This window comes from Vigna angularis, chromosome 4 (genome assembly GCF_016808095.1).
Source record: "Vigna angularis cultivar LongXiaoDou No.4 chromosome 4, ASM1680809v1, whole genome shotgun sequence".
NCBI classification, from domain to species: domain Eukaryota; kingdom Viridiplantae; phylum Streptophyta; class Magnoliopsida; order Fabales; family Fabaceae; genus Vigna; species Vigna angularis.
The window spans coordinates 40,998,731-41,057,670 of NC_068973.1; the positions used below are offsets into that span (position 1 = coordinate 40,998,731).

Sequence of the window (58,940 nt, forward strand, 5' to 3'; positions counted from 1 at the left end):
AATTCATTTTTTAAATATTTCAAATATTAACTTTTCTCAAAATAAATAAAATAACTTATAATGAGAAATCTTTTTCTAGTCAAACGATATCAAAGTTCGTTTAATGAATAAATATTAGAAAAATATTTTCTAAAATTTTGTTAATATAGTATCTTGTTCGCTTAGTGAATAAGATCAATGAAAACAATTTTTATAAATTTGTATAGTGTATCTCATCTCGTTTAGTGAGTGATATTTTTCTAACTTTTAATTAAAACACTATAGCGAAATATTCACTCGTCTAACGAATGAAGCTTTTAACTTCGTAAGTTATGCTCTTCTTAACGAATTTTGCATAATTTAGAACTCAATATAAATATTTAAATATATTTTAATACTTGTATAAAAAAAATCAAACAAATTATATGATTCTATTTTGATTGTCCTAATAAAGATTTGTCTAGAGTTCTTAAACATTATATGCAACTACAAAAGCTACACATGCAACTAAAAAAGATAAAAGACTTTAAAAGAAACAAAATATAAACTTTATCTGACATATTAATCGAATAGAAAGATAAATTTTTGTCTTCTGAAAACCTATAATATATTAAAATCTTCAAACAAACAAGGTAAAAAATTTAAAAAGATATCAGAGAAAAAGGTTTTACTCTTAGAAAAAATAATTTTTATAAAACGAAACTCAATTTAACTTGTTTCTATTTATACTAAAAAAATTATAATAAAATAATCAAATATTTATTATAAAAATCACTTTTCTTCTATAACATTTTTTAAAATGTTACAATACATACATATATATATATATATATATATATATATATATATATATATTTAAGTAACATGATTGTGATGTCATTCCTCAACATGGACCAACTTATTGTGCTATATAATTATTTAATATTTAAAGATAAATTTCTATTAATTTCCAAGGTTATTTTTTTTATTATGAATATAAAGTATCACCGATCCTAAATTATAAGCTAATTTTTCATCATTATTGAATTAGTCTCGATTTTACTATTGTTTTTAAAAATATTAATTAAGATATTTATTTATTTTCTAAAACACAATGAGTCAACGTTCCTTTTTTTTGTATTTGGTGTTAGTTAAAATATTTTATCAGAAAAAATTAAAATTAAAATTGTTTATTCAATAAAAATAATTCAAAATTTTAAATAAGTTAAAATGAACGAAATTTAAATTCAATAATTTCTATTTCCATCCAAAAACAAGGGAAGTAAAATTTAAATAAACATTTGTTTATTTCGGCCCTTTCTATTTTTTAGTATTATGGTAAATGTTTTTAGTATGATAATTATTATAGTACCTATGTATAAAAAGTTACGATAACTACTTTTTTAACCGTTTTTAATTGTTTTTGTCTCTTATTATAGAAAATATGGAGACCATTATAAAATAAAACTGATAACATTGAGAAAAAAGACAGCATAAAAGATTTGTGTCTTGTTACTTATAGGAAAATTTGTATTTATGCATATAAAATTTAACAAAAAAATACAAATCAAATGATTAATACAAATATGTAAACGTTAATCAAAATTGTAGCAACATTGATTTAATAACAGAGACATAAATGTTTTAACTTCTGAATTTTCGCTGGCATATGACTAATGAGAATACGCAGTTGTACCATGAACTACCCAAACACTAAAAAAAAAAAAACAATTCACACGAGACAGAAGAAAAGCCCAAAGTAAAGAAATGGAACAAGGTCTGTGGTTGTTAAAGCCCAAGCAGAATACTGAGAAAGAATGAGTATTTCTATCAGGGGAGTTGCTCCCTCCACCCCCACACATCTCTTCCTCCACCTCCCCTTTACTTTTTTGCCCCTTCCTCCACCTTTCCTTTACTATTTTGCCCCTTAGTAAAATTTTATTTTTAAAGTTATTTTTTTTTAATTTTATTCATTTATAACATATTTCACTGATAACCTACGTAGTTCCTTGTATGAGTAAAATATTTTTCTGCAAAGCTTGGTGATCGTGAAAAGAATTATCAAGCAATCTTCCTCTTGTTCTCGGTGCAATACGTGGTGCAGTGCGTTTATGGTGTAGTGTCCTTGTCGTGGTTCCTCTCCAGGTACGTAGTCATAATCCTTCCTATAATTCTAAACCCTAAACCCTTCTCATACTTCCAATAATCCTTTGAATATCCAAGCCTATAATCCTTGCATGAGCCGCAAAACGTAGTAAAATAAAAATGAAACCTAAAAGGAACACTGCCTCTGGACGGATGACATCCTTCAACGGATGTCATCCGTCCAGAGGCAGTGTTCCTTTTACGTTTCGTTTTTATTTTATTTGTTTATTTTATTTACAGTAATTTATATTTAAATTTATAATTTTAAATGTTATATATGGTAAGAAGAAAGAAATGGAGAAATAGAAGTGAAAGGTTGATGAGGCTTGAAGAGAAAATGATAAACGGAAATGGAGAAATGGAGAAGAAGCTTGACGGAAGAGAGAAAGGTAAACGGAAATGGAAGAGAGGAAGAGGTGCAGAGGGAAGTAAATCAGAAGTTTTAAATAAATTAAAATATTAAAATAATAAAAATAAAAAAATTTAACTTTTGAGGATATAATTATCATTTTAGAAGGATATAATTGGCATTTTAGAAAATTGGGGAGGTGGAGGAAGAGACGTGTGGGGGTGGAGGGAGCAACTCCCTTCTGTCAGTCTTCTTTAAATATATTCAGCAATATTTTAAGTTCATTTTATGTATTATGTTCGATTCCTTTAATTCTTATTTAAGAAGTTTTCAGATGAAAAATTATATTTCTATTTTCTGCCCCATAATTTTTCGCGATTCTTCCAATTACTGTAATTTATTTACATTTTAGGGTTCTGTTACAGAAATTAATGGAAAAGTTTTTAGATGTTGAAAATGGAAAGTGCAAAGATGATGAAAGTTGCTGGGAAGATTGGTAAAAAATTTAAGCTTTGGTTTTTATTAGTTTTTTTGTTCAGTATCAAGCAAAAAGTGTTTGCTTTGTGTGTGCATAAATGGTTGTATCCATTTCAGTGATGAAAGTGAACTTGATGGGAAAGATAAGGCAAAAGGAAGGTTGAAAGTTTCTTTATTTGCAAAGCCAAACCGATAAAACAAGTTTCAATAAACTAGCATGAAAATTCTCGAGATTGATTTAAAAACCATGTAAGTGCCTCTTTAATTAGGACCAATCTAAGTTAAAATTTGTTTACGGAAAAAACAATAAAAATATGATACTTTCAATGAAAAGAATATTTGAATAATAAAATCCTAATACGACTTTCTTATAATTTCGTGTTATATATAAATAAATGATTTAGTATTTGTTTCAGATCGTGGAATCGAAAGTTATTTTTTTATATTTTATGTTATTTTATTTTGTTTTAATTGTCATTTTTCTTGTAATATTTTTTTATTTTTTATATTTTTAAAGTTCAAACCAAACGAGTACATATTAAAAAAAGATATTTTGATGTTTAAGTAAGTTAAGTCTTAAATATTCAATGTAATTATTTATCTTCTTACCTTATCTTTATATTTATAAATTTCAGAGTTTGGTTAAGATGGTCCAATTAGGACCCAATGTCCCATAAGTATGCTTTACTTTGTTAATTATGTTGAGTTTATGTTAATGACTTTAATATACAAGGTATGTTATTTTGAAGATTTTAGAATATTGTTGATGAAAATTGACCAACTTTACTTTGAAATGCATGGAATGGTCTATACGGTCTAATATTAGATGTTAATTACAAATTAAATCATTATCAAGACTCCCAAAGTAATCAATTATCCATAGTAATAGTTCTTTAAAAAAAATGACAAAACTAATTAAAAGGTTTTACAAAGTTTTGGTTAGAACATTCATAACTTAATTCCTAAAAGATTATATCGTACTAACTTTACTTTTTTCAATTTACATGTAAAAAAGTTTATCTGTTACAAATCTTATCCTTAAATTTCTTGCAAGTAAACTATACAGCTAGCAAAAGCAACCTAAACTATGTCGAGGCTAACAGTAGTTTAAAGTGAAGGGTCCCACAAATGCACGTACAGTATTTGGGCCTTTATTTAGGAGAAAGTAATTGGCCCAAAAGTTACATTATTTGAATAGGCAGAACATGACATATCATTGTCCGAAAACTTTTTACGTATAAATCGAAGAACATGATAGCATTTTATTTAGGATAACAATGTTTCTTAATCATGAAGAATAGTGGATTCCTATGCATCGAGTTCTGGAAAATTGAGTAGTTTCAAGTAGGCCTAATATTTGTTTGATGTTCAATTAGACTACTAATAAACCAAATCTGCATATTTAATAGCTCAATGAGTAGTACTTTAGAATAATTCCATTGTTAATATTTTGTGTCCCAAAAGTAAAAAATTGATGCAGCAAAAGGTAAGATAAAAGAGAAACAGCCTTTTTCTTCCTTTTGGTTTGCGCCATGGTAACTTTTATACCTGAAATTTAGTCCCCACAGTTGCACCATCTCTTAAAAATGCCTTTCAATAAACAAAAAAAGAGAAAGAAGAATAAAAGTTGACACTGAAGCAGGGAGCAAAGCGCATGTACTTTTCTGAAAGGTTAAACTCAAAGTGGACTACAAAGTTGTTTCTTCTGCATCTCATAAGTCAATTTCATCAGTGTTATTACAAAAAAATAATCATAAAAAACAAATTTTTATATCTTTTATAAAAGAAGAAAATAAATAAAAGTAATAATATAAAATGTAAAAAAATTGTGTATACCAAAATATTAATTATCTTAATCAACTTCTAAACTTTATATATCTTTTCTGTCATGTGCTCAGTGCCTTTCTTTCTTTTTCTTCTTTTCTCTCTTCCATTCATCCATTCTTAAGTTTACCTAACTAATAGTTTAAAATTGATTATTACTATAAATGTTAAAGTAAAGTTGGTCTAGCAGGTCGAAAAATCTCTAAAAATAATTACATGAAGCTAAAAAAACATTACCTATTTTGAATTGGATTACTTTTCACTTGCAATCTAAACAAGTTTAGTTGCATCGATCTATTTTATAAAATAAAAAATAAAATTAAAAAAGTAATATTATTTTTTAAAAAATGGATGTGTTTATTATAATTTTTATTTATGTACATTTTAAATTGTTATTAAAAATTTAAAATACATATTTAAGTTTTACCAAAATGATCTTTTTAACTTTTGTTTTCACCTGTACGAACGAGTCAGGTTAAAAAATAATTGTGCATTTAGAAAACGAGTTGAGATGCATTTTTTTTATGGTGAAAACTATTGTTTTGATATTAGTATAAAATAAACCATTATATCGATGGCATATTAATACTATTCTCCCATTATAATGGAATTTTATTTTAACAGTTTATATTAGTATTTATTGTCAAGTATTCTTTATTTTTACTTAAAGTTAAGATAGAATAAAACACTAAATGTAATTTTTGTAAAAAAAAAGTTAAAAATTTGGTCAGTCACATATGATCACATGTGAGAATTATCAGTATAAAAACTTTTAAATTTGATTAACTGTGAGTATGTATGAAGGCACTTTTAGTATTACTCTTTGGTTTTTGTTACAGGAAGAATCCAAACTGAAAGGAGAATCCAAAGAAAATTATTCCTAACTCATATTTTAAAAAATAATAATATTTTGACAACATTTTATAATTTATTTATATTAATATTTATAATTATTATTATTAATTATAAAATAATTTTGAATTAATCAAATGACACAAAAATAATATTAAAATATTATTAAAAAAATATCTTATTTTAATGCTTCTTTTATGGAAAACATTGACTTAGTTCAGTATCACGATGCGTATTGATCTAAATTGTCTTGATTTTTTTAGTTTTTCAAATAACTTTTCAATTTCCATGTAAATCAACCCTGACAGTTTCTTGTCCACTAAAGTGGAAAAAAAAAATAAAGTTAATTAGTTTCTCTATTAAAAATTTGATCTTATCTATCAAAATTATTTGTTTGGTCAGAAGAAGCAACGAAATAGAACAGTAGTTGAAATGAAGAAGGTAGGGGGATTTGAACAATGCAGTGAGTTGAATTTGGTTAGCAAGAAAAGAAGGAAAAATGGTGCATTGAGGTGTGATGTAATAGTAAATAGTAAGAGAAGCTGGTGTTAATAATTTTGCATTGTTCCAATGATTTAATCATAGCTGTGTCTGACAGTGATTCAGAAAGAGAGAGAAAGAGGAGAAAAAGTGATGGTCATGTCATGGTGGTGGGAAGAACGGATCCTGATATCTTCTGGGTTTCTTGTTTGAACTTCCAAAGGGTGAAAGAAGGTATTAAATTATGGTTGGAGGGTTAGATTTGAAACAATAAATAAGGGAAGTAAAATGGGTTGGTGTCATAAATGCATGCACACACACAAGTAGCATAGAAAAAGAAGAAGAAGATGGTAATGGTAATTATTTGTGTGGGAGTTTGTTGTTGTGATTCATTATATTGGGGTTTGGACGAGTGAGTTTTTCTAAGCCAAGAGCGTGGCTTTGTGGTTGTGGGCGTGATGAGTGCGACGTTTCACACGACAAAAAGGAAACATTAAATCATACTTCCTCTGCTGTGTCACTCACTATTTTTTTCAATCAACTTAACATTTTCTATCATCCTCTAATTTTCTAGGTCAAAAGTTTTTTCTTTTTTCTTTTTTACTTGATTTTTTGAAAGTCATTTGGTTGAGTTGAAGAGAAGATATGATACCTTGGATTCTTAAGTAGTGGAAGTAAGGTAGGTCCTTACTACATCAATGAAATAAAAAGATAAACTTAATTTCTATCTCTTTTTTCCCAGCAAAAACCAACTAAACTAAACCATTTTATTTACTGTAAAAAATGAGCTAATATAAATTATTCATGTTAATCTAACTGTGTCTTTTTTATAAAACCAACCCTTATACACATATGTCCTGTATTTTAGGTTTTACTATTGTAGTTTTGTTTTTTCTTTAGGAATTACAAAAAATGATAAAATCTGCATTTTTTTTGTCTATTGATTTTGACTATTGTATTAATACAGGAATATAATAAATATATTTTTCCAATCAATATCGTAATTCTGTCTTTATTCTCATCCTCTCTATACGACACGCACTTGAAAATTAAGGTAATAGTTGAGATTTTATGTAATGTGTGAAGTTAAATAACTACTGTGATAAATGAGTAGCAACCATAATACTTGGAGATATCATATAAGCCCTCTTATTATATAACCAATATTATTAGTTATATTCATGTGAAAGACAATGTAAAAGAAGAACCTTACTTTTTAAGGATTAATTTTGAATTTCATTAATTTTAGAGATTAGTTTTAAGTTTCATTGTTTTATAATCAAGTTTTATATTTCATTGTTTCCAGTATTTTGATTACTAGTTATTAATAATTGAAATGTATATAATTAATTTTTTAAAATAAAATAAAATTATTTAAAACTGATATTTAAAACTAAAGTTAAATAAATTTAATTAAAAAATATTAATAATAAATTTATATATAAAATAAAATACATTAAATATATTATTACTTTATAAAATATTAAAATTTAAATTAATTATTTTAATTTTATATTTTTCTTTTCATGATATAGAAAACAAGTATATTAATATTAAAAAATATAAAATTATATTCCATTGTACATTTATCAAATGTTATCATAATTGTATTGAAAATGCATTGTAACCTCTTCAAGATAAGGAGAGGCTTTTCTAGTAAATCAATCATGTGAATATTGTAGCAAAGGTTTCACATCTCTTCCATTTGTCTTAGGTGAGAAAGAAAATTTTAGAAAAATTTTGTACATGAATGTAGTTTTCTTTTATTTAAATGAAAATTTGAATCAATATATTTGCTCACATCTCCTTGTGCTTAGAAAATGTAAAACCAATGTTTAAAAACCACTCAACAGAAAATCAAACATACTAATAATATTATCTCTCTTTCTCATATAAGCATATATTAATGAATTTAATAACTTTCATTAAGGTAGATTTAAAGTCAAAATTCTTCACAATGGATTTTTAACTACAAGCACACCTAAATCTGGTTGACAGGTAGGTAACCATTCTTCACCTGCTTCTACATATTTCATTCCTTAGCCTATAATAACATAGGTATAGCCCCCTTTTAGATATATTCTTCTTTAAGCCTGTTTACACTTCATGGACTCCACTTTAGTATTTGCAGCTATTCAGTCTTTGTTCATAACCATAAACTGAAGCATGTAAAGACCCTCTAACCTGTTGCATTCAATTATAACCAAATTATATTTGTAAGTTTAATATTAAAGTATGGTTATTTGAACATTTTCAGACGCGCAGTAATAAAAAATTATTATTTATTCATTTTGATACAACAATGAAAGCTTAAACCATAAGTATGAGCTGTAATAATTTATGAAAAGCATCGAGGGAAAAAAATGTCCAAGTGTCGTAAGAGAGAGCTTGGTGAGACAGATCCAAGTGTGTTTATTGTTTTGTGGGCATCAGAATCGAGGATGTGAAAGGAAAAAAGAGGAAGAAGAAATAGAAAGAGTGATTTTCATCAAGAACGAGGGAAGAAGAGAACAACCATGATGATCCTACCTTTGATCTTTCTAAATATGCCCTTCTCCTTCAGGATCAGGAAGAATGAACCATCCAATCTCATTGCTTATCAAATCTTTTTCAGTCTCATCTCTGTTCTCTCTCATTAATTAATAATTAATTAATTAAACAATAATCAAGGCCACCTCCTCCTTCACCCTCTTCTCTCTCTTATTTATTCTCATGCTCCATCACATCTTAAATAGGCCACACCACAGACTTTCTCTTCATTCTCTTTGCTTGTGCTGTGCTTCATCTCATGTTGCATCTCTCTCTCTCTTTCTGTCTCTCTTCACTTCTTCACACGGGTTTAACAAAGGGGTGCTTGCAGAGTTTCTTGGCATTCTGTCCACCTCCACTTGATGTATGTTTCTTTCTCTTACACCTTTCACTCCTACGAGGAGGTGGACATACTGCCAACAGAGCTGTGTTGGCTGCTCTTTGTAAAGCCTTTCGTGATATATCCTTTTCAATTCTCAAATCCCTCTAGAGTTCTTTTTCCTGTTAATTAGCATAACATGGTAGGTAAACAGAACCCCACCATCCTTCTTCCTCGTTTATTTCTAGTCTCATGTTTGGTTTTATGTGACATCTACACACATGCTGGATTTTTACATGTCTGATAAAGGCTCCTGTAGGATATTGTCTCCAGCTATTTACATGAAGAATATCAGTTTAATTTTAACTTTCTTTTTTTGGTCTGGTGGTGGTTATATTAACATTACGCTGTGTTTTTGTCTCTGAAGTTTTAATCTTGCAGGACACTCGGGGTCAGAAATGAAGGATATAGAACCTTGTTCTACTTTCTGCAAGTGTGGGAAAGTCGAAACCCAACAAATCTAGCTGCTTTTCTGTGGGTCTCAGTATACCCTACGAGTTTCCCATGGCATTGATGCCTTAGCTTATGTTTTTATCTTTGTTTTTTTTATCATGTTTTTGCAGTTGTTTGAAATTACTGGATCTAGGGTTTCTGTAATTAGAGGTTACACAGTTTGTAAATCTGCAATCCTCTAGGATTAGTGAGAATTTCTATTTTTGATGGCAGAAGCTTCATTGCTAGGATCTGTAGTTTCCATAACTATCAATACTTTTGTAGGAGTGCATGCAGAAATGTTTTGTTCATATTTTACTTTTAGTTCACTTTTGAATCCATGATTTAATTATTTGGCTCTGGTTATTTGTTTATTTTATGCGAACTGCACTGAGGATGGCTGCATGCATGATCTTCACTGTCTGTGTTCCCATTGTCTATTTGTAAGTGAAAAAATTGGTATCGCTTTGGTCCGGATGATTTTGATTTGCATATCCAGCCGCAGGCAGCACAGACTATAGATATTAGATGGTACTTTAACCGCTGGCATTAATTTTTATGACTGACCCTTCCCTATTGCCCCCTCTATTACTGAATACACTACTATACTTTTTTACAAAGTTACACGAGCCCTCTTATGATTGAAAACTCTGACATTACCACCTTTTATATATATATATATATATATACCCACTAATTGAAAGGAAAAGTAAGCACATTTTTGCGGGTAGATAAATTCAAAACCACAGCACTACGTCTTGGAAGAAAGCTGAGTAGCCAAATAATACTAGGTTACTTGCAACACTCGGTACCTTCTGTTTTGTTCTCTCCTCTTGCCTTGCCTTAAAATGATATTAGGTTTTTCAACTTTTTAAAAGTCTAATAATAGATCAGTCAGCGCTACACCTTTCTATCAATAGGAAGCTTGAAAATGGATACTCTGCCTGGTACAGTTTGACTGAAAGTGATAAATATCTTTAGACAATATATGTGTATATATATATATATATATATATATATATATTATGAAATGGTGTGTAGTCATTGTGATTAAAATTTTTATCCTAGGTGCCTATAAGCATGATTGTTTATCTCCTTTTCCACCTTTTTAGAATTTGACTTCTGTTTTATGCTTAGTTAAGAGAAGGTAACACTATTTGAACTTGTTTTGTACTGAGGAGACTGCATTAAACCTATGTCTATGTTTTATATTAAAATAAAGTATTAAAATGTGAAATGGAAGGTAATGATGAATGTGATAGGAAATGTGATTGGGTAGTGTAAAAATTCACGACAGCAGAGTGAGTCTGTCTGAAATAGTGGCTGGCCCCTCAAAGATGCGGGATAGGTTTGAGTCGCTGCTGTTGCATCCCAACAGCTAGCAGCTATGGTAGGAGCTAGTTATGCAATGTTCATATAGTAGACATAGCCTATGAACATAGTATGTGTTTTGGAGCCAACTTTTTGTACGACTAAATCCTTCAATTTAAATTGGTACAAGTGTACTCCTTGCAGAGTGCTGGGAATTAGCCTTAATTATGGGACCATCTCATTATTACTCCACTACTCCACATGTCTCTTTTGAACTCTGAATCCTTCCTCAACATATTTTACTCTAACCATCCATTCTGTTCCGTTCCGTTTGTTCATACAAAACAGTTATGTTTCAAGTTCAAAGGGTAAGAAAAAGGAATCCTGTGAAGAGGTAAATGAGTACTGTTTGAATAGGCCCTTCTTCCAAGCGAAGTGGACCATGAAAAAGTATAAAAATAGTTACGTGTGTTTGTAACCTGTAAAGGGACTTGCCTCTTCCACCCTGATGTTATTATTAGGCACAGCTTTTTATCCTATGAGGTTTTAGGGTTTGTATTTTCAACATAAAATATAATATGACAGCCTTCCAAATGTTAATTAAATAAGTCAAATTTCATAAAAGCTAAAATGTTAATTAAATAAGTCAAATTTCATAAAAGCTAAAAATATTACTATGCTTTCTTAATTTAGAAGAAAGAATTTGTTAGTCAAGACAGGACTTTCAATACATTTGTTTCACGCAGAAATGTCTACTTAAAAATTGTTAGAATAGATTTTAAATATGTCTTTGATATCGTATTAGAAAATGAATTTTTAAGTTTAACTTAATTTTTAAAGTGTTGAACTGTTTACACACTATACATGAGTATGAAAATCTTTTGAAATTAAGTAAGTGTTTGGTTTAGTTCATAGTAAAATGCATAAAACTTAAAATTGAGCATAGAATAGAACATAAATCAGTTCTCTGATTATAATTTGTTATATTCATAAATCCGTGGTGTGATTTTTATTTTTATATGTTCATAACTTACTATTGGATGATCTCTATGTTTCTGTCTCATAGTTTGATATCTTAGTGAGAGAAATGAGTTTGGATACACTGTTTTTGGAATGAAAGTTATTATGGTATACAAATATAGAAGGAAGAAATTAGTAAAAAGAAATTGTTAGGTAAGGATGTATTTTAAACTGATTAAACGAGTGTAACATGATATTTAGAGAGCTAAAATTAGAAGTAGAAGACAACTGATATTAACTTTCGTATTTTTTAATGGATTAATTTCAATTGATTTCATTGTATTGAGATTATGAAAATGTTGTTTTTATTATTAAAGATCAAACTAAAGCCTGGTTTACACAAAACTGTCCAAAAAAATAATAGAGAATACCCAATTACTACTAATCGTTAAAAATATTATCACAAATATTCATGAATAATTTTTTTACTATTTTTCTTTCTTTTCTTCTATTTAATGTATTTCATACTATTTTGTGGTATTCTTTGAAAGATTGGTTTAAATTATGTAATAATGACTAATAAATAAAAAATTATTAACAACAAATGAAATTATTATTTTTATTGACCTTGATTTTTTTTTCATCTTTTTCTTTCCATTTTTTTTCTCTCCCAGATGAAGCATTTTTGTGTTGAAATATATGGTGGAACCATTACTAGAAAAACATGGTTGGTTTTTCTATTACTAATAGTGTTAAATTTTCTTCTGTTGGTCCAATTATAATTTTTCTTAATTTTATTAGTTCTTTTTATACCCTCTTCTCAATGAAGTATGAATAGTATGTCATTATGTCCATTTGTTTGGATCTTATTCACTTGTAAGCATTTAGGCTTTGTTTACTTGAATGAATTTGAGAGACAGTGATTAAATGGATTTGAGAGGATTTGAAAATAAATTTTTTTGTTGTTTATTTGAGTGGATTTGGATGTAGGTGAGAGTGGATTTGGAATTAAATTTTTTTAATCTGTCAGATTAATCAAATCCTACACTAATTCTCACAAACGTTGCTTTCAAGTTTATTCTCACTTACCTCACTCAAATAAAATAAAAATATTATCTTGAAATTCTCTAAAATTCATTCAATCACTCTCTCCCAAATACATTCAAGTAAATAAAGAGTCACTATGTGTTTATTACTATTATGAAAACTAAGAATGTGTGGGGCAGTGCAACCTGACCTCGACCCTATTGTGATAACTAAAGTAATTAATTAGTGTTAGTTCCAAAGCCTGACTTAATTAACAATAAGCATTGGAAAGACATACATTCATTACTTTTAACTTATCCAAATAAAAAATATTAACCATTTCGAACTGAAATTAATTATGTAAAGAAAAAAATTTGAACTATTGTTGTTTTAAAAGTTAACTAATAAAATTACAACATAATACTAAATTAGTTTTGTACTAAAAGTTAATTACAACAATATAACACTAAATTTCCAACAAGTAATTATAATTAATAAATGCTGAGATTTGTGTAAATGAAAATACAATCAAATTCAATTTACTTACATTTATAAAAAATAAACATAACTGGAAAATGATAAGTATAAATTGAAATATATAATGAACTGTTAGAAATTCAAATATACCAACATTAAGATTTTTCTTCTTTGATTTTAAATTGGGATAGTTTAGTTTTAAACCTCTCTTATAGAAATAGATAGAAAAATAACAAATAATTTTCCATGTTACTTTTATTTAGAATATTTTAAGTTTAACTTCTTTTTTTCCTCTTAATTATTCCATAGTCCAATACATTTTTAACATTTCTATTTCTTTTAAGTTGTTTATATCTATTATCTACATGCCTTTTTATTAAACATTATAACATGAACTTTGTAAGACCTGTGTAAAATAAAAATATACTTTTATTTTACTATAATTTTCTAAAGTTTTTATGCGTTTTGGCTTTTTATATTTATGATAAGAAAGGAAACATAGTTTAATACTTAGTTTTGGATGTATTTAACATTGTGTTTCCTCTTTTTTTGCATGATTTGAGATTGTGAACGTGACAGTAGTTGACAAAAGGTGCTGCAAGATTTTCTATGATTTGTTTTGTTTTGTTGTGCTTGGTTTTGGAGAGATTGTAGAGTTATTAAGTAAAAGAAACCTATGGTTAGGTTTAGTAGGGGCATATTAAAAACGTGAGTTGTGACTTAGATGAGAACCCTACCATTTTTCTTATATAAACTCTAATCTATGTGAGAGAGTGGGGAATATACAGATACTATACTAAATCATAGGTTGGGAGTGTAGTTTTGAATTGTGGGAAGCACTGTTGCTACGCAAGGAAAGAAAGCCATATTTGGTCTTTGCTTTAAACCTCAAGGGGTTGTGGAAACTCACTGGAACTAGAGGTAAGGGGGGAAACTAGGATTTATATAACTGTATGCATGTTGGGGTAGTTAAAAATTAGACTATATATGTATGTTTGATGGTGCATGTATATTGTATGATGGGTAGAAGGTAAGGAGAGCTAGATCTGTTTCTATAGACTGTAGGAATATTAAACTGTGTTTGAGATCTGTTATATTCTGCTCTTTAATGCAAATCTGGGAATTTGGGGATGAAAGTAGGGGTTTCTGGGTTTCTGGAAAAACCTGGTACGATTCTGCAGAATTCTGCAGAAACGCGCGCTCGTCCAAACGGTGCTCGACCAAATAGTGGTCGGCCAATTTCTGAACGTTCGGTATTTGTTGTGAGCGTTCGCCGAATCGGCCAAATTGGAACGTTCATCCGTATAGTGCTCGACCAAGGTCAGCCAGTTTTGGAACGTTCGGTCTTGATCAGTGATAATAACCGTTCGGTCTTGTATCCTCTAGTAACGAGCGCCAGCGTTCGTTCTGGGCTTGTTTCGGTGAGCGTTCGGTTTTGATGTTTTAGTGATTTAAGCGTTCGAACTACATTTGATATTTTTAGGTTTGAATCCTGAACGTTCGGTTTTTGGGTATAAGTGAGCGTTCGATTTTAAGTTGCTTATTCTTAAGTTTTGAATCTTGAACGATCGGCTTTAGGGTATTAGTGATTAATGAGCGTTAGTTTCTGCTGATCGGTTAAGTCTTGATTTTAGCACCGTTCGGTTAGCTGTTGATATATGTCGTTCGGTCAGGGCGTATTTTAATACCGTTCGGTTGAAACCTGAATTGATGGTGTCCGGATTAATAGTGTTTATTTTGAGTGTTCGGTATTAGTGAGTATAAGCGTTCGTTCTTAACTTGGAATTCCTGGGTAGCAATCTTGAGCGTTCGGCCTTAAGTTGGTAATCTTAGGTTTGAATCTTGAACGTTCGGCCTTAGTTTAATTGTGATTGTGAGCGTCCGTTCTCGATGTTGTTAATCCTCAGGAGGTACTCGGCTCAGGTAGTGTCCGAACTAGGTTTAATCTTTGAGCGTTCGTCCGAATAGTGCTCGGTTTTAACGTTCGGCCTGATAGTGTTGAGTCTAGTAAGGTGTTCGGTCTTAGCGTTCGTCCGAATGGTACTTAATCTGTGGTGCTCGTTTTTAGCGTTCGGCCAAATAGTGCTCAATCTATTATGGTGCTCGGTTTTAACGTTCGGCCTGATAGTGTTGAGTCTAGTAAGGTGTTTGGTCTTAGCGTTCGTCCGAATGATACTTAATCTCTGGTGCTCGTTTTTAGCGTTCGGCCAAATAGTGCTCAATCTATTATGGTGCTCGGTTTGTTGCGTTCGGCCTGATTATGCTTGATCTTATAGCGTCCGTCCAAGTGGCATTCGGTGAATAGTGTTCGACCAAATAGCGTTTGGTAAATAGTGTTCGTCCAAATAACGTTCGGCGATAATATATGAATCCGTAATTTTCTTTGGGAGTATTTTAAAACAATTATTGAGAATTGTTGGTTATTTTCTTGATCTAATATCAGTTTATTTATACATGTTATTGAGAATATGTATGAATTCGTGATTGAGCACGTTTATTCTGTTGGAGGTGGTACATACACTATGTTATTTACTTGTAACTTCGTCTGTCTTTTGAGCATTTTTGCTAGTCTCGCGTGAGACTGAGATTCGAGTGTCACCTTCTTCTGCGCGAGGAGGTGAATGTCTCGCCCAATGACTTCGGCTCGTGTTGAGTATAGTGCATCGTTACGCGTAGTATCGATGTTTTTACTCGTTAGTCCTTGAGGAGTCGGGGAGATAGGTCTGAAGTCGCGATGGAATACGACTCGGGTCGCCTGTTATTGAGAACAGGTTATGACGACGAATTACAAGTAAACGACATTAGTTTATGAAAGACTAGTCTGCAATGTCATGTGTGTCGAATTATATTAAATCATGGAAATTATTATAGTTTATATGTAATGGGTTTATGATGTGATATTTCTGGTTACTCACCCTGAAATGTTGTAGTTGTGGTTTCCATCTACGATGATCGTACTTGTACGGGAGTTGATGATATTGCAAATAAAGCTGGATTGGAATAACTCTTCGAGAAAGACGGGAAATAAAACTTGTTGGGATTTTTATAATATTTTCTTATTTATGTTCGTTTGATTTTGTTATTTTAAGAAACAATTAAGATTTGGTTTGTTGTAATGTATGAACTTATGATTTGTGTATGGTTTGTTTATGTGTGGTATATTTTAAAAAAAAAAAAAATAAACACTTTCATAAGATTCATGCTTCAAGATTATTATTATTATTATTATTAATATATCCTATAAGGGTGTTACAAACTTCATGTTGTATTTATTTGGTAGGATTATATTACATAATATACCTACGTTAACAATGAGATATATGCATACACATTTTATTTTAATATAATATATAATTCAAAGTTTAATTGTAAATTTTAATTATATGATAATATTGTTTTATTATACAATACTAGTCCATTAGTCTATATTTTATAATTCAAAACAAATAAATTTATATTTAAATATTTATTTTTTAATATTATTGTTATTATTATTAATATTAATTACACATGATAGATATCTAACTAGTAACCAAATGCAGGTAACTTTATTTAACATCAAATTGCAATTAGCAAATCATGATAAGTAGATAAATGAATTTTCAATTTCAAAGTTTTATTGATGTTATCATGTTCCGCTTCCGGTAACTGCATAACAGTTTTTTCAGTCGAAAATAATAAGCAAAAAAATTAGCCAAACAATGGTGTTCAACGAGAATATCAACTATAAAATGATTATCATGATTATTAACCTTTAGAGCTTATTTATATAACTTTTTGTTACCATATATTTTTATATAATTGATAATTATGCTTATGTAAACAATATTTATGTAGAAATGTAAAATGTTTATTTGAAGTTTAAGTGTTCTTTGATGTTTACATGCTTTCGTCTTTCAATATTTCTTTTATATATATATATATATATATATATATCAAGGTATGTCACTAATATAAGCTTTGAATATTATTCTGTTAGGTAATTATATACTGATAAATTTACATGTAATATTATTTATAATAATTTTATATATGGATTTTTGTTGTATATAATTCGTATATAAAATTAGTATTGATAGTATTAGTTGTAATTTTTATAATTCGTTACTTTAAGATAGTGAAATCACTATTTAAATAATACTATTTATTTTTAATTAATTAGTTGTAGAAAATAATGGTAAACAACTATTCACTATTTAAATAATACTATTTATTTTTAATTAATTAGTTCTAAAAAATAATGGTAAATAACTCTTTAATTTTTTAATATTATCAAATTCATTAATTAAATATTATACGTATTATGAATATGTGTTTGTTATCAATGAATAATGGTTTTGTTTAAATACTTTAAAGAATAATTAGTGGAAACATAATATTGTGTATGTGTGTTATTTATTTTAATAAAAATTTATCAAGTTATAAAATAATTTTTACTATGAATAATTATAAAAATTAATGATTTATATAAATTATTATTGTAAAATATTTTTATTATAAATAATCATTTAAATTGAAAAAATAGTTCTTAAAAAATAAAATAATAAAATAACTACTTTAATCTATAAAATAATAAAATTTTGATCACAGTAATAAAATAATTATTTTAATTTAAAACAATGATTACTTCAAATATAAAGTAAAAAAAAAGTATATAAAATAATTCCTTGATACATAGCCATAGATAAACAAATATTAACAGCATTACAAAACTTGTACCATGACTTCTGTTTGATTTGGATCAACAACACCGATAGAATCAAGGGTGAGTCCTAGATATTCCCGAAGAATCAGCTAGTACTGGTTCCAAATCTCGGAGTATTTAGCTCCACACCAAGTTGACAATTGCCATTTCAGTTCTTAATTCGTCCTACCATGACTTCTCTTTCTGCCCTAAATATCTCTCTGCAATATCCTCCTGCTCGCAGAGACGACACCGTCCTTGAAGATTACCATGGCGTCAAAATTGCCGATCCTTACCGATGGTACTCAAATCAAATTCAATTGTTATTGTTGCTCTATTTGGATTAGTTTTTCTCTATACTTCCAATTAATTCCAAAAAGTTATAAAACATCGGTATGGAAATTATAGAGACAAATTTCCTCCAAATGTCTTTATATGCATTTAGTCTATTCTAATTTATCTATTTTGGTTTAAGGCTCGAAGACCCTGATGCGGAAGAAGTGAAAGAGTTCGTACAGGAACAGGTTAAACTGACGGATTCGGTTCTTCAAAAATGCGAAACGAGAGAGAAGCTTAGGGAAGCGATAACGAAGCTTTTTGACCATCCTCGTTACCACGCGCCGTTTAGACGAGCTGATAAGTACTTCTACTTTCACAACACTGGGCTTCAGGCACAAGATATCCTTTATGTGCAGGTTTGATAGCTAATTTATTATGCGTTCAATGTTTGTTTGTTTTTAAGTTTCTCGGATTCAATAATACGTTGAATTATTTCAGGAGAGTTTGGAGGGAGAGGCAGAGGTGTTACTCGATCCCAATGGCTTCAGTGAAGACGGAACTGTGTCGCTGAGTACTCTGTCAGTAAGTGAAGATGGCAAATACTTGGCTTATGCGCTTAGTTCAAGCGGTAGCGATTGGACGACTATAAAACTGCTGCGGATTGAGGACAGAAATGTTGAGCCCGATACTTTACTGTGGGTGAGTATCATGTTGTGCCGTTATTAAAAAAAAAAAGGTATAGAAATGATCTACTGATGGTTGTAATGGTAAATATTATATGTTTCAGGTAAAGTTCTCCTCAATTAGTTGGACGCATGACAACAAAGGTTTCTTTTATAGCCGCTATCCAGCACCAAAGTAAGTGATCTCGTATTATCACATTTTTTTTACTGGAAGAACAGGATTTGGTTTTTCTCGGTGTGTGATTGGGATAGCAAATTTTGAATGAATTTGATTGAGTAGAATTGATTTTGAAAAAAGATGCGATTTATTTTTAATTTTAAAGGCAACTTAGTAGTGAAACTCAGTATAATTTTGTTAACTAATGCTAAACTTTATTTAAAGTTGTTTCAACTCATATTCAATTGTGGATGCAGAATAAATTTCTTATTGTTGAACTAAACTTATGAATGTTTACGTGAAATCACGTTAGTTTATATTTAAATGTGTTTCTAGATAATGTAATGTGAATCCAACCATGCTATCAGTTGCAGAGGTTTTTGAGTTTCAAAATGCCACATGTTCGTTACAATTTGATAGAATCTGTTGGGCATTAACGAAGATAGACGGCGGGAGCTGGTTATCCTAATTTGCTATTGCTCTTCAACTACAAATATGCAAATTATAAAAAAACGCAGAGTAAACAATCGTGAATTTTCTTTTCTTTGTCAAGAGTGATTTTTCTACAAATGTGGTGATGAATGACAATGGGGTCGATTCAGTTTATCTTGCATAAAACATGAATTTAATTCTCTGCTTTTACACTGTAGAGATAGAGAAGTAGAACATGCTGGGACTGAAACAAATGCTAACCTTCATCATCAGCTCTATTACCATTTTCTGGGTACAGATCAATCAGAAGATATTTTGTGCTGGAGAGATCCTGAAAACCCCAAATATTCGTTTGGAGGAGGTGTTACTGATGATGGCCAGGTGCTTTATTTTTGTCATTGCTTTATAATTATGTGACATTATCTGTATTCTTTTTATATGCGCATAATATAAGAAATGTGCAATTAATACCTTAGCAAATTTTTCTAATGTTAATGCTACTGATGCTTCATGTTTAATGCCCATGCCTTCCATATTTTTTAGAAGGTATCTATTTACCCGATTTAGCATTGATTAGAAAGCCTGGATCTTTACAATATTGCTTTGCCCGGTTTCCATTTGGCTTAAATATGTTTCTAGTATTTGAAATTGGGACAGTTTTAGTTTCTATAATATTGTATTAATTTGTAATCCATACTTTTTATAAAAAAAATGATATGGTCTTAGTTCTTCACTAAGGAAGGACCAAAACTGCATGACTTTGTAATTTTTAGGACCTAAAATGAAACAATTTTTATAGGGACTAAAACGATAATGTTTTTATTTTCAATGATAGCAAGTAAGAAATATTTCTATGATAAAATGTTTTTGCTCAATATGCATTTTTCTTTCTTGAAGCATCTCATCTTACAAACCTGGAGCTTTATTCTGTTGCTTTTCAAATCTTACTTAAATATCATAAAAAGGTAAGCAACTCATTAATATGTACATTTTATATACCTAATGAGAATCTATGTTGACACATAGCATCAGAGAAGGTTGTAGGAAAAGTCATCAATTTCACAACTTTGCAAGCAAAAAAATGTAGTGTAGTATGGTATGATTTTGTTTTCATCTATTGCTTGACTGGACTACAGTGAATTATATGAACATGATTTTATATTTATCACGAACATGACTCTCGTTTTTTTTTTATTGTGCAGTATATTCTTCTCCATATTTCAGAAGGGTGCGATCCAGTCAACAAACTTTACTACTGTGACTTATCCAAAATTCCTAATGGGTTGGAAAGCTTTCGGAATGGAAATACCCTCCTCCCATTTGTCAAACTTATTGATAACTTTGATGCACAGTATGAAGCCATTGCGAATGATGATACTGTGTTTACATTTTTAACTAATAAAGATGCTCCAAAATATAAATTAGTCCGAGTGGATTTGAAAGAACCAACTACTTGGATTGATGTCGTCCAAGAGTCAGAAAAAGATGTACTTGAGTCAGCATGTGCTGTAAACGGCAACCAACTGATAGTGAGTTACTTGAGTGATGTAAAGTATGTTCTGCAAGTTAGAGACTTAAAAACAGGTTCCTTTTTGCACCAATTACCAATTGACATTGGCTCAGTTTCTGAAGTTTCCGGGCGGCGTGAAGATAGTGTGGTTTTCATTAGCTTTACAAGTTTTTTAACTCCTGGTATCATCTACCAGTGTAACTTGGGAACAGAGATTCCTGATATGAGAATATTTCGTGAAATTGTTGTCCCAGGGTTTGATCGATCTGAATTTCATGTTAAACAGGTAAGAAAAATATATTTTCTAATAATACTGTTTCGTTTTATCTAATTTTTAGTTTCACCTTACTTAAATTGGCAGTTTTGAAATAAAATTCTGCATGTATTCTTGTTGCTCAACTTGATTCTTCTAATTCTTTGATGTAATTGCTACATTTCAGGATTTCGTGAGTAGTAAAGATGCTACCAAAATCCCAGTGTTCATTGTTGCGAAAAGGGATATTATTTTGGATGGTTCACATCCATGTTTATTATACGGATATGGTGGTTTTAACATCAGCATTACACCATATTTCAGTGTCAGTCGCATTGTAATCACAAGACATTTAGGTGTTGTTTTCTGCATAGCAAATATTCGTGGTGGTGGAGAATATGGGGAGGAATGGCACAAAGCAGGCTCGCTTGCAAGGAAGCAGAATTGCTTTGATGACTTTATTTCCGCAGCAGAATACCTTGTATCTACGGGTTATACTCAACCCAAAAAGTTATGTATTGAAGGTGGAAGCAATGGTGGACTTCTTGTTGGTGCTTGTATAAATCAGGTCCAGTTCATTTGCTGTCTTCTGATTTTTTCTTCTGTACCTTTTCATTTAACATCTCTCTGTTTGTTATATTCTTACTTCTCTGTACAGAGACCCGATTTATTTGGTTGCGCTCTAGCTCATGTTGGTGTTATGGACATGCTACGGTTCCACAAATTTACCATAGGTTTCTTTAAATCTGTTATTTCCAGTATTTTTTTTTTTTAACTTTCACATATTAATGAAGACCAGTTATCCAGGTCATGCGTGGACCTCAGATTATGGTTGTTCAGAAAAGGAAGAAGAGTTTCATTGGCTAATCAAGTAAGTTTTATCCTATCTTAAAATATCAGCTATGTATGAAAACATGAAATCACCAAAATTTAGTTTGTTTATTTTTTGTGGCAAATTTTTTGAAATCACATACATCTCATGATAACGTAGTGTACTGATGGAGATGGTGGTGGAAGTGTGGCGTTAGTGGGGTTACATTTAGACAATTTAAAAGGGCTGATGATAGGTTGTTGAAATGTGGCATTTCAGAAATACTTATTTGATGGGCATGGATAAATTAATCATAATTTAGGTGCACACCACCTGACCCCACCACTTTTCTTATTGACAAACCCTTTGTTGGACTAGTATCATACTATCACTAGTTCTGTAATTTCAAATATTTTTTATTATATAACTTCAGATCCAGTTGATCGATCTTTTCTTCCTTAGAAGTCATAAACTACACATAGACCACATCACACGCACCTCCTGTTTTGAAAAGCTAGTTATGATTTACTGAAGAGATAGTGGCATTACATTAGATTTAGATCTATGACATACTTTCATATAGGATGACGTTGTTTCCTCGTGCCTTTGTCATTAGATAGGTTGGTTATCATAGATGAATATAACAGAAAAGAATACGGAACTCTATAAATATATATATATAAATATATATATGTGTGTGTGACACACACAGCATGTATGAGACACACACACACAGCATGTTATTCTTTGGTCCTGAAGCTGAAGTTGTCTTGATAGGTACAGAGCATAAAGCTATGCATTTTGCCCCAGTTATTGATAGTTCTGTTGGGGGATTCCTATTTTCTATGTTGGTATGGTGTGTTTTTAACTCCCAACATTTCAAGCACCATATATATATATTATATATATATATATATATATATATATATATATATATATATATTTTCTTCCTGGTTTGTTGAAGTTTAGTATTTTCAATTTTTTTCTGTATTTTATACAAGGATCTTGAAGAGAAGGTAAATACTAAATATTATTTTATGTAAAAGGGGATAGAATAAAAAAAATGTGGTAGAATAGGTTGCTTAATGAACTCCTGTGATTTCCTAATGTTGGATATGTAACTTGTGTATTGAAAATGATTGTTTCTATTATCCACTGTTGTAGATACTCTCCACTACATAATGTCAGGAGACCATGGGAACAGCATACTGATCAGTCTATTCAGTACCCATCAACCATGCTGTTGACAGCTGATCATGATGATCGTGTTGTGCCACTGCACACATTGAAGTTATTAGCGGTGGGTCTGCTTCTTATGAATTCACATTCAGATTGTAGACACAAGTTAACTTCTATTTATAAAATTGTGTTGCAAAGTATAAAATAAGTGGTTTGAAGATTGGTCTAGTTAATGTTCTCTCCAAAACATTCTAGGAGAAGAAAATATAAAATAGATATCTACGTTTGCTAAAATTAGTTTATGCATTAACTATAAAGTCTTTTTTAGAGAAATTGATGAGATTGCTAATGCAAGTTGATTTTAGTTCATGAGAAAAAAATCTCTTTGTTATGTTTATGGAGAAATTTGTTTAAACAAACTCAATTAATTGTCAATTTTTTTATGCATATATGTTTCACTCTCATTTGACTACTGAATGGGCAAGAAACTCACGTTGATAGCACCTGCAACTTTTTTTCTTTCCTTTCCCTTTTAACACTACCAGGATTTCAATATTTTTCAGACCATGCAGCATGTCCTCTGTACGAGTTTGGAACAGAGTCTCCAGACAAACCCTATAATTGGTCGCATTGACTGCAAGTCTGGACATGGTGCTGGACGTCCAACACAGAAAATGGTAACGATTTCGGATCCTGGTTGATTTTCCCTTCTCTCAATTTTGTTATATCACGTCTCAAGTTTGATATATATTTGCCAGATTGATGAAGCTGCTGACCGGTACAGTTTTATGGCTAGAATGTTAGAAGCACATTGGATTGAATAGAAACCACTCGGTCATAGGTTAGAGAGAACAATTTTAACGGATTATTTCTCAGATGATACCCTTAAACCATTTTGTTGCTCTATTCTTCACTTCTACCAACCAAATACCTTGAACATGATATTGTAAGAGAAATGGTCAATGGGTGTTATATTGCAAGTTACTAATGCTACGCCCCAATGGATTTGTCAATTATTTAATTGGCATTAGGTTCACTAAAGTCTGCAAAAATATTTGTTTCCTAGATATTCATTCTTAAGGATTTTGTACGGTATGCAAGGAATTAAGGTTATTATTATAGCAGCTCTTTTACTCTTTGTTAAGCTTTTTGTTTTTATTTCATAATAAAAGCTTTTAAAAAGTTCTGCGTTGTATGTTTATAATGCCATATAAAAAGTAAAGACAAATGCTACTTGATGCCCTTAATGTGTTTAACCAGTACTTTAAGAAGATCCTGAAGTAACTCTTAAATTTTTATGTTCTTCAAAACTACAAAGTACCCCAAGTGAAAAAGAAAACGACTGGTTCAAGGTCCTCAGTCAAGGTTGGAATTGATCTAACAAAACATGTCTAATCGTGTTTTACGTATTTTTGAGTCATCCCTTTGTTCCTATTTTGTTCCTTGGACTAGGGGTTGATGACCGAGGGAAAGTTACACAGCCCCTAAACCCACAACTGAGCCTTATTTGGGTCGTCCAATGCGTCGTGCATATATTATCTTGGTCAATGTTTGATACCACACACTTTCTATTTTCCAGCTTCGTCATTGAAGACACAGAACTGATTTTATTTTATCAATGAAAAACATAATTATTATAAGAAACATGAACTATAAGTGTAAATTGTGATATTATATTTGAATGATCCAAAGTAAGTAAATATCCTTGATTTTTTCAGTAACCATGTGATTACCAAATATATTTTTCATCTTGACCATCATTCGTAATTATATTATTTAGATTTAAAGATCGACATTCTTAAAATGAGAATTGTTGTCACTTAGTATTGCTTGATATATAGTTTTTTGTTATACAAGAGTCACTTAAAAACTAATAAATTTTGAAACACAAATAAAAAAACCCTCGCATGGCTGAAAAAAATAAGGGAATCGTAACAAAAAGGTCGGTCGACGAGATAAAAAAATCGCAATTAAAAGACGATAATGCTTTTTTAACTGAAATCATATTCAAGTTCCTTTTTCTTAAAAAGAATAAAAAGCTCAAAGCCATATGAAAAAAAAAATGGAAGTTATAAAAAATACTAAAAAACCATTATTTCTTTAAACAGGCAAAAGCTTAGACTACTACTGAATGTTAGAACAGTGGCACGAATGAATTGAGAGGTAACATTACAACTAAGTTCCAGTTACGGACTGTTTTATATTCAATCAATTTCACCTACATGTTAAGTTCATGCAAAAAACACCTTACTATTCTACATAAATACCCATTTTTAAATTTTAATCATCTGTCTAAAATGCATCATTAGTTTATTGGACAGATTCTTAATGGCAAACCCTCTGCCAGTATTATGAACCTACACAATATTATTGAACACATAATTCAATTCTTTCACAGTGATGAAGTTAAACCACGCAGATCTACGAAGCCAGAAAGGACTGTTCGCTTGCGCTCTTTCACCTTAGTCCGATAAATTACCCTGCACAATTTCAATTTTCAATCACTATAGCAATTCCCCAAGATTTTTGAATAGTTGTAAGTGGATAATGCAAGAAAAAAAGGTTATGAATAAAGCAGACTGATTCAACCTTAAGCCTTCAAGCCACATCTCAGTAACCAGAGTTTCACCAGGGTAGACATGTAGAAGAAATCTGCCCGCTATGCTTTTTATCAAATCTTGGTCTCCTCTGCATATGCATTTGATGATTGCCCTAACTGCAAACCCTAATGTGCACAGTCCATGCAATATTGGCTGCGAGAATCTTTGGCAATAAGTTAAAAATCAGAATTAGATCAGCCGAACAATTGAATGCAACATATGAAGGAAAATTAACAAGTCAATGAAAAGTTCCATGGCTGAAAGGGGAGGAAAATTCTCATTCACCTAAGCACAAAACCCAGCTTCAACTGGGAAAAGGGGGAAAGCGAAGCAATCTACTTAGAAATTTAAAGTATTTGACACTCTGCCGGCATTCAGAATACAGGATAGAGTACTAACCCGGCAACCTTTGCAATGATGGGATCTGAATGCAGAGGATTATGGTCACCAGATAGCCTATAGAGCAATGCCTGCCAAAGTGAAGAACATTCAGAATCTGTGTAGAATTTCTAAAGAGTCATATCAAAAGTTTTCAAAGATGTGTTCGGGTTCCATGGATTCAAGAATCTCAACAGAGAGCTAGAATGGTGAAGAATAGACAGTAGAGAGAGAAGAATGGAAGATAGGATAAGAATACTCGCACTCTCTTCACTTACAATTGTTGTGCGTTCAACACTTGAGTCCTAATTACCCCCACCCGCACCCCGTCAGCCAACTGAGTGTATCGATCGAACATCAAACCTCCTTAACCATCCTATCAGTTTTTATTTCTTCTAACACATACACTTCTCATGTCCTATCCTTATTCTGACACAATATTTGGCAGAAGTTTTTAGTTTCTCTTCTTAAAGGAGTTAGGTTAAACATTCTTTTAATAGAAGCTCTGAAATGTAAGCTCGCTTTTAATGAATAAAAATAAAAAAGTAGTTTGGAGAAAAGCTACCTAATTCTTATGTCTCTAGTTCTTATGAAACATGAAATATGATATCTCTAATGTCAGAGTCCTAACACCTGTAAGCCACAGAACCCAGATCACTGGTACCATGCAGAGGCCAACTCTCTTCCCAAGTTACCCCAACCTCCATTACACTACCATACCATACCCAGACAGCCAGAACACTCCTAAACAACCTGACCACAGAAAACCCATGACCACCCAAGTTTTCTTCCTATGACAACTCAGCTGCTGGAAGACTATCTGTCAAACCATCACTGTAAGCCACGAGTTATTAATCGGTTGAATAACTTATTAGCAAGAAGATATAGAATTAGATGTAACTTCTGTCTGCTAAAAACTTGCATTGACAGCATACAGGTTATGGAATATGTGTTAATGAAAGACATATTTAATAGTGTGTGCAAAACTACCATAACCAAAGAAATAGAATCTTACATGCAAACCTGCATGAAATATTAATCCTTTTTAGACATTACAAATGCGAGGAACAAAGGAATTCCTTTTCAAAATTCAAAATCATTTGGTATAAGTTGGACTTTTAAAATACATATCACATTGTTCCATTAGCTCAATTGACTGATTCCTCTATTGCTTTACTGCAATCATTACACTTCAGGGCATTCGAATGACTGATGTAGCCAAAGACATGAACAATAAAATATCTAAGGCACATGGCTAGAAGCTGACATGCTGAATCAACGTCAATGTTTAGATGCGTGGGAAAACATGTCATGCAATTTATATTAAAGGGATCATTGTATGTGGGTAAGTTGATTCAGAATTGAAGATACATATCCTAAATCGTTTTCCAAATGTCTTAGAAAATAAGAGAGCATATACAAGTAAATGATGGAAGGGCCAAAAAAGGGATGCAGGGTGATTAATGAAAAATCCAATGTGTTCCAAACTATATTGCATAGTTATAACATGCCTGAGATGGTTGGGTACGATCCTCAAACACCGAAAATGGTATACTTTCAGGAATTTTCACAGCTGAAGTCTGATTTGAAGGGTAGTTTGTATAAGAAAATGGCTTAGATGACTTTGAGAAACCACCAGCACCACGTAGAAAGACAGTTGTCCTGCAAGCAACTTGATAGTTGAGTGTGATGATAACAAAGCATTATAAAGAATGTTTTCAGGATTATGTTAGGAACCTATAAATAGTGATGAAAGAACAAGACCGAAAACGAAGCAAAGATAAAGCCTTGCAGTGTATTATTCACTTTCACTTTACACACAATATAAGCCGAAGCTTCCAAAGGTTCTCCCTGTCACAAACATCAACTCCAAGAAACTGTCCCTCAACATCCCACAAGATAACAATGTATAGACTTTCCAGGAAAGTCTCCCCCCTAACAATTAACAACTTTACTACTTTTATCTTTAAATTTCTTCCTAACCCTCTCATTACTTCCATGCCTAACAGCTTACCTGTTCATGCATAATAAATCACCAGAATCTTTCTCATAGCTTTTTGTTTCAATCTCCAAAATTGCTGCTTTACCTGAAATTAAAGGCATTCAATCTTTAAGGGGAAACAAAATTAATAAATGTGCATAAAGATATACATTTTCCAAGGATGTGAAAGTGAGACTGCAGAATAAACCCCCCACCCACACACACACACACACAAGGAATCACTAAGTATAAGCAGATTTTGATATTCAACCTTTATCATGTAATCCTGCAAGACTGATTTTATTGTGTATCTGTAACAAGAATAATATATCATGATTCTGTCCACAAAGAAATAGAGAGAAAATTGTAATAATAGATAAAGTAAACCTTAGGATGCTGATGAAAATCACGAAGAACTAATTTTAAGTATCACAATTTTAAAGATCCTGAGGGAGATAGGGAGAAATTAGAGGTCTGCTGATGTTAAAGTTAATCCAAAACAACTTACATATCAGATATATACAGAATTGATTCTTCAACTGTTACTCGCATATATTCTTTTTTTCTCTAATTAACTAAACAAAAATCAAAAGGCCATTCTTTTCAAGTAAATGTGTTATTCTATAAGTTTTCTTACTGTATGTTACATTGGAATGAAATGTCACCAAGTTAACATAGCTATTTCACCTATGGGTAAAAATTATGTCACTGTCAGATACTTGAAATTCAGTGTCCATTCTGAAGATGAAATTCTATGTGCTCTAATAGTTGATCGAGTAAAATTTCATTCACATCTAGCATTAATTTGATTTTTCAGCTAATATCATCGGATGTGTTGGTATATTGAGCCAAAATAGGAACAATATATGGACCATTCAATCTAAATGTCCAGAATGTCAATTTCTAATGAAAAAGCCTTGCCTGACAGCTGGAAGGAAAAGGTTTGTATAATTCTATGTATTGTTGTCCATGAAGCAGAAGCCGGGGATCATATCTAGCACACACGGTTTTAATTTTTGTTAAGTATCAAGACAGAGAAACAAGAAGGTCAACATAAAGAATACGGAGGCTAAAATTGAAGAAATTATACATTCAACAATACAATAAAAGCTAAGGGATTATATATAAAAAGTACATGAAGTACAGGCAGAGACATTGAAAGTAGTAAGCATAACTCACTCCAAGCCAGGAAGATTGAAACTACTCGCCCCAGAAATACGTATAAGCAAAGTTGCAAATGTAGGCAATACCTATAAAACAGAAAATGATGCGTGAATAGAAAGTACTAGTATATGTCACCAGAGACTGCCTAAACAGAAATGAACTAGTAGCAAAATCTTAGTGTTCACTAATTTGGGGTCAAAGTAAATTGTGTTAAATTGATCATTTACTAAGTGCACCAAAAAAAAACTAATATACTTCCAACCGTCTTCTGGTAAACACCAAAGTGAATTCTTAGCAATATTTTTGCAGTTGCCATTGGTGAAGAAATAAGCTAATCGTCATTATGTCTTTATTTTGGTAACTACTGGAGTTAAGGTCTTCAACTTTTCATTGAGACTGCAAAGAGTTTTAATCCTTAAGCTAGCTATAGAACTAACCCTCCACCCTGTCGCCGTTTATTAAGGATATATCATGCGAGAAAAAAACTCAAGCCTTCTCCCACAAGCTCACTATGTGTGATCAACAAAAGCACATTCGTTGGGGGGAAAAATAGGTTAAACTAAACATTAACTGATAACAGTTTTAAAACAAATTATACCTTGATAAACTCCTGACCATTTTCATTGTAAACATATTTTAGCTCATCAGCGTCAACAGCATCTGATAAACACACTCCTACACCTAAGGCATAAAGTGCTGCATCCCTGTTCAACACGTATCAGATCATGTTCACTCCCACATTCTCCTTTTACGTCAAACTAAATTGCAAGAATATGCACATTTGAATATCAATTTCTCTTGAAAGATTGACTTACAAAACGCCTCACCTTTCGGTATAAGAGTATGTAGTCTGCAGAGATAACAGAAATTCATAATTCATAATTCAGTTCGACGCAAAGAAAATAAAAAATAGTAAATGAAAAAAAAAATAGGGATAGGAAAATTACATCAGGGAATTTGTGAGAAATTGCAAGCTCTGGGTCGAACTGTGATGCATTCGCCATCTCGCCTTCAATGATTGAGTTGAGACACAAAATTAAGCTCAGAATCGATAAGTATAGTTAATATTGAGATATTAAATGCGAAATTACATTAAATGACCTAACAATTTCTTTCACAAGAACATCGATGGACAAAAGAAAAGTAAGAGGTTAATAAATTGGTTCGTTAGTTGATACAATGTATTTAGACATGGTACAGTGACGTGTATTGCGCAATGCATAATAATTAGAAATAAAAAATCAAGTGAAGTTCGAAGATATCGTGTTCAAATTTGGATATAAAATTTTAAAATTATTTTTTTTTTCATAAATTTTTGCTTTTGTGAATAGTTTTTCGTAAATATTTGGATACAGAATTTGGCTGATTATTTATTCAAATATTTTTTGTTTTTAATTTCTGGAGATGGTTACAGATGTCATCTTTTCTATTAACAAAGTTCTTATTATAAGTTGTAGCAAATAGTTATGGTAGTGGTGAATATAATAACATACAAGAGAATAAGAAAGAAATCAGTGAGAAAACTTTAAAATATAAAATTGACATGGAATTGTAAGCAAATTAAAAGAAATCAATAATAAAAGAAAAAATGTTATTAATATTAACACCATAAATCACAATTATTTAAAAAATTAATTAATCTTATTAATAAATTGATTTGTTATAATTATTCATATGAATGATTTAGTCATTTATATTAACTAGTTATAACCTTAAATTATATCTTTTTTGTTATAAATAGGATTTTTTTTTTCAAAAAATAATATTTAGAAAATGAATCTTCATCTTGTTCCCTTCTTTCGTTTTCTTTTTCCCGTTATTATAAGTTCTGCTTACTACTTTCAATGTCTCTGCCTGTATTTCATGCACTGTTTATATATAATCCCTTAGCTTTTATTGTATTGTTGAATGTACTTCATGTATTGTACACCAATATATTACGCGGTTGTATCACACAACTAAGGAATAATAATAAAAAGCAATTATCTTGGTGTAGAAAATATTTGAAATTGTAAAAGAAAAATTATTATTTTCATTGTTGATAGATATTTAAAAAAATAATAATTAAAAACATTAATAAAATGAGTCAAACACACTTAAAAAAATTAACATTACTTTTTAATTTAAAATCGTAATTCATCAAAACTAATAAATGAATCATTAAAAAAAAACTTGAAAACATACCACCAATAAAAAATTATCATCATTTTCAATTCAAAACTTTAATATAATAAAAAACAAAAAAACATCAATAAAATATGAAATCAAATCAATAAAATATGAAATCAATTCACTCACGGATGATTGACATAATTTTCAATCAAAATTTTATTATAATAAATTTATAATAACTTTTATTTAGTGTAAAACTTGTACTTCCTTTTCTCTGTTAAAATGGAAAAGAATTGAATGAAACTAGAAAAGTCTTTCTAAAAACATCATAAGATTTTTTTAACGTTTAAAACATTAATTTAATGCACAACCATAAATAAATACGCGACCTCAATTTGTTTATCAATGTTAAAATGGTGTATGTAAATAAAAGCGGACTTTCTGCAATCAGATTCGCCTCAAGAACAACACAAGTAAAATCGAAGATAATACATATTTCTCTCTATCTCTCTGGAAAAGAATTAATGTGACCTCGAGCTGGGGTCATTTAGGAGTAAAATCATTCATATTCATCATCTCATTTGAGCATATATAGCATAAATAAACGAAAGCACTCAAGTTAATTACTCTTTATATTCTAAAGCTACAATGCATCTTCTACCAGGTTGGACCCATCAGAGTGGTCGCGTGTGTCTACCACTCGCCCTGCCACAAAGAATTGCATTCTTTGGAACAGGGAACTCGTCTCTGATTGAGGTTGATGCTGTATAAACGCGCACATATAACTGTTGCCCAAGGTATTGTCGTGCCCAAAACTCAGACCTCAAATTCCACATTCCCACGTTGTCAAGGGCAACATAAATAGCAGTCCATGACATTGGATACACCTGAACAAAATCAACCACCATTGAAGTAGTCAGAAGCAAAATACATCAACAACAACGTTGTTATGTTATGCTACACAAAAGAACACGGCTCATCCTCACCTGTGTGGTACAACGTGAAACTGCATCGTGGAGATTGTACTGGTTCCTGCTAGCGGGTGTCCACTGTCCCCCATCCATGCTGCATAAATGGTTTTACATATTTTAGTAAAAACATATTGTGGTAATTAATTAAATTTGAGTATGCAAAGTTGCAAGAGCTTACCCAACTACAAAGAAAGAGTAGCCATCGAGATGATAGCTTTGAACGATGTTCTCGTTGTTTTGGAAGACAATCTCCACAAAAGCTCTGAAGTCAGTTTGTAAAACGGATGTGTCAAGGTAGATGCCACCACCAGTGGGTCTGTCAGATATGCTTCCGGGGCGGAAAACACCAGAGATTTTGAAGTAATCTGCGAGCTTGAGAGGGGTGTCTGGGGCAACATAAGACACGCTGTTCAGTGCGTATCTTTGTTTCCCATTCACTTGACCAGCAGAACTCGCTAGTACGATGGTCCTGCTCGTGTTTATCATACCGTAATGATACGATCCTTGCGGGTTCGGTCTTGGTCCGCTTGCTGTAAGGTTAGTCCTGAACAAGTATGTTTCAGAGTTAAAAAACTAGCACTACTCACATAATTATACTACCAACTTAAATATTTTTATCATTTGTGCGACAAAATACCTGATTGAGCGGGCCTGATTCAAGGACCAATCAACCTGGATCGTAGGTCCACCAGGGGGTGGGCCTGATACTGGGCCTGCAGAGTTGCTATAGCGAAGAACTGCAGTGGTGGTGAGAACCTTGGATGAGAATCGTGAGGAAGCCACAATGTAATAGTCCTTAGCAGGTTGATCTGCAGTTACCAACACTGAATAAGATTGTCCCACGTGAACATCAAGAGAGGAGTACGTAGTTTGTACAGTGTGTGTTCCTTCCACTTCCACCAGTTTCATTTTGTGATTCTGAATGCGAAAGTTAAGGGAATGTTGCAGCCCCACATTTGATATTCTGAGTCTGTAAGTTTTTCCTGTTGTGCACATCATAAACACACATATTTTAATGTTTCGTGATTATCGTAAGTTTTATTTTATTTTTTTCAAGTATCAAGGGTTTATTAGCGTACCTTGTTCAACGTTTAAAGCCACCCCATTAGGTCCACGACCATTGATAAGTATTCCATCGGGGAAAGGAAGCTTCTTACCGTTATCAAGATGGGCTTTCAGAGTCTGCATATAATCCAAAACATCGTTTATTTCTTCATCATTCAAGTTAATTGCAAGCCATTATATACATAACAAGTTTGTAGATTTTTAAACAAGTTATCCCAAAATCATATATATAATTATTTCAAAAACTACCACTTTTTTTTACATGAAAAAAGCTTGTACTTTGTTTAAGCTGAATCAAATACACAATGGTTTCGACCCAACCAATCTCTACAAATTTAGTAAAAGACAGAGAGAAAAACAAACTTGGTTTAATGTAATTATAATTAGCAAATTTGCCAAATTCTTGACAGATAAACAGATAGATAAGTAGAATATTTATTCATACAAAAAGTGTTTAAATTAAATAAATTATCATCAATAATTCAAAAGTTTTAAAATCTTGTAAGCAACCACTTTAAGGCTATTTTATTTATGTACGAAGTATCCAAGGGGACATTATTACAACAAAGTTTCTCAATTAAAAACACTACGCATAAAATATTTCTATCATATTAATAGTATCTTTAATTTCTATTAGAAATACAAGGGATAAGAAACTAATTATTCGCTTGATATTTGTTAAACAGTTTATTCTTTTTCTATTGTCCTTTTATCTTTTCTTCGATTATGGTGACTTACGTTTAGTGGTTAAGTCCCCATCAAATTTCCTACTCAGCTACTGTTGGATTCCTAGATAACAGCTATGTTTGAATTCAATTAAACTATAATTCATAAAAGTAAAAAATATATTTCAATATAAAATATGTATTAATAATAATTAAATAATAATGCAATATTTAAATAGATTAATTCGATTCGATTTCTCCAACCACTTTTAAATTATTGGGTTTTACAATATCAGCACTTGTCAATTTTCAGTGACCGAATGAAGAGGTTGTCTCTTATCACACAATCCAAAAAATGTGATGTCAACTTTGCGATTTCCAAAATGTGATGAATGAGTATTTATTAACACGCAATGCATGGGAGGGCTAGGAGCTCCCAACCAACAAAGTCAACGAAGTCATGAATGTCAGCTATTTATGACTCTTCACGAGTTCTGTCTCATATTTATAACTTAGCATACACTTATTCAAAAATTTGAGTTATTTTTTTACCCACACTAAAAAAAATACCATTTACTTTTACAATCAATAAAATAAGTTCTCGAACTAAATTAACATAAAAGTTTTAATTTTAATTTTAATACATATCATATTTAAAAAAATAAAAAGTTTCTATAACCTTATAATAATAGTAAATAAATTTTTCCTTGCCCTTCACTCCAAGAAAGACAGAATAAAAGAAAGAGAGGGTGATGGATGTTTTTGCTTTATGTAGGTTGGGATAATCCCTTGCTTCTAAGCTAAGGGTGCGGAAAATTGTCTCTTCCTCGTTTATTCCAAGGAAAAAAAAGTTAAAAGAGTGAAGAAATAAATAGAAAAATTAAAATTTGAGAAATAAAAATATTGAAAAAGAGAGAGTAAATAACAGCTATATAAATACAGATATTTGTAAAAATATATATATAATCAATTGTATTTTAAAATATAATTAATAATATCACAAACATTAAAATATGTGAATATAATCAATTACATTAAATAATCATTGTTCACAATATAATTAAATGCATGGTTAATTTTTTAATAATGTTTAGACTTTTATCGTACTAAACAAATATATTTCACTTTTAATTTTTTTAATTTTAATCTAAACAGTTCTAAACTTCACTATTTTTACTTTATTTATGTAATCTCTCGCTTTACATTACTGAAAATATAATAAGCTTCCATTCTTTTACTCTAATAAAATAATAATAATAAAGTTTACTTATAGTATTTTACATTGTTTTGTTTCCACTAATCAAATAAACGTTTCTTTTACTTTTTTTTACATGAGATGTATTAATTGTGAAAAAAGTTAATAATATTGAATTTGATAGGATGAGAAAAGGAATTGTTACCGTGTGGTTGGACTTGAACCAATCTCCAATGAGAACAGTGTAATCGCCGGCAGGATCGGAAAATGGCACCGGAATCCTTGGTCTGCTCAGAATCCTGATGCCTCCAAAACCACCGGCAGCTTTGTGAAATGCAAGAGATGGAAAGTAATAAAAGCTTCCAATTTGATCCTTCACTTGAAGAATGTAAGTGAAATTCTTCCCTGGTGGAATCGGGCATGTTGTTCCAAAAACACCATCTTCAAACGAGTTTCTTCTCTGCTGAACTCCGTTCCTGCATCATTATTTTTTTTATTTATTTCTTAAACAAAAATCATTTTTTTCTTTTTAACAATTTAACAATAATTTCTACTTGTTTAGTAAAAATAAAATATACACTAAAAGTCATTTCATTATTGCAAATTATGAAAGTTAAATTTACTTCAAAATAATACTGAGTTAATAAATAAAGTAAAGTAGGGAACCATGTGCTCGTGATTTTAGGAAACAAACTTGCAGTAGGTAACACGTCACACTGGATTCACAAAGCGAAAAAAGGATTCACATTAATAGCTTTTTTGTTGGGAACATCGTTGTAATGGTTGTCTTCCATTAATTACAAAAGGTAAACGCGCCATCACATTAATACATTCTCTGTTTTTTGTAATAATATTTTTTTCCTAAGATTATTTATTAAATCTAACTTTTTTTCTTTAGAATGTTAAAATTTAAAAATCATATAATTATGATACATAACATTACAATATTAAGAATTATATAATAAAAAATTATATAATAAATTTTTTATTTAATTAAAAAATAATTTATTTCTTACAAAAGATGAGTAATTAGAGAAATGCAAAATACAAAAGTCAAGATTTATGTCTAAATGTAGCTCTGGAGATTTTTCTCCGTTGAAAAAATCCAAGCCGCAATTTATATGAAGTATTATTAATAATACAAAATTGATGAAAGAGAATTTTCCTTTTTCAAATGGAAATTTAGGCAGATACAAACTTAAAAGAGTGGATACAGTAAAATTTTCTTTATCAAATATACTTTATAGTTAATTAAAATGTATTCACTTCAATTCTTATTTAATAACTTCATAGATGTACTTTGTAGAATTAACTAAAATGTATTCACTTCAATTCTTATTTAATAAGCCTTCCTTTGAGAAAACTCAAATACTAATTCCAGAAACTTTCCTTTACACATTTATTTACAAAGCATTTTCTTTTATTAATTTAAATTTATTTGAGAACATAAAGTTTGTAAACTTTATTCATGATTAATGTGTTGAACCTCTTTCCCTAGTTTCTTCTAGACAAATCATAAGTTTGACTTGATTTTGAGGCTGTGATGATAAGGGTTTTCCATTCCACTTTCACTGGACGAGAAAAAAAAATACAAATAAAAAAACATAAATATATTTTTATGAAAAATATTCTATTTTTTATATTTTTATCATATAAAAAATTATTAAACACTAAAAAGATAATAATAAGTCCTCTCCCTTACTCTCCCGCTGAGACATTGCACCGCAGTGTCACAATCACATGGCTTTGTCCTTTTCACAAAGATAATATGATCATTTTTAAAGTTTTTAAAACATTTTTCCTTTGTTCTGAACAATTGAAACGCTTCCACACATTCGATGCAGCACATGCCAGATTTCAGTGTTTCCACTTTCCAGCAAGACTCTGATGACTCAACAAACAGCCAAAGCGTCTAAATAAAAGTGCAACCGACCCAAACATCACGACATCAAGAACATCAACATTTTTCTTTTATATTTTAAAAAAATCTCAGACTACCACACTTTTTAATCTTAATTAATAATAAAACACAACACAAAACACAAATGTTCGATCAAAGAATAAACAGAGAGAGTGAAGAAAGAGATGAAGAGTTACCAGGAAAGAAGAAAAGGCTCATCCAAACTATTGAAGACATTGATGATGAGGTTGTCGTTGGTAACAGAATGAATATCTGGACCTGGGAATTGTCCGTTGATTAAGATTCCCTGTTTTTTTTTTTTCAATTTGTCAATTACTCATTATGATCCAAAACCATATTTATGATATTGATGATGGTAAAAGACAAGAAAAAGAGTGTGAAGAAATGTGACAAAAAGGTTGAGATTGAGACATACCCTTTGGCGAACACCAAGAGGGAAAATGTCGCCATAGGTGACATTCCAGTTGAAGAATCTGTAGGGGTCTTCGGCCCCAGAAAAATGAAAGTGAGAAATTGCAAGAAGAGATAACAGAAGAACAGCAACAGAGGCTCTTCCCATCAACTTGAGATGCATTGTTGCACTTTCTTAGTTACGAACACAGTGTATGAAGGGACAAACAGAGTTTGAAGGAAAGGGAAAGGGTCAGAAATGATTAGGGATGGCTCACATTTAGGTGCAGTACAGAGTGGGAGTGATGCATGTGTGTATCTATATATATATATATATATATATATATATATATATATATATATAGCCCTGAAAATTGAAAAAGGTTAAAATATAAGAGAGGGAAAAAAATTGAAGGGAATTTGGGTGGATGTAAAAAGTGAAAGGTTTTGTTTTAGAGAGTGGAAATTGGATGCAAGTGTCGGTGGTGGGTCCCACATACTACCTTAATTATAGTTTAACCATGCACTTTTGTTTTGTCTTCCACATGGTTCCTTTGTGGGTATTCACGGTTCACACATGATGTGTTCAAACTTAAAACGAACAGGGAATTAATCGTGCTTTTGAAGCTTTTTTCATTCAAATTTATGCCTAATTTTTGGTTTTTTTCCCTCCAACCAAACATACAAATAATTACTTGTGGAGGATGTTCTAAACTGAAAATTGAACAAAGACATGTGCAGAGTATTAGTCCTAAACAATTTCCTCTTTTAAATTGCGGTCCTGTTTGGTTTAGATCACCGCTTTGGTTTGTTTTTGTTACTTTGTTTGTGTGCTCATAATTACTTGTGTCAATCTGTCACACAGAATTTTGTTTGTTACTTCATGATGATGAGTTTGTTTGGAATGACAAAACTTTTCCGTTTTTTAAATTTATAAAAATAGATTTTTCTTTTGTTTTAGAGAATATAGGTTGTACAATGGCACACAAAATTAATTTGTATTTGCTATAAAATTAACTAATTCAATTAGTATAGTGATTTTTTTTTAAATTATGAAATTCTAATTCATGTTCATTGAAATATCAGTAACGTATTCTATTGTGATTTCCCTGCATTATAATTATAATTTATATTATATTAAAAATTGTAATAAGAAAATATTTGTAAAGTTTTACATGGAATTTCGTAATATAGGTAAACAATTTATATTGTGATAAATGATTCTTTTATCTAGTTAATTTGTTTTAAGATGTTGAAATTCAATTTACAAATAAATAGGAAAATGATAATTAAAATTTTAATAATATACTAAAAACTTCTAATATTATTGTTTTATATAGAAAGAAAAAAGAAACGAGAACGTATGATTCTTTCATTTTATTATGAATTAAATATATTTTTAATCTTCAAAAATTGTATTTAGTCTATAATTAAAATATATAATGATGTGTGTTGTGTTTGTGTGTGGATGGGTGTTAGTTATTAATTATTTATTATATAATTATTTGTAAAAATTAATTAATATTTTAAAGAATTAAAATTTATAATACTAACATAGTTAGATATTTAAAATCAATTAAAGTGTAGACAAGTATTACAGAATTTAATAATTTGATTAAAATGATAACATTATATTGAATTTCATATTTAATTTTTATCAATTCTAATGTCGATGTTATAAACAGGTACATTCAAATATATTTAATTATATTATTATTATTAATAAATGTAAAATTTACTAATTTAAGTGCGTGTTAGTTATTAATTATGTATTATATATTATTGATAAAAATTAATTAATATTTTAAAGAAATAAAATTTATGCTATTAAAAATAATCCTTGAATAATTAAAAAATCAATTAAAGTGTACAAAAATATTACAAAATTTAATAATTTGAATAAACTCATAATATTATATTTAATTTTTATATCAATTCTAGAGTTAGTGTTATAAATAGATACATTCAGATATATTTAATTATAATGTAACTACATTTAAGTGTGTTAAATGTTTTTTAATGGAGAATATTTATGTCATTTTGTTACACAAATTGGATGTGGGAAGGAATTCCGTGGTGCAGGAAGAAATATCGCAATTTCTGTCATTTTTATATCCATAAAAGCTATTTTCACTGTTTCTTACCTTGTTTCTTGGACGTTCCAAAATTCTTCTAGCATCCTTTCACTTTCCAATAAACAGTTTTGGAATTTTTTTTGTGACTATTATTTATTTTAAGAGTTTTTATTGTATGGTATTTTTATTAGGTTTAATTACACATTTTAATTATTATAGTTCAAGAAAGTTATGTTTTAGTTTATATATTTCAAATAATTATTTAGTTTAATTTCTACACACCTTTTAATTTATTAGTTTCTATGTATACACAGTTCAGTCTTTATTGTCTAACATTGACCAAAAGAAATTGTACATACCACATATGCTAAGATTTATCCATACCATTATTAAAGAAAATTTCTTTTTATATATTTTATTTCTAAGTTTACCTGTAATTATTTTTTAAAAAATTAAAATAATTATTTTATCAATTTTATAATTTAAGTAATTTATTTTCGAATTCAATTTTTTTCACTCTGACTGTTATTTACTTATTTTTTAATTTAATCATTTTTAAAACTACAATAATTATTTATAATAAAAAATATCAACAAAAAAATTTTATTTAAAAAATTATAAAAATTATTTATATTTAATTTATAATAATAATTGAATTACTTTTATTATCATAAAAAAGTTACTACACATATGTATTTTCACCAGTTTAAGTATAGTTATTAAAAAGTATGATTAGCGAACTATACAAAATACAAAGATAATTAAATCTTATTCTTTTAAAGTAATAAAAAGTTTAAATTTAAAATTAAATAATTTCATTTACCTTTTACATGAAAGACAATATAAATTAATTTATTAGGAATACTGTACTCTAAAATCAATATTTACTTGTCAAGTGGGTAAAATGAAACAAAATATATGAGAAATAGAAATAACAATTTTATATTTAACTTCAATTCTTCTTAAAAATGGAACAAAATTATAAATGAAAATAAACAATAAATTTGTGTTTTCTAGTCAAGAGGAAAATTAAATGAATAGATAAAAAGAAATTATATAAAAATATATCTTAATTTCCTTTTCCTGTACTTTTCATCAGTTTTTAAATTATTTAATATAATTGATTAAATATTTTAATATTGATTAAACTTAATTTTCATATCATATGTACGAAATTCTAAAAAGTTTGGAGAGTCAACACATCCCTTCTACTCTTCGGCCGTTATCCATACTATTCCATAAGAAGATTATCTTTTGGTGTATATATCATGCTTCCAATTTTATCAAGTATTTCTTAACTCAAAATAATTATTTTACTAATTTTATCAGTTAAATGTTTTCTTTCTAAATTTAATTGCTTTTTAATTTGATTTTTTTTCTAAAATATAATTTTAATTTTTAATAAAACAATTATTATAATAAAATTTATCTAAAAAATAAACTAATATATTTTGTAATTTTTTAAAAATATTTTTAAAATTCATCAACTTTGTTTTATTAATATTTACAAATTTAATAAATATTTTGATTATAAAAAAATGATGTGATACTTTAATTTAAAATATATACAATTATAATTTTTGTCTAAATATTTGATATTAAAAAATAATTTTTTTTATATTAAATATTTGATAATATTATATTTTATTTCTAATAATTTTTTATTATTTTATAACATTTAATTAATTAACGTGTAAACAGTAAGAAAATAAATACAGCAAAAAGCAAAAACACCCATGTATACTCATTATTTGACAAAGATAAAAGTCAAACAAAAATTGTATACCTGTTAGTTTGGGATATAAATATATTTGAAAATTGGTATGGAATAACAAAACTTGCCTCTATCTCACCCTTTTGTCATCACCAGTGGAGTGCATATATTTTTACTAGTTTATTTAACTACCTTTCTCTCCGTGTATGTATAAACTTTAATTTTGAGACCAATATTCATATCTCAAAACAAATTATTAAATTTGCTTTTCTTTTAGTGACATTATTCTTTTCAAAAGATTTAATCTTTTTTAATCTCAACTCAGGAGTCGAATCCAAATGCTTGTAATTCTTAGGAAAAAAACAAATTAGGTATGATTTCATAATTTTCTTCTAGAGTTACATTGTTTATGAGATGCATCATTCTTCTTCTATTTTTCAATTACCTAAAAATAAATTATTCATCAATGAACATTATTATTTTAAAGATAATTTAGCAAGTAACTTATTTTGCTCAAACTTAATTAATTTTCAGAATATAATTAGTAAAATAATTGTAATAAGATGTGACGGAAATTAATGCTTTTTTAAAAAATTCCCATGAAAGAAATAAAAATTCATAAATATTTTTATACTATTAATCAATAAGAAATTATCATAGGTTTAACTTTTAAAATATTTATCGACACGTAATAAAATCAAGAACTCACTACATATTACAATATCTAGGTGAATGATAATGTAAAAGACTTTACGTAATTAATATATAGAAAATAAATTCATTTTTAGGATTTTAAATTTCCTATGATTTTTTTTTCAATTACTTTATCTAAAATACATTGTAGGTTCAATTCAAGCCGAAGGCTTCATATCAGTAGAGTTTTGCTTCAAACGACCTTACAACTCATGTTAACAAGTAGAAAAATAAATATTAATTAAATAAAAACAAAAACACATAATATAGAAAAGATTATCAAACTAAGTCGTTGTCTGTAGGGCATTAGTTAACAAAAGTTCGGAAAATACCTGATGGCAATTATAAATTTGAGAATCTATAGTTCTAAGCTTTCACAAATTACTGTACATATCGAGCTAACAATATCATTAGAATTGAGAATGAACTAGCCTAACTAAAAGGAAGAGGGTTGCCCCACTCATTATAAGAAATATTTTGAACAAACACCTTATCCATAAAATTGTTATAACAAGAATGTTGATCACGAGTTCCAACCTTAAAAGTAATCGTCATTCCTATTTGAATGAATTTCTAGATAGACGCCTTCTAATAAAGAAAAATGAGAAAATAAAAATAGTTTATCTTATATAGAAACTTTCTCGTATAAGTTTTCAACAAACAAAATTGCTTGTACACTAAGATAATTTTAACTTACATAGAGTTTCATATCTATTTTTCTCACTTGGAATGAATTTATTGAGAAATTTGTCCAAATAAACTCAATCTATAAAAAGAACCTTATCATTGGTCGTCTTATAGACCAATTCAAAAGAAATTGTGACACTGAGTTCCTTTCCATTCAGGAGCCATTCTCATCCAATAAGAACAGGCTTACAATTGATCTTAACGGTTTTTACAAAGTACATGAAAGAATGAAATCGGTGGTTAAGCAAACAGGGATTACCGTAGTAGTTATGTAAACAACTGTGCAAAGGAAAAATAGGCACCACTGTGTATGAGTTTAACCAAATCCAGAGAACATAGAGAGACGGAGAGATTGTAAGCATTGAAGAAATCAAAACATTGCAAGGACTTAACGGTTGATCTTAACGGTTTTTACGAAGTACATGAAAGAATGAAATTGGTGGTTAAGTAAACAAGGATTACCATGGTAGTTATATAAATCACTGTGCAAAGGAAAAACAGGCACCACTGTGTAGGAGAGTTTAACCAAATCCAGAGAACAAAGAGAAACGGAGAGATTGCGAATCTTTGGTTTAACTGATTGTGATTTTCACAGGAGGCAAGATATTTCCAAAATCAATCCAAGTAAATGGTGGATGAGTGCGGATTCAATATCAAATGAATAATAAATTATGCAACTGCCAAAGTAGACGGAGCGTCGTGCTGCCATTGGACAAACCTGGGGAGCAATTGGATTATGCATAAAGTAATCCCTCAATTTTATCTCTGAACTATTACTCTCTTTTCATTAGTCCCTAATTAAGTCGAGAAAAAAGTATTCCAAATCCTATTAGCTAGCCTCCTAAATAATAAAAAAAATTCAAATTAGCCTTTAAACTATAAGGAGGTTCAACACACATCTGATAAATATTATTTGCTTGTCAAGTTTTCTCGAATTTGCTTTTAACATCACTTTAAAAGGTCTCATAATAAGGAGTTATCTTATGTATATATAAACCCATGTCTTATTTTATTCTACGTCTCATAACAAGGAGTTATCTTGTCTCATAACAAGGAGTTATCTTATGTATATATAAACCCACGTCTTGTTTTATTCTACGTGTTTTATTCTACGTGGTGGGACTTGTATCATAACATAAACTTTACTAACATACATTATCAGATAGACTAAAATGCTAGATTTGAACATTTCAAACATTACTTAAAACAATTTATTACATTAGAGAAAGTTATAGTTTGAGGACAACACTGATGATTTGTTCCTGAATTATTATACAATGAAGATACGTATTGCAGTGGAGATGTGCTGGAAGGTGCAATGGTTTGCATTAGCTTCTAAGGAAAATTAAGTATCACTCCAGCAAATCCCTTAACATATAAACAAAACTTATAACCACTGAATCTCATTTCAGAGGAAAAGTTATCTTATCATCAAATTCAACTAGCATCTAAGCTCAGGTTCTACACGGAAGATTACAATTTCTAAACATAGATGTCGAAACCGCTATATGAAGAATCGTCTATCCCTTCTATTCATTATTCACTCTCACAGTACACTGTATTTAATATGAATCTCTAAGAGCAAACACTTGAAATCCTCAACAAGAATCACTACCATAGGACAAGCATAGCAGTGTATTCCTAAAAAGCAACAGACACCTTCAAAGGCTATTATTGTTGACAAGTCTAATTTCAAGAGAGTACGGGAACAGTTGAAATTGTTTGTTGAGAGATCAAAAACAGTAGCAAAAACTTACGGACAATCATTCTGCGGAAAAGAGGCGGCGAAGGCGAGAAGCGAAGAGGCCGGAGGAGTCAAGAGAAGCTTCTCGAAGGAGGTCGCGCTTGATGTTTTTGATGCGGTCGGAGAGAGAAGCGTTCTCGTCCCTGAGGACGTGGATATCTTCTTCGAGGTTGTGGATTTTGTATTTCTGCCCTAAAGATCGCATGCTGAGGAGAAGGATTCCCGTCATTGCGAAGAATTGAATGAAACTGTCCTTCCGTTTCACCGCATGAGACAAAAACCCTAACCCTTTCTTCGAGTTCCCAGCGGCAGTGCCCGGTGTCGGAGAAGCTGAGGAGGAAGCCATGGCTATCAATTCACCGCTACAACCAAGATACAGAACGGAACCTCTCTTCTTTTTTCTTCACTCAATACAAATCGCAAGGAGTGTGAAGCTGAATAACCTGTGAGTGAACCTTGCTTTTATGCTATTTTTTAAAATCTCAGAAAAAATTAATAACTAATTCATATTTATTTTTAAAAAAAAGTAAATAAACTCTTCTATAACTATACTCGTGATTTATGATTTTTTCTAAGAAGTTCATCCCCAAAGTTAATATTTAATGACATTTTAGTTTAGAGGAAAAAAAAACAAAATATGTTTTAATCTTGATAGATAAGAAACTATTTGCTTTAGATGAACTTAGTAAAAAGGGACTGAGAATAAAAAAGCCCAAAATAAAATGTGCCAGCAAAGCCGTAAAGAAACTAATTACTAGGCCTATTAATTGGGCTTTTAGCGGGCAATTTGAAAGCCCGGAGCATAAAACTAAAACAAATGGAATGCATGATTGGTTCGCTCTCTAACTACAATCGAATTCGTTTCTGGCTCTGAAAAAGTCACAAGTCGACGTTTTCGTTCTAGAGAGAGAATCAGAGTTTTTTGGTTTAAGAGGAGAGAGAAACACAGAGAGAAATCGAGAGGAAGAGACAGAGGGAGAATCTGAGAGCGAGAGAGAGGCTGCCATGATAACGCGATCGAATCTGGCCGAACAGCTACGCGAGTATCAGATTCGATCCAAGCATGACTGGGCCTCTGTCTCGTTCTTCTCCTCCACTTCTTCAAACATCGCCACTTCCAGGTATGCCCTACCCAATTCTTATTTCAGTTATGTTTTTTTTTCTTCAAATTAGGAATCCTTGCCCTGTTATTAATCAAAACCCCCATTTTATTTATCATGTTTATTATAGTACACATGGGATTGCGAGATCATGAATATCGCTAGGTTAATTTTTTTCATTTTTCATTTTCTTAGCTGGAATGTTTTGCCTCCCACCCCCCACCAGGATTTGGCTTATTTCCCGTTTATATATATATATATATATATATATATATATATATATATATATATATATATATATATATATATATATATATATATATATATTTTATCGAGATGGATATTGTTCTACTTGTGAATATGATATGATTAGGAATAATTATTAAGTAAAAAAATTGGTGGGGTACAGGGTGATTCGTTTCGGCGTGGTTGTTTGGATTAATATTCAATTTGTTCCCAGACCCACCTGTTTTGTTTTTTGTCCATACAGACCATTTGTTATTGATTCCTTGATTTGGGTATGTTCCTACTCTTGTTATCTAAAATAGGGTAGATTTTCTTGACAATGATATAGTAATACATACATAAATACAAGGTTTTGGTTCATATTATTTTTTCGCTAATGCTGAAAGGAGGACATATCTTATAGGGGCACAAATCGTATTGAAATTAGGCGGTGGGGAAAATTGACTTCATGTAGTTTGCAGATTCACTGGTTACAGATGGAAAATAATTGGCGTAGTTAGTGGTTACTTTGGGGGGCTTTGATGTGCAGGGGAAGGGGAATATTAGTATGCTATCGAATTTGATCTTCACTCTATATATGCTGAAATACTTGTCTAGGCCCTATGATTAAATTCCAAGTGTTGACACAATTGGTTAGGATGGCAGGTATACAGTTTTCAATTAAACTAATAAGAGGTGATGATTATTCAATCTCTTCTCTAAAATGTTTCCAAATTCATAAGTCATTTTCATTCCTAATCGCACATTTATTTGCTTATTATATCATAGCTTTCGCAAGCCTTTAGAATCAGTATATGTTTGTTGAGGTTGTAAAGGTAACTTAAATCATTATCACAGATTAATGTTTCACCTTTACAATTACTCGGAAGAGAGGGTTTTTGCATGTGCGGGGTGGGGGTGGGTAGAGCAGTGATGAACATAAAAAATGCGGAAAAGTATTAGAAGACGAAGAAGACATCACAGTCATGAATGATTGATAAGCAAAAGAAAAATTCACCACTTGGAATGAACAATTCAAAGATAAAAAAACAAGTGTTTTTCTCCACAAGAACATAGAGAGAATTTTTCAAAAATCATAAGTTTCAATTTCAAACGAGTCAACAACTGTTTACAAAATTTAGCAAAAGCTTGTACCATGGACCTAGGACTATTAGGCTCATCTACTAATTAGGCCCATCCAGTGAGTATCTAATTAGTCTAGCAAATAATGTGCAAGTAAATTTTCTAATCACAAAAACATGGAAACATGTAAAAGGTCAACACAAAATACACAATTCATATTCTAGCTTTAACTCTATATCTTGGTCTGTTATCAGATCTCAATCCATGCACTCATCAAGGAAGGAAGGAGAAAATAAGGCCCCCTTATTTGTTTAGGTCTAGGAAGCCCCAATACATTATAGGATATAGATACGAGGATACAAGGATTTCTAATAAATCAAGATATGTTACTGTTAATAACAATCACGTATATTAGCACATATAAACAATATCTGTGAAGAGACATTTGTATCATCGTTCGTGTCTCATTGATTCATAAACATATTATAGTCAATAGATGATCATGGTTTGCAAAAACCATATCTGTGGTCAATGCTCTCTGATTGTCAGTCTTTTTAGGTGGTTTATGAGTTTGTCAATGTTTTTTAATGACATAATATGTAATAATGATGTTTTTTGACTCCTCTCTTTTGCGGTGCAGGGTGGATGTGGTGGTTTTTGTAATATGGGAACTTATTATTTTAGCCTTCTTGGTATTTTCGGTAGTCTCTCTGTACTTCAAGCACATCCGACTTGCTTTTATTTTAGTCTGCGTCACAATCCTATTGCTTTTATGCATGAAAATTACAAAGCAAGTAAGACTCGCAAGGAAAAAGAAACGAAGGATGCTTCTTCCATTGTCAATGTAAAACGGCATCAAGTGTTGACATTTGGCATATTCCTATTCTCGTACAGCCTCACCGGTAAGGTCTTGGCCATTCTTGACCATTTCCATTGGTCCCGCATCTCATTCATCACTGGATTGTGTATCATCTGATTCCACCAAATTGACTAAAGTATATAATCGATGTTTTTACATCAAAACAATCTTATCCAATTGGTTGATCTAGATCAATGTTGGAGTCAGTGTGGCTGAGTAAGGCTAGGATCTTGTCACAATATATATATTTGGCATATCTTTTTGCTGTTTGTTTCTGTATACATAGTGCAACTTGCAAGTTACTATTGAGTTTTTGACCCCTTGACGTTGAAAGTTCAAATACCATCAGATGAGTTATTGTATAATGACGACATATGTGCGAGATACGTTTGGCACTGATATTGTGCGCAAGGTGTGGTAGATGCGAAGTGTTGCTAGCTTTTGAGGACAATTTCTGTGGTTTTGGCCTTGTGTGGAGAATGTAACCCTTGTTAACTCCACTTTGGAGGTTGATGTGAAAATATTTCTTTATCTGACTGACGTAATACCTGGTAAATTTGTTATTTTAAATGGGATACTTATGGGCAGATTCACATATTGACTTTTTTTCATTTCTGAATCATTCCGCATATTAAAGACATTTTATTTCCACATATTTTACATCAAATTGACCCGTTATTGACGATATCGCACAATTAGAATAGAAGCGTCATGACTCCTGTAGCCACAAGTCAAGCATTCTTTCGATTTCATCATTGATGGGAACATCGTCCCCGACTCTGTGCGGTCTGCATGCTTGTCCAGGAAACCCTTGCAAATGCTTGCTATTAAACTTCCAATGTTGTGATTGACAATAATACGATATCCTGTCTCTACTGTGGACTGAAGAAATGGATCTCTATGCCCTGTTCTACTATGCCCCAAATGGCTCCTATGACAACCAGTAGGCTCAGAATCATCCCAATAATTCCTAATGTCCAGTTCAGGTACCAGTTTATGCTACGTTTCTGTGGTTTCTTAATCTGTAGCCACATCAAACAGGGATAAGCTAAGGTTATTGGTAGAGCAACCCCTCCAATCAGACCAGCCAAACTAGGTAAGAATGGTAAAGTTACAGCAATAAAAAATGCTAGGCACCCAAAGAGCCCCCTGAATGCTATCCGTAGCCATCGCGGGCAAGGCCTGTTCTTCTTTCTGGTGTATTTAAATTCCAGATTGTCAAATACCGGCATTGCATAGATTTGGAAGGAAGTGAGGCTGTTTATAACAACTAACAAGCTTGTCAAAGCGATGATGAATTTTGACGTATCATGTTCGTGGTATTTGTGTAAAGCACATAACATCCCTCCATTAGTAGGTATCTGGAATCAAAGAGCGTAAATGGTCAGTCGCAAGTGAAAATAGTCAGAAACTTAAGGTATTACGTTTTAAAAACGTCACTCACTAAATTTCCATAGGCCCAATAACCTCCAATGGCAAGGGGGAACAAACACAAAGCGATCACCAGGTAAGCAAACATAACACCTCTCCACATAGCCAAGCGTGAAGGTTGCTTAGCGTCGGAAGGCATGGTTCCCTACAAAAGTGAATTAGGGGAAGCAACTAAGCAATATTAAACGCTTTTAAGTGTCTAGAAAAAACAAAAATGTAAGAGGATGCAGGCATAAAGATATTATTACCTGTATTTCCAGCACAAGATTGTGACCGCGGAAAGCAAAGGCAATGATCCCAAGTGCATTCCACGCCCTAAAAACCATGGTAGTGTCTGATTGTCCCCTTGGTGGCTCATACGATACATGAGCAAGTCTACCTTTGACCACAGATAATATAAATATAAGAGCACAGTAACCTACGGCAGTGACGGCTCCAATGAGGGAAACCCCTGCAATTGAATTGAGGTTTGGTAACTGTGCAAGCAAAATGGCTGTGCATGTAAACACCAAATACCACTCAATTGGTGAGAGGGGGCATGGCTCTCCAAACACCATCTGAAAGAATATCTTCATTGTGCTTGCACCGATCATTATCAGTGTCACACACGTCCCACCAGATAAGTACATTATTGGGAACAGTGCCAATACTTTTCCCATCTTTACTCCTGCAGTTTCATTTCCCCCTTTTCCTTGTCAATTTCCCACGTTATTTTGGTCAACATTAATTAATCACTTACACCAGTAATAACCATAACCATCTATCTTTCTAATATTCTATAAAATACTTTTCAAGTTGCTTTTACGACAGCTGGTCAACCATACAGTTGACCTAACAGACAACTTGGGCAACTTTAAAGTGCAACAAACACGGGTTTTATCAAAAGCTACCAACATATGTCTCTTCTTACACTTATAAAGGAACAATTTTGTGATTCTTTTATTATAGAAAATTAATTTTGAATACAATAAAATATAAGTCATAAATGAAACGGTTAAGAAATAAATTTTAAGACTAACTCAACTTCATAAAATCAGTATATAAAATAAGATTGACACTCATTTATATATTTTAAATTGATCATATTTTTAATTGATACGAAACTTTAAAAAAAATGATTATATTTAATTTCAATTGTTTATTTATTTTTCGAGCCTGTTGATAAGAAATTCTAAAATTTCTAGTGTTTTTGGAATTTAAATTATTATGTCATATCTTAAAAATTTTCAACCATTTGAAAATTTTTTGCATAAAATTTTCTATAAACAAGTTCGTTTCTACTTACATTTTTTTAAAAAAACATAATTGAAAATTCTAAAGAGTAATATTAAATGTATGAAAATAAACATTATAGTTGATTTTAAACATTTAATAATTCAAGTTACTTAGTATGAACCATATAAAAAATTGTATATTTAATAACTTCATACACATATTCATACGTCTTTAGTAAATATTGAAGACAAAAGATAAATAGAGAAGAAGAAAAAAGGAGAGATGAAAAGAGAAGGAAAAAGGGACAAGAGTGGGATTTGTAGAGGGTATAAAGAGAAGAAAGAGAAAAAAAGGAAGGATAAAGTTGAGGTTAAGTAAAGAGACGTATAGATAAAAAAAAAAGTATACTGACTTTTAAATTTATTCTCTTTATTATGAAATTTAAAAGATTATAATTTTAAGTAATTAAAATAATTTTCAAAAGATAGTTTTACACATAGGATTGAATTATTAGGACTAATACAAATTTTTGGACCACATATTTCTTCACCAACACATCTCATGTCAATTATTGGGTGGTTTATATTGTTTTAAATCTCCAAATAAAATAATACACACATCATATTACATTAGGATGAATAATAGCCATTGGACAACATCGTAACTTTTTTTCTAAATAGTGAAATAAATCAATCTTAAAATTTGCTAAATGCTTATGATGATAAAGATTGGATAAGAATGTCCATAATACACCAAAAGAGAAAAGCACCATCTGTATCATTATTCAACTTTAATGTTGTTTGTAGCAGGAGATGATATGATGTAAAGTTACCTCAATAAATAACGCATGTACTTCCTTTGTGACATTTGTTCCCTTTATTTTATTTATTCAAGGTGTTGTTCCCTCGAATGAATTTGGAGGAGAATGATTTAAGAGATTTGAAGGTAAATTTTTTTGTTGTTTATTTGAATAAATTTGAAGGTAGATGAGAGTAGTTTGGAGGAGAATGATTGAAGAGATTTAAAGGTAAATTTTTCTATTGTTTATTTGAGTAAATTTGAAGGTAGATGAGAGTAGATTTGGAAGTAAAGTTTGTGAGAAGTAGTGTAAAATTTGATTGATATGACAAATTAAAAAAATTTATTTCTAAATCCACTCTCACTTACCTCCAACTTCACTCAAATAAATAACAAAAAAATTTACCTTCAAATCTTTTCAATCATTTTTCCCCAAATTCATTCAACTGAAGAAACCCTCACAGAATTAGATATATAAGCATCAAAATTATGGCCCCGCATACAAATCAAATATTATGTGGTGCAGAGTAAAAACAATATCATTTAATTTTAAATTTTCATATGATTGGTGAATATTTTATGGATGAATTATTTTAAAAATTATATTTCTTGATTTTAATTAGATGATACATGGTATAAAAAATTATATCGGCAATATATGGAAATTAACCTCAATAAATTAAAAGGTCAACTATTACCTCCTAAAGAAAAACATTGTTAATCAATTAGAAATAATTCCAGGGGTAATTTTCAAAATAATTATAATAAAAAGTAGTTAAAATCGTTTTACATCATACATGTTATGAATGGAAACATATCTATATAAAATGTTCAATATTTGTTAATCAATCAACCAATCATTTCTTATTCATCCAATCTTGTTAGTTTTTATAATAATTATTTTAACAAAAACATTAACAATAATAACAGTTTAATTAGCTAATAGTTGACGATTTTGCTTCATTGGTAAGTTTTTGTTTCACTTTTGTAAACATTCTGTCAAAGTTGTGTTAATCTTTTCATTATTCAGGGTGATTATATTTTTCTCCATTTCATAAAGCATGCAATATCACTTTGTACGTAATAAATAATACAATACACAGACAAAAAAAACCTACCGAATGCTGCCATAGCAAGTCGGAGGTACCTACTATGGCGCACCCCTGATTCCGATTCGTGAAGTTGAACCAGTAGCCACAGCGTGTAGAGTTGCCATGTAAAAGCCACACAGAGACACGTGATTCCCCAAGTCCTGCATCAACACACCGGTGTATGCAATTTAATAAAATGTCTGTTGATACAACAACTGCTCTCTGGTTAGTATTACTAAGAAGTTTGTTGAAAGTTACTATCTTTAGTCGACATGAAACTTCCAACACACTTCACTGAAGCCAAGGTGTATAGATCTCGAATGTGAGATTAGACATTTTCAATAGTTGATCCGACACCAGTCCGATATCAGGTGGAATAGTATGTCCAATAAATAACAAATATCACCAGAATAGGTTCTAACCATGGTTCTGATACCATATTAGAATGAACTTTAAGTCTAACTCAACTCCAAAAACCAGTTTGTAAATGAGTTTTATACTTACTTATAAACTATGAATTGACGTTATCTCTAGTTTTATACTTATAAAACTTTATCTCTAGTTTCACTTCCAACGATACGAGGTTGTTGTTTAGAAGATGAGTGTGATAGAAAGTGATACGTACCAGCCAAGAGTGGTGAAGGCGAAGGGAAGAAGAAGGGCCTGAAATCCGATGCCTGAAGAAAGGACATGAAACGCAGCGTAATATGCGTTTCCGTTTCTGGATTGGGTGATGGGAAGCCAATCATCTTGTGGATCGAGCTTGGTGAAGCGACCAACTTCTCCGAAGTAATCTTGCATGTTTTCAATGGCTTTCTTCATGGGACTGGCCAAAGGGGTGCTCATGAAACGAGATGCAAAAGGGCTTTTCGGAGTTTTCGAAACTTCAACTGCTGGAGTTGAGATGCTTACCTTTATTTCCACCACTTCCTCCATCGTTATTAGTGTGTTGTGTTGAGTTCTATTTCATGTTCGCATCCACCCTTATATATATATATATATATATATATATATATATATATATATATATATATATATATATATATATATATATATATATATATATATATATATATAGGATATGTTGAAAGTGTTCCCAATATACAATTCTACTTGCTATTTTAAAAAAGCAATGGTACGATAATATATTAATATTCATTTGGAAGGATAGAATACATATAAAAAAAATGAACTGTGTGTTTATAAAAGAAAAAAATAATACATGAATGTAAAAATTTGTGTATCTGAATCTATTATTGCTCGTTTAAAAATCTTACATATATAAGGTATGAAAACTTAAATATTATTATATCGTGTGGGAACATATAAAAAAATTGCAAGGAAAAAATATTATAATATAAAAAGTTGTTTTTAAGAAATATTAGCGTGATTTAATGTTGGATAGTTGTATCTCGCGGCAGAGAATTAGAATTTTACCCAAAAAATTGTTTTAAAAAGTTCATAATTTCGTTAAAAAAAACTTGTACGAGAGTATTTGTAAATTTTGTGAAAAAAAAATATAATGTTTTATTCAAAAAGTTGTATAAAAAATTTTACAAATTTTGTTAAAAAAAATTACATATTGAATAATAATGTATTTGTAGAATAGATATTGAGTTGTCAAATCAAATCAAAATTTTATATAAATATATATTATTCTTATTTGTAATAGACTTTTACTAGATTTTTGTTTCTATTGCTTAATCTCCAACATAACTTTTTATGCTAAGGATTATATAATGAATTAGTGAGAATCATAATACTTTGGAACGGCATTAATTTATGAGCTGAAGGAAAATGTGATGGAAAAGATTAATACTTTTTGTTTTGTCTATTTTGTGGAATTTTTCTTTATGGTGTTTATACCAAAAAGAAGTAAACGAAAACGATGATGTTTTTGAATTGGTTTATGTGGGGATGATATTATTGGTTGTTGTGCATGGTGTTTCTATTTCCTTTACCAACCAACCCACTACTTGGACTGGAGTGACTGCTGTCTTTCTAACACAAGGACACAAATTTGTGAATCTAGTCACGACCACTCACTCACCATATTATAAGGATGTTGTGTTATAACAAACAAAATTCTTAGACCGGATGCCTACATTTACTTATTTTATTTCAAAGTGAATATCCCAATTCATCTTTAAAATCTCACTTTATGCTTCAAAGTTGAAGGCACATTTGAAAACAAGTCGCAAATATTTAATTTGTCATTAGTTTAAAATAGATTCAAAAGATTGTATAGTTTTAAGTAATATTATATTACAAGTTACTAAAGGTGTGTTAAGAATTGGACTTTAAGCCTAATTCAATCCCACAAAATCGGTTTGTAGGTCACTAGAATAGACTCTAACCATGGCTCTGATACTATGTTAAGAAGTGAACTTTAAGCCTAATTCAACCCCACAAAATCGGCTTATAAGATAAGGTTTGCACCCACTTATATACTACGAATTGGTCTAGCGGCCCGATAGCGGGTCGAACAATATGCCTAACAAACAACAAATATCGTTAGGATAAACTCTAATCATGGCTCTAATATCATGTTAAGAAGTCGACTTTAAGCCTAACTCAATTTCACAAAACCAGCTTATAAGATGAGGTTTGGATCCACTTATATATTATAAATTGACTTTATCTTTAGTCGATGTGACACTTCCAACAAGGTGAATGTTTGTTCTTATGTCCATGTTTATCTTGATCATTTGTTTATAATTATATTTTATCGTAAACTAATCAATATTAAATATAATTAGATTATAAAATGTTTTATTTGTGGGTCGTTTAATTTTAATAATATTGCATGTAACATGTTTAACTGTTTGAATAATTCGATTTAGTATTAATAAGAAGATCATCCTATACAATAATAAAAAGATAATGTTAAAATGTTTCTAGTTTTTTGTAATGTCAATTTTATTATTCACTTTTTATTTGTATAATAATATATTTCTCCACATATTATGCTAAACTTGATTATCAATTATTTTATTTATTTATTTTTAATATATATATGGGTTTGCTAGTTTATATAACCTGTTAAAGTTTACCAAATTTTAGTTGAGAAAAAAATCTTCATATATTATGGATTATAAGTTTTAAGATTAAGGTATTTGAATCATTTTTAATTTCTTTTATTTTTTTATATTTTAAATTAAAAATAAAAATTATTAAAATATTCTAATATTTAAAGGATACATTTCTTTATGAATAAAGATTTTTTTGTCAATTAAAATTTGGTGCACTTTGATAGATTAGTGAACTATATATATATACTCTTAAAATGTCATATAAACAATTCATTATAATAAGAGACAAAAATAAGATGAATTTAAAATTATGAGGTACCATAATAATAATAATAAAATACAATATTGATTTTCAATTTCTAAAAGTAAAATTTATGAATATCATAACTTTGAAATGTTATTATGGTTAAATTGAAGTAGAATTATTGATAAAATAACAATTATATTATTTAATTAATAAAAAATTTAAAATAAATTTTTTATTAAAATTCAAAAGCTTTAAATAAAATTCGGAGTTAAATATACATAAACTTATAAAATATTTGAAACTTAATTAAAAATTAATATTTTATTAAATAATAAAAAATACACAAACACTTTTACATAATGATATTGTTATATGGGATATTAAAAAAAATAGATTAAATGTTTGTAGGAAAGTTATTATATGGAAGAAATAGTTGGAAATCTCATTATAAAAAGGATGAATTTCATTTTTTAGGACTATTGTTTAAATTTCAGGATTGCTCTTTTTCATGAAACTGTACATTTCTTTATTTAGAGTAATGACAATAAAAGATCTAAAGGTCATTCTGAATAAAATTGATAAACTATGTAAAATAAAATAAAAAATATTTTAAAAATTCTCTTAACCATTTTTAATTTAAACAGTGTAACAATATTAAATACAACATTTAATGAATAACATACTTATTATATTTTATTGAGTTCTTTAACCACATTTTTTATTTTAATTAATCGTCTTGCAAAAATATTTCAAGTTAATATTTTAATAGCCTCACAATAAATATAAAAAATACCTTTACTTTTATATTCTTAAAATAAACATTGAAAATAAACTCTCTTTAAAAAAAATAGAGATAAATCATTCATAACATATACGAGCTTAAGTGTTTTTAAATACATATGAATTATTTAGATTTTAAAAATAATAATTAAAAAAATGAAACTGAGAAACAATATATATATATATATATATATATATATATATATATATATATATATATATATATAATTACATATGAAATAAATTTTAGTTATTGAAATAAAAAATACTGTAAGTAATTATTTAAATTTAAAAAAGTGGTTACTAAAATGATAATAAAATAATAAAAAAATATTTTTTTACAATTAATAATTATTTCAATTAAAATAAAGTAGTTATTAAAATAATAATGTATAATTATTTAAATTTAAAAATCATATTTAAGAAAATAAATTTAATAAAAAGGACAAAAGATTATGAATTTTTTATCCATTGTTATAAATAAGTAGTAAAAGCTTATAAATGAGTTGTTAAAAAATAAATTTAAAATCTAATTTAAAATCTAATTTAAAATTTTAAAATTAAAAGCTAGACTTTAAATTTAAATTATTTCTACAAAACTGTTTATAAAAATTAATTCACTTGAATCTTTCAACATAGTTTTATAAAACTGAAATAAATTAATATTTTAAAACTTATATTAAAAAAAATTATTATTTATCAATTTCATAAAATTAAATTAAATTTAAATGTGTTTACTTTTTAAACCACCTGCTACATTATGTTCCAACGTACAACCTTAACTGTTACCAATTGTCTTCAACATTAAAGTTTTATGATTCCTTTTACGGTCAATCTCTGTCCCACATCTGAATTCAATAATGCCCTTTAATGGCACTTCATACACGGACATTGAATTTGTGGCTATTTTTTGTTTTAGACATATTCAATGAAGCCTCTAGGAAGCAACGAAGCAAAAGAATTTCGATAATAATATTTTAACAATATTTTTTTACAACATTTTAACACTGTTTATGTGTCATTCTGTAATTGGTTTATATTGTTGTTTATGATTATTATTATTAATTGTGTAATAATTTTGAACCAATCACAGAATAACATATAGACAATGTTAAAATATTATAAAAAAATATTGTCAAAGTATCATTATCCAAACAACTTGTTATTGATTGTTTGAAAGAAATTTCACCAACTAGGGTCTTGTAGTTGCATGAATCTTAGAAGTGCCATATCTTTTACCAAAGTTGCTTTCTAGCTTTCTTTAATTTTTGTTGACAAACTTTGTTCTGCCACCAGTTTTGTTTCCGTGACTTTCTCTAATTTTGAATACTTTCTTACTATCAAGCGAAACTCAATTGTAGTTTCCCTAAAGGCGAATCAAACTATTTAATTAACTCGTGCATGAATGAAACTTTATTCAATCATACAAAGAATATCATTTCATTGTTTTTTTCTTATGTTTATAACATTAAAAAAAGATAACAATATTGGTTTAACCATTTAGGTTGATCCAAAATATAAATATATATAAAAATAAGTTTTTTTTATAGGGTCCAAAAATATATAAGACTATTTAACTGTAGTATTTTTTTTTACTTCATTTTCGATTTTTGAATTTTAGTTATCGAAACTAATTGCAAGGTTATTGATCTCAGTTTAGTATGGAATATTTGATCGACGATCAAGTTAGTATAAATTTAAATTAATACTAGTTTGTCAAAAGAAACAAACTTTTTACTCTTACATTTCTTTTTATTTACATGAAGAATTGATTAATCTTTATTGTAACGGAGTTAATATAAGTCGATTTATAATTTAATATTATTTATTTTGTTTAATCATCCCTTAACGTTTACTTTACTTAACATTTTATAGAAGTTGAGTGAAATATGTTTTGATTGTCATTGTAGTTATCATAAAGATCCTATTGAATGATCGAGTTTGATAAAACGTAGTGTGAAACTCTAACGTGTTTCAAGTTTATTTTCTTCTCCAAATTACCATAAGGATATAAATTATTTACGTGTAACAAAAAAAGTTATATATGATTTATTGAATTATTCCGTATGTTTTACCAATTATTTTTGTCTTTTTTATTTAATGATTTTAACTAATTTTACAAAAAATATGGATCAATCCCCCTTATTTATAGTCTTTGGTAGGGTAAGTTTACTGACTTTATCTTATTTTTAGGTTTATAGGTTTAGTGAATAATGTGATCTATGATGGGCCTACTTTTATAATAAAAAATGTCTATGGGTGCTATGAACTATAAATTGTAGTTTTAATACTCCCACGTAGAATTATACTTTTTTTTTGTGTTTGGTAAAGGAAGAAGCATTTGTAATAATGGGCTTAGAGCATTTTTTTATAATTACTCGTCCTAATCACATGTTTTTATAAATTATCGTGCAAATTGTGACTGTTTAACCAACTGATAACGTAATTGTTTCTAACCAAGGCATATTTTCAGTTTTTACCAAAAAAATTAATAATAATAAAAATAAATTGAAAATAGTAAGATACAGTAATGTGAC

The 58,940-nt window shown here is 29.8% G+C and overlaps 6 protein-coding genes across 9 annotated transcripts; 2 read left to right on the forward strand and 4 right to left on the reverse strand.

The window, feature by feature from the left end:
• Window positions 1–17,902: 17,902 nt before the first annotated feature.
• On the forward strand, window positions 17,903–24,326 carry LOC108343327 (uncharacterized). Its single transcript, XM_017581535.2, has 12 exons — window positions 17,903–18,184; window positions 18,359–18,578; window positions 18,661–18,861; window positions 18,950–19,020; window positions 19,653–19,815; window positions 20,637–21,230; window positions 21,385–21,765; window positions 21,856–21,931; window positions 22,005–22,068; window positions 23,173–23,308; window positions 23,751–23,864; window positions 23,946–24,326. The coding sequence occupies exons 1-12, from the start codon at window positions 18,075–18,077 to the stop codon at window positions 24,009–24,011; spliced, it is 2,196 nt and encodes a 731-aa protein (XP_017437024.1). The 5' UTR covers window positions 17,903–18,074; the 3' UTR covers window positions 24,012–24,326.
• A 1,112-nt stretch (window positions 24,327–25,438) lies between these two features.
• On the reverse strand, window positions 25,439–30,500 carry LOC108343556 (enoyl-CoA hydratase 2, peroxisomal). Of its 4 annotated transcripts, none has more exons than XM_017581910.2 (12): window positions 30,412–30,500; window positions 30,258–30,319; window positions 30,138–30,160; window positions 29,909–30,014; window positions 29,326–29,396; window positions 29,068–29,140; window positions 28,418–28,457; window positions 28,180–28,252; window positions 27,677–27,827; window positions 26,187–26,257; window positions 25,777–25,950; window positions 25,439–25,667 (listed from the first exon to the last, which is right to left on the reverse strand). In XM_017581910.2, exons 2-12 carry the CDS (start codon window positions 30,312–30,314, stop codon window positions 25,580–25,582), a joined length of 927 nt encoding a protein of 308 aa, XP_017437399.1. In that variant the 5' UTR covers window positions 30,315–30,319; window positions 30,412–30,500; the 3' UTR covers window positions 25,439–25,579. The 4 variants fall into 4 exon arrangements, with proteins under 4 accessions (XP_017437399.1, XP_017437400.1, XP_052732030.1 ...); XM_017581911.2 differs by having other exon boundaries at window positions 30,402–30,456; XM_052876070.1 differs by having other exon boundaries at window positions 29,301–29,396; window positions 30,126–30,160; window positions 30,258–30,445.
• A 1,374-nt stretch (window positions 30,501–31,874) lies between these two features.
• LOC108341757 (L-ascorbate oxidase homolog) lies at window positions 31,875–37,939 on the reverse strand. The gene is made up of 8 exons (XM_017579405.2): window positions 37,655–37,939; window positions 37,416–37,525; window positions 35,524–35,794; window positions 33,473–33,575; window positions 33,031–33,376; window positions 32,572–32,937; window positions 32,409–32,487; window positions 31,875–32,309 (listed from the first exon to the last, which is right to left on the reverse strand). The coding sequence occupies exons 1-8, from the start codon at window positions 37,811–37,813 to the stop codon at window positions 32,097–32,099; spliced, it is 1,647 nt and encodes a 548-aa protein (XP_017434894.1). The 5' UTR covers window positions 37,814–37,939; the 3' UTR covers window positions 31,875–32,096.
• Window positions 37,940–44,159: 6,220 nt separating this feature from the next.
• Window positions 44,160–45,049, reverse strand: LOC108342272 (uncharacterized). The gene has a single exon (XM_017580023.2). The coding sequence runs from the start codon at window positions 44,886–44,888 to the stop codon at window positions 44,562–44,564; it is 327 nt and encodes a 108-aa protein (XP_017435512.1). The 5' UTR covers window positions 44,889–45,049; the 3' UTR covers window positions 44,160–44,561.
• A 317-nt stretch (window positions 45,050–45,366) lies between these two features.
• On the forward strand, window positions 45,367–48,449 carry LOC108340957 (uncharacterized). Its single transcript, XM_017578544.2, has 2 exons — window positions 45,367–45,663; window positions 47,591–48,449. Exons 1-2 carry the CDS (start codon window positions 45,548–45,550, stop codon window positions 47,796–47,798), a joined length of 324 nt encoding a protein of 107 aa, XP_017434033.1. The 5' UTR covers window positions 45,367–45,547; the 3' UTR covers window positions 47,799–48,449.
• On the reverse strand, window positions 48,441–53,303 carry LOC108341295 (lysine histidine transporter-like 8). Its single transcript, XM_017578992.2, has 5 exons — window positions 52,970–53,303; window positions 52,372–52,505; window positions 49,489–49,907; window positions 49,254–49,385; window positions 48,441–49,170 (listed from the first exon to the last, which is right to left on the reverse strand). Exons 1-5 carry the CDS (start codon window positions 53,278–53,280, stop codon window positions 48,682–48,684), a joined length of 1,485 nt encoding a protein of 494 aa, XP_017434481.2. The 5' UTR covers window positions 53,281–53,303; the 3' UTR covers window positions 48,441–48,681.
• Window positions 53,304–58,940: the final 5,637 nt, after the last annotated feature.

What these genes read in the sequence shown, in the direction of transcription:
- LOC108343556 (XM_017581910.2), bottom strand. Translation starts at nt 30,314, where the DNA reads ATGGCGAATGCATCACAGTTCGACCCAGAGCTTGCAATTTCTCACAAA. An exon ending in ACATACTCTTATACCGAAAG is followed by an intron (nt 30,015 to 30,137) that starts GTGAGGCGTTTT and finishes CGTGTTGAACAG; the next exon opens with GGATGCAGCACTTTATGCCT. An exon ending in ATGGTCAGGAGTTTATCAAG is followed by an intron (nt 29,397 to 29,908) that starts GTATAATTTGTT and finishes TCTGTTTTATAG; the next exon opens with GTATTGCCTACATTTGCAAC.
- LOC108341757 (XM_017579405.2), bottom strand. Translation starts at nt 37,813, where the DNA reads ATGCATCTCAAGTTGATGGGAAGAGCCTCTGTTGCTGTTCTTCTGTTA. An exon ending in GAGCCTTTTCTTCTTTCCTG is followed by an intron (nt 35,795 to 37,415) that starts GTAACTCTTCAT and finishes ATAATGATGCAG; the next exon opens with GAACGGAGTTCAGCAGAGAA. An exon ending in GGTTCAAGTCCAACCACACG is followed by an intron (nt 33,576 to 35,523) that starts GTAACAATTCCT and finishes GATTATATGCAG; the next exon opens with ACTCTGAAAGCCCATCTTGA.
- LOC108340957 (XM_017578544.2), top strand. Translation starts at nt 45,548, where the DNA reads ATGATAACGCGATCGAATCTGGCCGAACAGCTACGCGAGTATCAGATT. An exon ending in TCAAACATCGCCACTTCCAG is followed by an intron (nt 45,664 to 47,590) that starts GTATGCCCTACC and finishes TTTGCGGTGCAG; the next exon opens with GGTGGATGTGGTGGTTTTTG.
- LOC108341295 (XM_017578992.2), bottom strand. Translation starts at nt 53,280, where the DNA reads ATGGAGGAAGTGGTGGAAATAAAGGTAAGCATCTCAACTCCAGCAGTT. An exon ending in GCCTTCACCACTCTTGGCTG is followed by an intron (nt 52,506 to 52,969) that starts GTACGTATCACT and finishes GTGTTGATGCAG; the next exon opens with GACTTGGGGAATCACGTGTC. An exon ending in ACTTGCTATGGCAGCATTCG is followed by an intron (nt 49,908 to 52,371) that starts GTAGGTTTTTTT and finishes ATGAAACTGCAG; the next exon opens with GAGTAAAGATGGGAAAAGTA.
- LOC108342272 (XM_017580023.2), bottom strand. Translation starts at nt 44,888, where the DNA reads ATGGCTTCCTCCTCAGCTTCTCCGACACCGGGCACTGCCGCTGGGAAC.
- LOC108343327 (XM_017581535.2), top strand. Translation starts at nt 18,075, where the DNA reads ATGACTTCTCTTTCTGCCCTAAATATCTCTCTGCAATATCCTCCTGCT. An exon ending in GAGTTTCATTGGCTAATCAA is followed by an intron (nt 22,069 to 23,172) that starts GTAAGTTTTATC and finishes CCACTGTTGTAG; the next exon opens with ATACTCTCCACTACATAATG. An exon ending in GACGTCCAACACAGAAAATG is followed by an intron (nt 23,865 to 23,945) that starts GTAACGATTTCG and finishes TATATTTGCCAG; the next exon opens with ATTGATGAAGCTGCTGACCG.